At 40.5% G+C, this 72,089-nt stretch overlaps 1 long non-coding RNA gene across 1 annotated transcript; it reads right to left on the bottom strand.

Moving 5' to 3' along the window:
- Window positions 1–44,817: 44,817 nt before the first annotated feature.
- Window positions 44,818–71,301, bottom strand: LOC140133978 (uncharacterized). The gene is made up of 4 exons (XR_011856000.1): window positions 71,250–71,301; window positions 71,137–71,167; window positions 60,995–61,130; window positions 44,818–45,605 (listed from the first exon to the last, which is right to left on the bottom strand). It is a non-coding gene; the product is annotated as an uncharacterized lncRNA (long non-coding RNA).
- Window positions 71,302–72,089: the final 788 nt, after the last annotated feature.

The raw sequence follows: 72,089 nt of genomic DNA, 5'->3' as shown, positions 1-72,089 counted from the left end.
ATGGTCAATTAACCAAATTTTAAAAAAAAAAGCTAGATTATGTGTTAAAAGAATTTATTAAAATGTTAAAATAATACCTTAATAGAATTTGCACCTTTTAATATCCAAGAAAAACAATCTTGACAGGTAATCTTTAAATATAACAGCAAGTAAGCGGATAAGGCAAATAATAAAATACTGATTTTAGAAATCCCTAAAGCAACATGCTAAAATAATTGGCATGTTAAGTTCCCCTGTACTATTATGAAAAAATCTCATGGGGACAAAAATTCCATAGAATAACAAGCTGGTAAATTCTTTTCATAAATTCACAATTTTACTATAACACTTATTAATCATTTACCTCTTCAAAAATCTGAAATTATTGAAAAATCATATAAAACACAATGCCATCACCACAAATCACTTATTAGTAATAATTGTTTAATCAAAGCAAAGTAAAGTTGAATGTTATTGCATCTTTCCAAAATCCATATTTTATTTCCTATTTTCAATTCCAAAAACCTATTTAATGATGACAAACATGCCCAATATAGTCTAAAGCAAGTAAAAGTAATAAAAAATTATAAAGTCTTACTGTCCCTCCAAGTTTTTTATGTGATAAATTTTGTATAAAAAATAAACAACTCCAGCACCATAATCCCTTATTTTGATTGAGGCTATGAATATTTTGGGGAATTTATAAAGTCTTGCCTGTCAGATTTCTGTAACATAAGGCAATAATACATCCCGCACTATTTACTATAGGCCCCACCAGAAAACTGTCTTAGACTATACCTAAAAATTTCCGCCTGGTCAGACCTGTTACAAATAGCTCAGACTTACTTGGTGGAGATCCCATCTGGATGCAATAAGAGGCGGGAGCCAGGACACTGTGCAATGGTGTAGAAAATATTAAGAGTTGCACTCAAAATGCTGGTCTCAATAAATTCTTCCCGTAATTTCTCTTGGATAAGGAATCCAATGTTGACATTATGTTGGTGTTTTAATTTGTTAATGTATTATTGTTATTATTATTAATAATTAAATTGTTTCCTGCTCTTTTGTAAAAGTTAACTCCAACAAAACAAAAAACTTCATAAAATAGCCCTCTGTCTACAAAAATGAAAAATGAAAAAAAGGTCATAAGAGAATCTGAAACGTCATAAAAAAGGGCCAGAACAGTGCGCAGACACTCCTGTGTCTCCCCTTCTTCCTTATAGATTGTAAGCTCTTGTGAGCAGAGCCTTCACACTTATTGTTCATAGTATCATATCATAGTCCAACCTTTAAGAATTAAATAAATGTTTTATCCCCATAACCCGTGATATTTTTTCTCTCCAGAAAGTCATCCAGGCCTCTCTTGAACATGTACATAGAGTCCGCCATAACAACCTCCTGCGGCAGAGAGTTCCATAGTCTCACTGCTCTTACAGTAAAGAACCTTTGTCTATGGTGATGGTAGAATCGCCTCTCCTGTAGAGGTCATCTGACCATTTTATTACTTTGTTATTTTATGAAATTCATGATCTGTAAAGTGCTGTGTAATAGGATGTGGTTATAAAAATAAACATTTATTTTTTATTAAAATTAACATTTTAAACATTTTTGTGACATTCAAAATTTGTAAAAGAATGAAATTGTAAATTATTTGGTAATATTTACACCAAGTAATATTGATATAAAAATTCTATTAACTAACCTTGTGTATAAAAAAAAGGATTGAAGCCAACCAAACATTAGGGACTTTAAACCAGCACCTAAGTACATTCATGCATTTTTCAAATCTTGGTCTTAGTATTGGTCTTAGCCCAATTGGGCTTTTTTAAAAATCAAAATTTTTTATCAATTTAAGGTTGTGTAATATCCATAGTTAACACTTAAAGAGCCATTTTGTGTCAAATATAATCACTATATTATCAACATTTTTGCCAAATCTGTACAAATCATTGTCCGTGTAGGGGTGGATAAGCTGTGACATCATCTATTGTCAGTAGTGATGTAATGATGGGTCAGTGTTATCTATATACAGTAGAGGTCATTGTACAGGGAGGGAGTGAAGATAATCTGTGACATCATCTATTGTCAGTAGTGATGTAATGGTGGGTCAGTGTTAACTATATAGAGGTCATTGTACAGGGAAGGGGAGGAGATAATCTGTGACATCATCTATTGTCAGTAGTGATGTAATGATTGGTCAGTGTTAACTATATAGAGGTCATTGTACAGAGAGGGGGAGGAGATGAGCTGTGACATCATCTATTGTCAGTAGTGATGTAATGATGGGTCAGTGTTATCTATTTAGAGGTCATTGTACAGGGAGGGGGAGGGAAGATAATCTGTGACATCATCTACTGTCAGCAGTGATGTAATGATGGGTCAGTGTTATCTATATAGAGGACATTGTACAGGGAGGAGGAGGAGATAAGCTGTGACATCATCTATTGTCAGTAGTGATGTAATGATGGGTCAGTGTTAACTATATAGAGGTCATTGTACAGGGAGGGGGAGAGATAAGCTGTGACATCATCTATTGTCAGTAGTGATGTAATGATGGGTCAGTGTTATCTATTTAGAGGTCATTGTACAGGGAGGGGGAGGGAAGATAATCTGTGACATCATCTACTGTCAGCAGTGATGTAATGATGGGTCAGTGTTATCTATATAGAGGACATTGTACAGGGAGGAGGAGGAGATAAGCTGTGACATCATCTATTGTCAGTAGTGATGTAATGATGGGTCAGTGTTAACTATATAGAGGTCATTGTACAGGGAGGGGGAGAGATAAGCTGTGACATCATCTATTGTCAGTAGTGATGTAATGACTGGTCAGTGTTATCTATATAGAGGTCATTGTACAGGGAGGGGGTGAAGATAATCTGTGACATCATCTATTGTCAGTAGTGATGTAATGATGGGTCAGTGTTAACTATATAGAGGTCATTGTACAGGGAGGGGGAGGGGATAAGCTGTGACATCATCTATTGTCAGTAGTGATGTAATGATGGGTCAGTGTTATCTATATAGAGGCCATTGTACAGGGAGGGTGAGGAGATAAGCTGTGACATCATCTACTGTCAGCAGTGATGCAATGACGGGTCAGTGTTATCTATATAGAGGTCATTGTACAGGGAGGGGCTGAAGATAATCTGTGACATCATCTATTGTCAGTAGTGATGTAATGATGGGTCAGTGTTAACTATATAGAGGTCATTGTACAGGGAGGAGGAGGAGAAAAGCTGTGACATCATCTATTGTCAGTAGTGATGTAATGATGGTTCAGTGTTAACTATATAGAGGTCATTGTACAGGGAGGGGGAGGAGATAAGCTGTGACATCATCTATTGTCAGTAGTGATGTAATGACGGGTCAGTGTTATCTATATAGAGGTCATTGTACAGAGAGGGGCTGAAGATAATCTGTGACATCATCTATTGTCAGTAGTAATGTAATGATGGGTCAGTGTTAACTATATAGAGGTCATTGTACAGGGAGGGGGAGGAGATGAGCTGTGACATCATCTATTGTCACTAGTGATGTTATGATTGGTCAGTGTTATCTATATAGAGGTCATTGTACAGGGAGGGGGAGGGAAGATAATCTGTGACATCATCTACTGTCAGCAGTGATGCAATGAGGGGTCAGTGTTAACTATATAGAGGTCATTGTATAGGGAGGGGGAGAGATAAGCTGTGACATCATCTATTGTCAGTAGTGATGTAATGACTGGTCAGTGTTATCTATATAGATGTCATTGTACAGGGAGGGAGTGAAGATAATCTGTGACATCATCTATTGTCAGTAGTGATGTAATGGTGGGTCAGTGTTAACTATATAGAGGTCATTGTACAGGGAGGGGGAGGAGATAACCTGTGGCATCATCTATTGTCAGTAGTGATGTAATGTTGGGTCACTGTTAACTATATAGAGGTCATTGTACAGAGAGGGGGAGGAGATGAGCTGTGACATCATCTATTGTCAGTAGTGATGTAATGATGGGTCAGTGTTATCTATTTAGAGGTCATTGTACAGGGAGGGGAGGGAAGATAATCTGTAACATCATCTACTGTCAGCAGTGATGCAATGATGGGTCAGTGTTATCTATATAGAGGACATTGTACAGGGAGGAGGAGGAGATAAGCTGTGACATCATTTATTGTCAGTAGTGATGTAATGATGGGTCAGTGTTAACTATATAGAGGTCATTGTACAGGGAGGGGGAGAGATAAGCTGTGACATCATCTATTGTCAGTAGTGATGTAATGACTGGTCAGTGTTATCTATATAGAGGTCATTGTACAGGGAGGGGGTGAAGATAATCTGTGACATCATCTATTGTCAGTAGTGATGTAATGATGGGTCAGTGTTAACTATATAGAGGTCATTTTACAGGGAGGGGGAGGGGATAAGCTGTGACATCATCTATTGTCAGTAGTGATGTAATGATGGGTCAGTGTTATCTATATAGAGGCCATTGTACAGGGAGGGTGAGGAGATAAGCTGTGACATCATCTACTGTCAGCAGTGATGCAATGACGGGTCAGTGTTATCTATATAGAGGTCATTGTACAGGGAGGGGCTGAAGATAATCTGTGACATCATCTATTGTCAGTAGTGATGTAATGATGGGTCAGTGTTATCTATATAGAGGTCATTGTACAGGGAGGGGGAGGAGATGAGCTGTGACATCATCTATTGTCAGTAGTGATGTAATGATGGGTCAGTGTTATCTATATAGAGGTCATTGTACAGGGAGGGGGAGGGAAGATAATTTGTGACATCATCTACTGTCAGCAGTGATGCAATGAGGGGTCAGTGTTAACTATATAGAGGTCATTGTATAGGGAGAAGGAGAGATAAGCTGTGACATCATCTATTGTCAGTAGTGATGTAATGACTAGTCAGTGTTATATATATATATGTCATTGTACAGGGAGGGAGTGATGATAATCTGTGACATCATCTATTGTCAGTAGTGATGTAATGATGGGTCAGTGTTAACTATATAGAGGTCATTGTACAGGGAGGAGGAGGAGATAAGCTGTGACATCATCTATTGTCAGTAGTGATGTAATGATGGTTCAGTGTTAACTATATAGAGGTCATTGTACAGGGAGGGGGAGGAGATAAGCTGTGACATCATCTATTGTCAGTAGAGATGTAATGACGGGTCAGTGTTATCTATATAGAGGTCATTGTACAGAGAGGGGCTGAAGATAATCTGTGACGTCATCTATTGTCAGTAGTAATGTAATGATGGGTCAGTGTTAACTATATAGAGGTCATTGTACAGGGAGGGGGAGGAGATGAGCTGTGACATCATCTATTGTCACTAGTGATGTAATGATTGGTCAGTGTTATCTATATAGAGGTCATTGTACAGGGAGGGGGAGGGAAGATAATCTGTGACATCATCTACTGTCAGCAGTGATGCAATGAGTGGTCAGTGTTAACTATATAGAGGTCATTATATAGGGAGGGGGAGAGATAAGCTGTGACATCATCTATTGTCAGTAGTGATGTAATGACTGGTCAGTGTTATCTATATAGAGGTCATTGTACAGGGAGGGAGTGAAGAAAATCTGTGACATCATCTATTGTCAGTAGTGATGTAATGGTGGGTCAGTGTTAACTATATAGAGGTCATTGTACAGGGAGGGGGAGGAGATAACCTGTGGCATCATCTATTGTCAGTAGTGATGTAATGTTGGGTCAGTGTTAACTATATAGAGGTCATTGTACAGAGAGGGGGAGGAGATGAGCTGTGACATCATCTATTGTCAGTAGTGATGTAATGATGGGTCAGTGTTATCTATTTAGAGGTCATTGTACAGGGAGGGGGAGGGAAGATAATCTGTGACATCATCTACTGTCAGCAGTGATGCAATGATGGGTCAGTGTTATCTATATAGAGGACATTGTACAGGGAGGAGGAGGAGATAAGCTGTGACATCATTTATTGTCAGTAGTGATGTAATGATGGGTCAGTGTTAACTATATAGAGGTCATTGTACAGGGAGGGGGAGAGATAAGCTGTGACATCATCTATTGTCAGTAGTGATGTAATGACTGGTCAGTGTTATCTATATAGAGGTCATTGTACAGGGAGGGGGTGAAGATAATCTGTGACATCATCTATTGTCAGTAGTGATGTAATGATGGGTCAGTGTTAACTATATAGAGGTCATTGTACAGGGAGGGGGAGGGGATAAGCTGTGACATCATCTATTGTCAGTAGTGATGTAATGATGGGTCAGTGTTATCTATATAGAGGCCATTGTACAGGGAGGGTGAGGAGATAAGCTGTGACATCATCTACTGTCAGCAGTGATGCAATGACGGGTCAGTGTTATCTATATAGAGGTCATTGTACAGGGAGGGGCTGAAGATAATCTGTGACATCATCTATTGTCAGTAGTGATGTAATGATGGGTCAGTGTTATCTATATAGAGGTCATTGTACAGGGAGGGGGAGGAGATGAGCTGTGACATCATCTATTGTCAGTAGTGATGTAATGATGGGTCAGTGTTATCTATATAGAGGTCATTGTACAGGGAGGGGGAGGGAAGATAATCTGTGACATCATCTACTGTCAGCAGTGATGCAATGAGGGGTCAGTGTTAACTATATAGAGGTCATTGTATAGGGAGGAGGAGAGATAAGCTGTGACATCATCTATTGTCAGTAGTGATGTAATGACTAGTCAGTGTTATATATATATATATATGTCATTGTACAGGGAGGGAGTGATGATAATCTGTGACATCATCTATTGTCAGTAGTGATGTAATGATGGGTCAGTGTTAACTATATAGAGGTCATTGTACAGGGAGGAGGAGGAGATAAGCTGTGACATCATCTATTGTCAGTAGTGATGTAATGATGGTTCAGTGCTAACTATATAGAGGTCATTGTACAGGGAGGGGGAGGAGATAAGCTGTGACATCATCTATTGTCAGTAGAGATGTAATGACGGGTCAGTGTTATCTATATAGAGGTCATTGTACAGAGAGGGGCTAAAGATAATCTGTGACGTCATCTATTGTCAGTAGTAATGTAATGATGGGTCAGTGTTAACTATATAGAGGTCATTGTACAGGGAGGGGGAGGAGATGAGCTGTGACATCATCTATTGTCACTAGTGATGTAATGATTGGTCAGTGTTATCTATATAGAGGTCATTGTACAGGGAGGGGGAGGGAAGATAATCTGTGACATCATCTACTGTCAGCAGTGATGCAATGAGGGGTCAGTGTTAACTATATAGAGGTCATTGTATAGGGAGGGGGAGAGATAAGCTGTGACATCATCTATTGTCAGTAGTGATGTAATGACTGGTCAGTGTTATCTATATAGATGTCATTGTACAGGGAGGGAGTGAAGATAATCTGTGACATCATCTATTGTCAGTAGTGATGTAATGGTGGGTCAGTGTTAACTATATAGAGGTCATTGTACAGGGAGGGGGAGGAGATAACCTGTGGCATCATCTATTGTCAGTAGTGATGTAATGTTGGGTCACTGTTAACTATATAGAGGTCATTGTACAGAGAGGGGGAGGAGATGAGCTGTGACATCATCTATTGTCAGTAGTGATGTAATGATGGGTCAGTGTTATCTATTTAGAGGTCATTGTACAGGGAGGGGAGGGAAGATAATCTGTAACATCATCTACTGTCAGCAGTGATGCAATGATGGGTCAGTGTTATCTATATAGAGGACATTGTACAGGGAGGAGGAGGAGATAAGCTGTGACATCATTTATTGTCAGTAGTGATGTAATGATGGGTCAGTGTTAACTATATAGAGGTCATTGTACAGGGAGGGGGAGAGATAAGCTGTGACATCATCTATTGTCAGTAGTGATGTAATGACTGGTCAGTGTTATCTATATAGAGGTCATTGTACAGGGAGGGGGTGAAGATAATCTGTGACATCATCTATTGTCAGTAGTGATGTAATGATGGGTCAGTGTTAACTATATAGAGGTCATTTTACAGGGAGGGGGAGGGGATAAGCTGTGACATCATCTATTGTCAGTAGTGATGTAATGATGGGTCAGTGTTATCTATATAGAGGCCATTGTACAGGGAGGGTGAGGAGATAAGCTGTGACATCATCTACTGTCAGCAGTGATGCAATGACGGGTCAGTGTTATCTATATAGAGGTCATTGTACAGGGAGGGGCTGAAGATAATCTGTGACATCATCTATTGTCAGTAGTGATGTAATGATGGGTCAGTGTTATCTATATAGAGGTCATTGTACAGGGAGGGGGAGGAGATGAGCTGTGACATCATCTATTGTCAGTAGTGATGTAATGATGGGTCAGTGTTATCTATATAGAGGTCATTGTACAGGGAGGGGGAGGGAAGATAATTTGTGACATCATCTACTGTCAGCAGTGATGCAATGAGGGGTCAGTGTTAACTATATAGAGGTCATTGTATAGGGAGAAGGAGAGATAAGCTGTGACATCATCTATTGTCAGTAGTGATGTAATGACTAGTCAGTGTTATATATATATATGTCATTGTACAGGGAGGGAGTGATGATAATCTGTGACATCATCTATTGTCAGTAGTGATGTAATGATGGGTCAGTGTTAACTATATAGAGGTCATTGTACAGGGAGGAGGAGGAGATAAGCTGTGACATCATCTATTGTCAGTAGTGATGTAATGATGGTTCAGTGTTAACTATATAGAGGTCATTGTACAGGGAGGGGGAGGAGATAAGCTGTGACATCATCTATTGTCAGTAGAGATGTAATGACGGGTCAGTGTTATCTATATAGAGGTCATTGTACAGAGAGGGGCTGAAGATAATCTGTGACGTCATCTATTGTCAGTAGTAATGTAATGATGGGTCAGTGTTAACTATATAGAGGTCATTGTACAGGGAGGGGGAGGAGATGAGCTGTGACATCATCTATTGTCACTAGTGATGTAATGATTGGTCAGTGTTATCTATATAGAGGTCATTGTACAGGGAGGGGGAGGGAAGATAATCTCTGACATCATCTACTGTCAGCAGTGATGCAATGAGTGGTCAGTGTTAACTATATAGAGGTCATTATATAGGGAGGGGGAGAGATAAGCTGTGACATCATCTATTGTCAGTAGTGATGTAATGACTGGTCAGTGTTATCTATATAGAGGTCATTGTACAGGGAGGGAGTGAAGAAAATCTGTGACATCATCTATTGTCAGTAGTGATGTAATGATGGGTCAGTGTTAACTATATAGAGGTCATTGTACAGGGAGGGGGAGGGGATAAGCTGTGACATCATCTATTGTCAGTAGTGATGTAATGATGGGTCAGTGTTATCTATATAGAGGCCATTGTACAGGGAGGGTGAGGAGATAAGCTGTGACATCATCTACTGTCAGCAGTGATGCAATGACGGGTCAGTGTTATCTATATAGAGGTCATTGTACAGGGAGGGGCTGAAGATAATCTGTGACATCATCTATTGTCAGTAGTGATGTAATGATGGGTCAGTGTTATCTATATAGAGGTCATTGTACAGGGAGGGGGAGGAGATGAGCTGTGACATCATCTATTGTCAGTAGTGATGTAATGATGGGTCAGTGTTATCTATATAGAGGTCATTGTACAGGGAGGGGGAGGGAAGATAATCTGTGACATCATCTACTGTCAGCAGTGATGCAATGAGGGGTCAGTGTTAACTATATAGAGGTCATTGTATAGGGAGGAGGAGAGATAAGCTGTGACATCATCTATTGTCAGTAGTGATGTAATGACTAGTCAGTGTTATATATATATATATATATGTCATTGTACAGGGAGGGAGTGATGATAATCTGTGACATCATCTATTGTCAGTAGTGATGTAATGATGGGTCAGTGTTAACTATATAGAGGTCATTGTACAGGGAGGAGGAGGAGATAAGCTGTGACATCATCTATTGTCAGTAGTGATGTAATGATGGTTCAGTGCTAACTATATAGAGGTCATTGTACAGGGAGGGGGAGGAGATAAGCTGTGACATCATCTATTGTCAGTAGAGATGTAATGACGGGTCAGTGTTATCTATATAGAGGTCATTGTACAGAGAGGGGCTAAAGATAATCTGTGACGTCATCTATTGTCAGTAGTAATGTAATGATGGGTCAGTGTTAACTATATAGAGGTCATTGTACAGGGAGGGGGAGGAGATGAGCTGTGACATCATCTATTGTCACTAGTGATGTAATGATTGGTCAGTGTTATCTATATAGAGGTCATTGTACAGGGAGGGGGAGGGAAGATAATCTGTGACATCATCTACTGTCAGCAGTGATGCAATGAGTGGTCAGTGTTAACTATATAGAGGTCATTGTATAGGGAGGGGGAGAGATAAGCTGTGACATCATCTATTGTCAGTAGTGATATAATGACTGGTCAGTGTTATCTATATAGAGGTCATTGTACAGGGAGGGAGTGAAGATAATCTGTGACATCATCTATTGTCAGTAGTGATGTAATGGTGGTTCAGTGTTAACTATATAGAGGTCATTGTACAGGGAGGGGGAGGAGATAACCTGTGGCATCATCTATTGTCAGTAGTGATGTAATGTTGGGTCAGTGTTATCTATATAGAGGTCATTGTACAGGGAGGGGGTGAAGATAATCTGTGACATTATCTACTGTCAGCAGTGATGTAATGATGGGTCAGGGAGGGGAGGAGATAAGATTGAGGTCATCCGATTACAATGGTGATGTAATTCAATTCCAGTTATGTGTTTCACATGATAATATTTTATTTTAATTGGGTTTTTTTTGAGTGACAGAATTTAAGTCATATATTTGTTTTATCCTGTAGCTTTATTCTAAAAGCACCTACATGATATTGTAAAACTTTTTATTTCCAATTTTTACCTTGATCTTCGTGGGCTTCCAAAGAAAAAATATGACAAGTTTTCTATTATAGATAATTTCCCATCTGTAGTCTGACACTAAAAATCTCAAATGAGATACTATAATTTGAAAGGTATTTTAACCCCCAAGGCTTTTATTTTAATAGAGGTGTCTGAGGGTGTTAAATGTAATTATTTTCAGTCCTTTGCTTTTCATATTAAAATGAAATATAATTTAGTTTTATACATTTTGACTTGTGTTTAATTAAAATGACCCTCTTTTCTTGATATTGTTTAGTGTGGTTGAAGTTATAGTTTCTTTTAAAGTTGCAGAATGTATCTAAGGTAGATTAATACCTTGTGCATGGAATATAATAATAGGTTTTATAGAAGAGAGCAGATTAATCTCTAAAGTAGTATTGTATAAGAATTTCGATTTTACAATCAAATAAGAAGAATGCGCATAGAGCTTCTTAAAGCGAACCTGTCACCAGAAATGTAATTTTTAGCTAATAACAGGTTCCAAAAGCCTATGCTATGCTGATTTTACAAATGCTATTGTCAGCATTCTGAATCATTTTAGCACTTTATAAAATTTTATTTCACAGTACCGTACTTGCATTTGAATCCCTTATCGCTTGTACAGCAAGGAATTAAAGGAAACCTACCATGAGCAGACAGGAGGAACCTGCCACCAGATCTACTTCTAGATTTCCCATTGTAGGTTTCCTTTAATGGTGCTCTATAAATAAATAATAATAGCCTGTCTCCCACCCAGCAGCGTGTGGTGAGTCCTGGGGAAGGGCTGGGGCAGCTGCTTTTGTGCCTGTGTCTCAGTCTCCTCTCCTTCACACTCATACAGTCCCCCCCCCCCCCCCACACACTTACTGTCATGTGCATTGGGCAGGCAGGGGAGTGAAGTGGTGTGAGGAGACAGAGATACAGGCCCACCACACCCACCCTGGGACTCATCACATGCTGCTGGAAGGTAGCCTGGTAATGGGAAATAAAAGTTTATAAAGTGCTGAAATTTAAATAATACTGACAAAGGCATAGCATAGACTGTTGAAACCTGTGTTTTCTACACAGCTGAAATGCAAGTGACAATATTGGAAGAAATGTCACAACCATTTAAGGTAGAGAAAGGTACTAGACAGTCCCCTATCGTCAATCAATTTTAACCTAGCATTAGAACCATTATCCCTATTTATATAAAAGACCGATAAATTTGTGGGAATAAAAATTGGAGATATAGAACATGATATAAATATGTTTGCCGTTGACATTCTAATTTTTCTAGGCTCACCACATAAGACTTTAGTAAAACGCTTTACAATTCTGGAAAATGTTGGTTCCTTTTCAGGATATAAAATACATAAAGATAAGAGCATCCTCTTTATGCTGAACAAAGATGGTGAGCTTAGTAAAAGTCTTGGCACAAAAATTCTAATTGCTTGCACCTTTATTAAATATCTAGGCATTCATATAGTATAAAAAGGTTTTTGAACTCAACAATTTTTGTATTTGTTTTGGGACTTTTCTGGATCGGTTCTGGACCGTTTGCACCTCTTTGTATGTAAAGTGTGCTACACACTATATGATATTTTATGATCCATATAGCATGTTTGAAACAAGAAATTTGCAGACTAAATTTTGTATAAGTAATTTGTAAAATCAAGGAGGATATTAGGAGATAGACAGACCTCCCCTTATTGTTAGCGGGAAGGTGTAGTTTATTAAAAATGAATATTTTACCTAAACTTTTATATCCTTTGCAAAATTAACCTATGCAACAGCAACAGATTTAAAGAGTTTAAATTATGCCATAAATCAATTTCTGTGGAAAAATCTCCATAGATACAATGCATGTATTCTAAGATACTTAAAGGAATGGCTAACTGGGAAAGGAAGAATCTATACCATAGCGGGAGAAGAAAACATATACATTGTACACAACATTAGGAGTTTATTAAATAACACCAATCCAAAGTAAAAAGTAGGTATTAAAAATTATATACTACTAAGCAATACTATTAATGCCTGGACAATTGTACGTAAGCTGTTGAAAATTGATGGCACATTAACTAAATACTTAAAAATTTGAGATATAGAAATCATTAACAAAATTATAACTAAAAATACAATAACCTTGTGGGAACAAAACGGCTTGGATATTGTACATAAGATCTTCAAAAACGTTAAAAGCCTATACCTTTGAATAAATGATAGAAAAATATAATCTACCTTGATCAGATCACTTCTTTTACATACAGACAGTGAATATTATCAAACATCTTTTCCCTAGTAAACATATTCATGAAGCAAAAAAAATTATAAACTTTATTAAGCACACCAGGCCATAAGATTATATCAAATTTATATAGTAAATTAATGTATTTAATCACTACAGACTGGTATAAAAATACAAGTATCAAGTGGAAGGAAGACATTTTCCATAGTACGGCTATCCACAAAATAGGATGTTAAAAGGTATGTATATGATAAGAGCAGCAATTACTGGTAACTGTGAGATATGGAGGGAAATACAATTTAAAATAATCCATAGAGCATATAGAGCCTTTAATGTAGACATGCAAGTAAAACATCTTAAAAACCAGGAATCCTCTCCAAAATGTAAAAAAAATATATGCAACCATTACCCACTGCCTATGGAGTTGTCCTTTCATAAGAAGTTATTGGATAAAAGTGATAGACTATATAAATTCACAAGATATAACAAAAAAAACTAAATTGTCTGCCATGTTTGACATCTTAGTCAATATATAAGGCATAGACATGGGTATCTACTTTTAAGACAGTTCTATGAATTGGATACTATCGGCGTGATAATATGTGTCCCTTAAATTTGAAACAGAGTCCACAGCAGTTGTTCATCTAAAAGCCCCAAAATATTCTTGAATGTATTTGGTACAGTAGCTTAGAGACCTGTCATGCATTGGAAAGTTTTTGATATTTACTTCTCTGGAATTGTACTTATGTTAATAGGTTTAGCTTAGCATTACATTACATTACAAGATTTGCATATTCAGTTAAATTCCTTGCAATGTGATATAAATGGCTGTAATCTGAGCTTTTGTTCCCTGTATGCAGTGACTGCATCAAAGCACATTGGAAATCTGTTATGCCTTTGTGTTCTGACTTTCAGGTTATGGTTGATTTGCATGAATTCTCTTTTTTCTACATAAAAAGGGTAGATCTACATATTCAGTTCTATTGCTTCTATGGAAATTAACAAAACAATTATTATGGATGCACTTGATGTGGTATTTGTACAGTTTAAACTATGTACATATTAATATTCTTCAAGAAAAGGGAAATAAAGAAACCTACATTTATAAAGGAATCCAAAGTTGTATTAAACTCTTTTCTTCTGTGCAGGTGTTGGATTCATTGTTACGTATTCTATACACATTTGTATTTCTTTGGCTAATTCATATTACTGTTTGTAACTTGTGTCAAACTTTTTTAAAAGTGTTGTCTGATCACAACAAGTTATCGACAAGAACGGGGTTCAGTTGACCCACCAATGAATACCACAGCTGGTTGTACACGTGCCCTTTTTCTCTATTCAAATATGAAAAGAGTGGGCTTCAGCGTGAGCCAAAAATCTTTAATAGAAATCCATACAAAAATATCAATATAAAACATGTTCACAAGCCAAAGTTATGTTCATGCCATGAAAAAGGCTAAATTCCTGGGGCTCACTGTTTGGAAGGTGACCATGCTGGGTAGTGGATCGAGCCAGCACATGGTGTCCTGTGCACTAGCTATAGCTTGTGCCAGGTTTGGTGAATGTTACAGTTCTCCACCAGACAGGACTTGACATAGAATTGTCCACCACCATTGCAGCCGCCTTCTGGGTTTATCAGGAGGCTGGAGCCTATTGATGTATCTGGTGCAGTCGGAGGGGTGGAGGAAACATATCCTGCTGCCACACCATGTGCTGGTGCATGATAAATCTCCCCATATTATCTGTATATACACTCACCGGCCACTTTATTAGGTACACCTGTCCAACTGCTCGTTAACACTTAATTTCTAATCAGCCAATTACATGGCAGCAACTCAGTGCATTTAGGCATGTAGACATGGTCAAGACAATCTCCTGCAGTTCAAACCGAGCATCAGTATGGGGAAGAAAGGTGATTTGAGTGCCTTTGAACGTGGCATGGTTGTTGGTGCCAGAAGGGCTGGTCTGAGTATTTCAGAAACTGCTGATCTACTGGGATTTTCACACACAACCATCTCTAGGGTTTACAGAGAATGGTCCGAAAAAGAAAAAACATCCAGTGAGCGGCAGTTCTGTGGGCGGAAATGCCTTGTTGATGCCAGAGGTCAGAGGAGAATGGGCAGACTGGTTCGAGCTGATAGAAAGGCAACAGTGACTCAAATCGCCAATCGTTACAACCAAGGTAGGCAGAAGAGCATCTCTGAACCCACAGTACATCGAACTTTGAGGCAGATGGGCTACAGCAGAAGAAGATCACACCGGGTGCCACTCCTTTCAGCTAAGAACAGGAAACTGAGGCTACAATTTGCACAAGCTCATCGAAATTGGACAGTAGAAGATTGGAAAAACATTGCCTGGTCTGATGAGTCTCGATTTCTGCAGCGACATTCGGATGGTAGGGTCAGAATTTGGTGTCAACAACATGAAAGCATGGATCCATCCTGCCTTGTATCAACGGTTCAGGCTGGTGGTGGTGGTGTCATGGTGTGGGGAATATTTTCTTGGCACTCTTTGGGCCCCTTGGTACCAATTGAGCATCGTTGCAACGCCACAGCCTACCTGAGTATTGTTGCTGACCATGTCCATCCCTTTATGACCACAATGTACCCAACATCTGATTGCTACTTTCAGCAGGATAATGCGCCATGTCATAAAGCTGGAATCATCTCAGACTGGTTTCTTGAACATGACAATGAGTTCACTGTACACAAATGGCCTCCACAGTCACCAGATCTCAATCCAATAGAGCATCTTTGGGATGTGGTGGAACGGGAGATTCGCATCATGGATGTGCAGTCGACAAATCTGCGGCAACTGTGTGATGCCATCATGTCAATATGGACCAAAATCTCTGAAGAATGCTTCCAGCCCCTTGTTGAATCTATGCCACGAAGAATTGAGGCAGTTCTGAAGGCAAAAGGGGGTCCCACCTGTTACTAGCATGGTGTACCTAATAAAGTGGCCAGTGAGTGTAGTACCTAATTCTGTGTGAAGCCATGTTCAAGAAATGGGGTATGATAGTACAGTACAATGAAGTACAGTTGCGTATGCAGGACTGGCACTATTCACTTCTCTAGAGCCAATAGATGGTGATGCTAAACAACCCCATAGCAGTGAATAAAGTGATTGCTATCCAATAGTTACTGGTATAGCATTCACAAGGGGACTTTTAGTACCCGAATGATCTGTAACTTACCCCTAGGGTCATAAGTGGTGTGGTTGTAATGGTTGCAGTAACACCCATGCCAGGTACTGTGTAAACTCATATAGTGGGGGGAATCCATTAAGACTCATGTTTGAAATGCCAGTCTTAAAATTACCCCTGCTGGTGCTCCTGTGAGTGTATTCACTAAGAAGCTCAGGCCTCTTTGTGAATATGGCCGCAAATTCCACCATTTGCAACCTGTAGACTAGATCAGTAATAGCAGAGTTTTATGTCTCTGTTAGATTTCTCCACTCTCCGGCCCGCCATACCCAAAGTATAGTGCGGGTTGTAGAAGCCGGAAAACTGGTGGGGAGAGGAAGATCCATGTGCCTTCTTACCTATAGAAGGAGACTAGTACTATGAATCATATATTAAAGCTGGGAGACTGGTTTAGATTTTGCACTGCAATATAGCAGCTTCAAGTCATACCTATGCATATTCCTTATTATTTGTTTAGCAGATATCTTGTTTTTTACAACCCTTTTAATCTACCAGTTAATGATAATAATAATAGTAATAATAATAATAATAATAATAATAATATACAAATTACATTACAGAGTACAAACAGTCATATGGAACAATAGGAGAGCTTAGAATCTATGAGGATGAAGGGGTTACACAGCGGCTTACAGTCTATGATGATGAGGGGGTGACCCAAGAGGTATAAGCGTTTGTATAATGGTCATTCTTTATAAGGGAACAGAGTAAAATAATATATTAAATAAAAGTCCAAAGTCAATGGGAGTGCAGAGAAGCCTGGAGTTTGGTATATATCTGGTGTTTTCATGATAACAGTTGGAATAAGCTGGGGAAGGGCATTCCAGAGAATCAGTGCAGCTCGTGAGAAGTCCTGGAAATTAATCTAAGATCATTGGCAGATCAAAGAGCATGGGTTGGGCAATAGACTGAGATGAGAGAGGATAGTTAGAGAGGTGCCGCATCATGCAGAGTTTTGAGGATGAGGGTGATTATTTTAAACTATATTTGCAAGAAAATGGGCAACCAGTGCCATGACTGGAACAAACTGGAGACATTAATGTAGCGTTTGGTCTGAAATACAAGTCTGGCTGCTGCATTAAAAACAGAATGGAGAGGGGAGAATTTAGTGAGTGGAAGATCGATTAGTAGGGAGTTACAGTATTGCAGGGGAGAGTGAATCAGCGTGTGAGTTAGCATTTTAGAGGTTGTAATGGAAGACTCTAGATGTTTCTGAGATGCATGAGGCAATAGCGATCAAATGATTGATTATATGGTGCAAAGGAGAGGCCTGAATCCAGCACAACCCCAAGACACTGGGCCGCTGTTTTGGTGTCACAGAGATCCCCCAGACCAAGATGGAGAGGTGAGGAGAGACTCGAAGTTCAGTCTTAGAAAGAGAGAGGACATGATGTTACAGACAGCAGAGAGACAATCACTGCTGTTGTGCAGTAAGGCAGGGTGATGTTACATGGGCATCAGCATAAGTGGACTGGCAACCAAATCTGTTGATGGTTTGTCCAATCGGGAAATATAGCGGGAAAAGAGGAAAAGACCACGATTGACAACTAAGCAACCCCGGCAGTGAGAGGAAGAGTGGTCAGAGAGATAGGAAAAAACACTAGAGTGCAGTGTCGTTTAGGCTAATGAGGAGGAGCTGGTGGTCCACAGTATTAAATGCTCTAGAGAGATCCAGAAGAATCAGAAGAGAATAATTACCTTTGGATTTAGCAGAGGGGAGATCATTGGAGACTGGCGAAAGGGTAGTTTCAGTGTAGTGCATAGTACAAACTCCAGATTGTAGGGGGTCAAGAAGGAGTTAGAAGAGAGACAGTGGGTCATTCGAGAATAAACCAGGTGTTCCAGGAATTTGGAGATAAAAGGGAGATTAGAGATTGGTTGGCAGTTAGCACCACTGGATGGGTCCAGGGAAGGTTTTTTTTAGTAATGGGGTAACAAACGCATGCTTGTAAGACTACTGGGGAGAGGGACTGTACAAGGTGTGAAGGGAAGGGGTCACTGATGCAGTTAATGGGGTGAACAGAGGAAAGGAGCCTGGACACTTTTTACTTGGCAATTTGTTCAAAAGAAAAGTGTGAGCAGGGCAAGGGACCGGAAGGAGGGAGATTAGTGAAGTTAGTGACATGCACTAACCAGTGGACCAATTTGACATGCTTTGTGCAGCGCTGCGTAATCTGTAGGCGCTATAAATAAAGAATTATTATTATTATTAGTCGATTGAGAAATTATTTCTTGCCGAATACAGTCGATTTTATCTTTAAAGTAGGTGGCCAGAGCTTCACCCCCAAGGTCTTGGACAGGTCCCTGCACCTTTGTTGTTAGTAAGGAGTGCAGAGTATGGAAGAAGCTTTTGGGGGTTGTTAGAGAGAGAGGATATTAGATTAGTGAAATAAACTTGCTTAGCAAGGTGAAGGGTAGAGTTATATTATTGAATGCTTTTTTCATGCTATGTAATTAATGAAATTGGTGCACAGTTAAGTTCTCATTCTTGGCTGGAGAAAACCATTAATTTATTCTATAATAAATTCATATGTGCAGGATAAAATAAAATACACAATTCAGTATATATTTCATGAAGATAAGAAATTTTCTTTGAAGTATTTACACCTAGAAACTGTCCGCTCTGTATTTTAGAAGGTTTTTAGGCTATTTATGGAAGTACCTCTGTTATCACCTCTGTCCGTCCAACACACTCCATTGAGGCGGCTGGAAGAACACCTTCAGTCTGTGTGGATTCATTTATTTCTGGAAGACATATCATGATGACTGGAGTCTGTTCTAAATGAATGGCTGATGACTGGGCAGGAGTGCTAACAGCTAAACAAATGATTATCAGATTGCATCCTAATAGCAGCAAATCACTCACCAGTTTTGCACAGAAGAGTTCTGCATTAGAGGAATACATTTGCCTTCTGTATCTAATTGTTTTAGGCGGCTCATTATCTTTTATTCAAATGATGCATCTGAAGAGCGTCGGGCATATTAAACTGTCATATTAACTTCAGGCACCGCTATTGAAAAAGTTCTGCACTGTGTCAGACGTATAAAAGGGGGAGGATTTGTTTTGAAAGTGTCGATTATGTAAGAAACTTTTATTAGATTTTGTATTCAGAATTTGGTCTCTCTTCCTCTTTTATGCTTGTGTGCAAATTGTACCATCCAGTAGAGAAATTTTAATGGTGTCATCACAAAACTATGCCATTGTGGCATAGTATTATGAAGGAAAAATTATAGATGATGCCGCCTGCTTCTCCCATTTAATCTGCCCACATGAATAATATAATGCAATATATTCATGCACATGTTTTAACCCAATGCTTGTGATGACAGTGTGCTTTTTAGACAAATTGTAAAAACCCTGGTGTTAATAATATACCAGTTGCAATATAAAGGAACATAAAGGCAGACATGTTCCGATCCTGAATAAAAAGTTTTGACCATGGTCGTCACTGATTATACCAGAAAGAAATACCTTACAGCGTTGGAAGGGTAAATACAGTCAAGCAGAGATGGAGAGGCAGGAAGCCTAATAGTACTACCCTATTAGTGATGTATGTAGCAAGTGGTAAGTATAGGAGAAGGTAGGCATACTGTGATATATAGAAGAAGGATATGAAAGATTTTGTATCACACGTAGGAATAAACCCTACTGTTATCACCAGTGATGGAGGGCACAAAGGGAAAGTGATCCATGAAATAAAACCCACTGCTGTTCTTGACTACTTGATATTGTGCAGATACTTGCAGCATTTGTTTACATTATATAAGTTAAGGGGTAGACAGTAAATAAAGCCAAGTTCAAGTTAATTAAGATTAATTTAAGCGTTGGAGACAAATTCATAATCAAAAGAGTGAACAGAGTCACAACCGGAAGGCAACACAGTACAAATTCAGAAGTCAAGGAGTGCTCAGAACACAAAACATAGGTAACTCAAATTAAGGTCAGGCAGGATGATGTCATAATTTAGACAAAACACCAGCAAAAAGGTCCAGTCCCAAAGGAATCACATTCCTTGTTTAAAATACTGTTCTGAGATGAAGGCAGTTAAACGTTTACATGGTGAATTGAATGTGAGTTGAGGGGTCTGTAACTATAGCGGTGAGCAGCACACTCTCACATCTCATAGTTAGTGCCCACAGATTAAGTGGAATTAAACCACTTAGTGGTGAGAATAGTCATACATTTTTAGGAGGTAAAAAGATGTTCATTGTAACATCCATGCCAAAGTCTTCCTGTGTCTGCAGAATGTGACTTAGTTTGCGTTGATATTTGTCTTTGCGTTTCACTTGTCAGTTGCCTGTGTGAACACACACTTAGCTTGCTGCACCACACCCTTTCCTCCTGCAGTCTGCCCTGTCCTGAAACAGTTAATGTTTTGATAGACTGACTTCTTCTCTTATCGTCTGGAGTAGCCTCCTATAAGTGTGTGTTTTCCATTCAGTCCAGTGCCAGTTTTTGATCTGCTTGACCTGTTTATTTTCTTTGATACTTCTTGATGCTGCCTTTGCTATTCTTACGATGTCTCTGGTTTTCTGATCTTGACTTTGTTGTTGTGATTCTTCCTTTTGGATTCTGATTTTATACCATATAGGTTATCTTCATTGTGACCCAGATCCTTGGCATCACTCTATGTGTAACCTCTTATATTCTGAGTCTTATTTTGTGTCTGCACAGTGGCTTAGGGCGGGATCGGTGCCCACTCTCTGCTTTCTTTCATTAAGCCAAATTCTAAACCATATACACAGTTTTCTCCAAGTCCCAGCAGTCTCATTTTATGTCCCAACCTTTTACCTAGCACTGTAACAAATGCCTTTTAAAAGTCCAGATACACAACACCCACTGACTCCCAACCCAGGTCCAGACTAGAGATTACCTCCTCCTGGAAGCCGATCATATTAGACTGACAGGACCAATAGATAAACCCATGCCAATGCTGGGTTATAAGGTTATGTACAGTGAGATAGCATCTAGCATCTCTAACTAACCCCTCAAATATATTCCCAACAAAAGGAGTTAAACTCACAGGTCTGTAGTTTCCAGGATCGCTTTCTTATCCTTTTTTGTATATTGGCACCACATTTGTGCCAGTATTTATTTTATGGGGAATGATGCCATTTACTAAACCAGACAAGTCCGAAAAAGACTGATTGATTCTCATGTTAAGGAAGGTTAAATATAAAGTAAAGCTATGGACCTGTGGATGAAGGAGCCTGCATCATAATCTTTTGAAATCCATGACCTGAATACAGAGAAATCTTCACATTTATTTATATGCATCTTTTCTTGCCAAACTATTAAAGTAGAGTAGAGTTGGCACTGGCAATCAAACCTTCAAAAGTCATCGAAAAGGGCACACTTGAACTTGTGGCCACACCCATGGTGCACAAAATGCTTATTTGTATAAAATTAAAAGATTTCTAAACATCACCCACAAGGCCATATGTTTAGCTTACACGTGCCATTGCTGGTGATCCTCTTTAACTGGGGTTCAACATAACCTGGAAATAAATTGCTTTGAGAAGAAAATTGACTTTGTTCAAAAAAGAGATTATTCATCATACATTAAAAAAGGAAAAATACCGAAATATTATAAGTATATTATAAGCAATTGTTATCCACCTGCACATAGAAAAGGATTTGTAGGACTTATCCATCTGTTTCCTATAGATTGTTTCGACCAAAGCGTGTAACATATTTTGTTCTCGGCTTCTGAAGGCAATTTTCTCAGTAAATGACATCAAGCTAATAAATGCTTATCCATCTTGCGCGATGATTTGTGCTGCCAAAGGACAGCTCTCCGAATGGCCTGTAGCTAAATATTTACCAGTGTTTTATTCAGCTTAAGAGAACAGCATGTGTACATCATGGCAGAATTTCACGTCAATGAATAAGATTTTGTATAATCGGAAGGGGGGTATAAATAAGTAACTACTTGGAAAATAGCGGATTAATTCTCTTTGCTCCAGCCTTTCTATTCTGATTCTGTTTTACTATAGACCCTGTTAAGATTCAGTCCTCAAGTGCTGGTCTCGGAGAATGAATTTGTAGAGACTGAAATTGTTTGCTTAAAGGACTCTTATTCATGGGGCTTATCTGAATGGAATAAGTGCATTTCTCTATGTACTTATCCCATGTACGGAGCTGCCATATTGATAAGATTTCTATGGCTTTTGTATCCACATCAAGTCTAATGTAAGAGGAGCTGTCACCCTTTGTGACATGTCAGATTTTGTAAACACTTGTATTCTCCATATTATGACAATTGTAGCGCATATTTGTGATGTTTTTCTGTTACTCTTCATGTGCACATTAGGTTGGGCAGAGGATGTAATGTCTTGACTCTTGATGTCTCAGCCGGGTGCGGTAAAAGTACATGATCTTTCAAAGAGGTTGAATGAAAACATTAATTTTCTAATACCAAAGGTCATTGTATATAAGTAAAAGTGACAGACAGACAGCTACATAAAGCATATCTTATTTTCAGTGGTGTAGCTATACGGGTCACAGAGGATGTAGTCATGACTAGATCTCTAAACTAGTGAAGTCGATTGTCCATGGCCAAGGCCATCTTCTCAGTAGGAACAAGAAACTGCGGGGCAGTCATCTATTTGCATATACATATAAATATGCAGTATATATTATTTTTATTATATTATTTTATATATTATTTTTTAGGGGATGTAGTTTGCAGGGCTGTGGAGTCAGGGTCATGGATTCAATTACCCAATGACCACCAATATGTAATAAATGATGAAAAATATGAAATTTTCTTTAAAATATCTGTTCTGTTCCTGATCTAAGGATTTAGACCAGGGTTGAACAACATTTATTGAACCTAGGCACATATTGTCAAATTGCTCAACTTTAAGGTGCCGCACCAGTAACCAGAACACTAGACGCACCAACAACCACGGTGCAGCACAAAATATCACCACAGAAATTATAATTACCATAGTACAGCAATACCTACCATACCAGAAACCAAATACTGCACTCAGAGCAGAGGATAATCGTGCAGACCGCAGAGTAGATAATATTAGTACTGAAGACCACAGAGCAGACAATGATAATAATGGAGAGACTTTCAGAATAGACAATAATAATACTGGAGACACCCAGAGCATGCAAATAAAATGGTAGATTAACAATACTGGAATCCCCCAAAGCATAAAACTACTAATAATGGAGATCCCCAGAGTGTACACACATTAGAGACCCCCAGAGCAGGAACAAAGCTTCTTTTCACCTTTGCTATATATTTTGACATAATGATTGTCTGTGATACATAAGTAATACCTTCTGTCTAAAATCAACTTTCCATCCCTACAACTCCCAGTGTATTTAACACTCGGGCAATGAGGCAGGGAACAGAAGCAGAGTAGAATGTGAGTATGTTGATTGTATTTACCACCACCACCCCCCACCCCCCGTCATGTATAATTTTTTTGTATTCCCAAGCAACCCCTTTAAGAGCTCTGGCTTTGAACCTATGCCATCTTAGCTCTGTGAGCAATATTATAATACAAATGTATATGCTGAATATCTGTATGATGTACAGTGATAAAGCTTTTCTATGTAGCACTCATGCAGAGCCTGGGGGCTCACCTAGTTCAGGGGATTCACCTGTTCACCGGTGGACCAGTCTGAGCCTTCAGCTGGGAGATCTTTATTTATAACTGTGTGACAGGAACCGGTCAAATCATTATAAGTGACCAAGATAAGAGTGACTGACATGGTATACTAGAATGGACCTCATGGGAATTTTTGTTTCGGGTGAAGTGTCCCTTTGAGCCAGAATTCTTATACTTTTATGTGTCCGTTTCTAAAATAAACTTTTACATCAAACTTCCTTGGATTATCTCTCCCTTGATCCTATTTCTGTGCTCAGTGCTGCTTTTCTTGCCAGTGACATATCTGAGATTTCCTGGAGAACACTTCCTCTATTTAGGAGCCGTAATGAAAATTACATAGCGCTTTATTATCTTTAATGTATTTTATTATAAATTGTCGTCCTCTTAATTTAACAAAACCCAATTTCGAGCAATTGACATTTCTTTTTGGCTAACAATGTTACTTTAATTTCCTTTAAGAACATTTTATTCTCCTTCCTAGCCCATTCTATGCATGAATTAATGGAGATAGTACGGTTTTCACAATGAACTCTGGTGACATGCCAGCCTGCCGCATTGAATTTCTACAATGTACATTACATTCTGTAGTACATTAGTAATAGAATTTTGTCATTCTGAATGAAAGCAAAAAAAAAAAATGTAATTAACTGAGGGGGAAAAAAGAGATGGAAATGTGACCAGTGAACAAGGATTGAGGTAATATAACTGTCTAGGTATGACAAAGCCACAATCAGATATCAATGACAATAATATACCGCAGTGACAGGCCCATTAGTGTGAGAGCCCAGTTTAGAATATGTTGATACAAATGTATTCCTGTTCCTTTGGCAAATAACAGATAATAATACAGAGCTTGGCAGAGCTGGTTAACACTTCCTACGATTTGGCTACATATAAGGCTGCAAAGGATGATATTGCTTCTGTATAAAAGACTATTATAGCAAGTACAAATCTCTAATATCAGGTGTCATAAAAAGAACAGCATGTGAGCTAAACATGAGTGTCACAGCAAAGGTACCAAATATAAGTATACAGAACCACAATAGAATACTGAATTCATCAGATGTAGATAAAATAAACGTTATATCTTTATTTCTATTTGTACACAATATGGCAACCAACAACAAATATTAAAAACATCACATAAAAACAGACAGAAAGTGGTGGTGGTCAATACAAAAATCAATAATTCACCATAATAGGCATACAAGTGAAACCAGGGAGAAATATAGCGGTATAACCAGAGTTCCGAACCTTAACCAGGCGTTCTACACTATCAATTCATACCACGGTGAAGAAACTCCCAGACCACCACCACAACACCCCGACGCAGGTTTCGCCGTCGCTTCCTCAAGGGGGTGTGCTGTGGTGTGGCCCGTGAGTGGCAGATATACACAGGTGAGACCGACCACATGATTGTCAAATGGCCAGTAAAAATTGTACTGACCGTGAGGTGTATAGTGATGAATCCGGTATCTGCACGTGCGCATCACCGCGGCAACCACACACACATCCGGAGGCCAGGCCGGAAACCCGTAAGATAAATGACACGCAGCACTAGCGCGTCATCATGATACGGAGCCTCGCACCCGCCAACAGGATGCACATGCGCCCCGCGTAAATGCGCTGCAGCCGGCCATCTTTAGTAAGAGCGACAATAAGGGCAGCCTTGGAATAGGAGCAATAAATAGATGGAATCATATTACATTAAAATACCATTCTGTTTGTAAAGAAAAAGGAACCCTTTGGTGATGAAAATAGTATATATATACCCATCAAGAATACTATCATGAAAATATCCCATTATAATTCATACACACATAGCCTTAACTATAAATAAATTACATCATTATACTTGATATTAATCTAATAGGTGATAAAAGTGACAAGTGCTCAAGAATAAAAAATGAAAAATCAAATAAAACAGTGACACGTGAAGTGATTATAAAGTGCACAGCAGGTGAGATAGAAAAAGTGACAAAACCGCAAATCACATATAACAGTACAATATTATATATATTAAATTATTTGCTACACCGGTCCACAAATAATGGCCGACACTATACATAAAAAATGTGGAGTATCATAATAGATGTGTATTCAAAATATTATTATTATTATTATACTACAATGTATGTGAGGAACTAGGTGAATATGTAAGAAGGTGTGTCGTCCTATTGTAGTGGAAACCTTTAATGGTAATTCCATTTAAAAATCATGTGGTATGGACATAGATTTATATGTGATAATAATATACAATACTAGTGAAGATGACCGATCATTCTAATAGATCAATGAAGTGACAATATGAAATAATTAAAGTGCTTATGTGCATGAAGTAATAAGAAATAATTTGTAAACTGGCATTAATCCAAGTATATATGCTAAAGTGCATGTGCGTCTGTCATAAAGTGCTATGGTGCCTGAATCTAAATGCAGTGTCATTAAACTGGATTGTAGGGAAGTACAGTATATACAAAAATGATGCAACAGGGAGGGAAACATCCCCCCATATTGCATTTTATACATAAAAATATGTCAAAAAGCATACAATGGAACACCACCATGAGGAAGCAACACAAAATCTATAATGCGTAAGATGAATTGAGTTATCGGAAGGATAAGTAAGCATCCTATCACATAGGTCACATTGCCCCATTGGGGGGTCCTGAAAAAAACAAAAATAAAAACATCAAAAGTTAATATCTAAAATAGCTCCAAAAAACAGCTGTCAACTGACTACCATCCTGAATATAAAATTACCACGCACTAGGCCACTATTACAGATGTATGTACATACAATTAAAAACTACGACTCAGGGACATAATCATATGAAAGGGGAAAAGGAGAGTTTCTCATTCAATCCATTTGGAGATGTAGTATTCAATTTCACTATCCATTTCAATTCAATTCTCTCAAGTTTCTTGAAGGTATCACCTCCACGGGCATTCAAAATAATCTTGTCTATACCGAATGCCCTCAAATCTTGCCATCTACTCTCATGATGTTCAAAGAAATGTTTTGGAACAGGTTTAAGTTTGGCAATTTTTTCAAGATCTGTAGGTGAAAGTTTACCTGCTGAACGGATGTCTTTAATATGTTCTTGAAGACGGACTCTCAATTCACGTGTTGTCATGCCGACATATTGAAGCCCACATGGTCAGTAGATGATGTACATCACCCCAGTGGTACTGCAGTTGACAAAATGAACAATATTAAAACTCCGCTGACCTTCAGAATCTTGGAATGTTTTTATTTTTGTGATATGTGGACACACCGAGCAATGCCCACAAGGGAAGGATCCCCAATCAGGTCCCTTGGATCCAAAAATGTAACTCTTAGATTTTGGGGTCACATAATGGCTTCTTACCAAAGTGTCACCGATGGTGTCCGCTCGTCTGGAGGTTACTTGTGGTACAACCGCTAAATGTTTTTTTACTTCCGGATCTGATAATAAAATTTGCCAATATCGTTTAAAGACCGTTTTCATTTCGCTCCATTGTGCATTGTACGGGGTAATGATCCTTACCTTGTTATCCTGTGTACGTTTAAGGTTCTGGACAAGCAAAGACTCCCGGTCTGTTGATTTTGCTCGTAGATATCCTCTCTGAATATCAGAATCCCGGTAGCCCCTTTGCTTAAAACGTAACTTGAGGATCATTGATTCATCCTCAAAATTCCTTGATGTATCGCAGATGCATCGTGCCCTTAAGAACTGCCCTGTTGGAATGGATCGCACTGTATGAGCTGGGTGAAATGATCTAGCATGCAGCAGAGCATTAACAGACGTCTCTTTACGATAAATAGCAGTACTGAGATGGCCATCGGGTTGGACAGTAATCTGAATATCCAAGAACTCCATCTGCTCTTGGCTGATGTTATTTGTCAGCCGGATATTCAGATTATTGGAATTAAGGTCCAGCAGAAATTGGTCTAGTCCTGTCCTTGAACCTTGCCATATGAACAGGACATCGTCGATAAATCGCATCCATGAGATGACCTGCCCTGATGCCCTGTCCATGGCCTCCTGAACCTCATTCCTCTCCCAATGGCCTAAAAAGAGATTTGCATACGAGGGGGCACAGGTGGCCCCCATGGCCGCCTCCCTCGTTTGCACATAAAATTTTTCTTTGAAAAGGAAGTAATTGTGGTCCAATATGAACCTCATCGACCACTGCGATCCCCAAATCATGTCCAATGCATGTGTATAATCCCTCGACATCACAGGAGACCAGAAACATGTCTGGTTCCAAAACCACATTCTCCAATCGTCTCAGGACATCAGTAGAGTCCCGGATATAGGAGGGTAATTCTTCTACACATGGACGTAGGTAGAAGTCCACAAATCGGCAGCTGGGTTCACATAGGCTACCACACCCTGACACAATAGGGCGCCCAGGTGGTATTTCGGCATTCTTGTGTACTTTTGGTAAAAAGTATAAAGTTGGGATTATGGGAAAATCCACCTCTAGACCCTTACGGATTCTCAATGGTATAATCCGTCTGTCAAATGCATCGTCTAGAATCTGTGTCAGATCATTTTTAAATATTTCAGTGGGATTACCTGCAAGTAGCATTCACGTCGGCCACACAGCAAAGGGTCTGAACACGTGGCAAAAAAAATCAACATTTTAGTTTTTTATGTCAAGCTGGGGGCAGAGTGTATATTAACTCCTTAGTGACGTGGCCTGAAAAGGCTCTAGTGACCGGGCATTTTTAGCGAATTTTCATTTGTGCCGGCTTAAGGGCCATACCTTTTTTTTTTTTTGCATGCTACCTTAAATTTTTTTGGGGTGTGTTTTTTTCGTGTCACATAAAGGTTATAAAAGGTATAGAGGTATAAATGTAACAATCCCCCCGTGCCCGGGCCCTCCTGTAACATGCTGATGATAGCCATGGGGCTGCGACTGTCACAAATTTAAATCTGTGGAGCCGCTGGTTCCCTATTGCAGCTTTCAGCTCTATTGGAGCTGTCCTACTGCATTGCTAAATATTAATGAATTGGAGTAAACTTAAATTAATAAGACGATGTCATTGCTGTATAACAGTTAGTAGGCGCCATAAATACATGAGGTTTTTATGTATATAACATTATACTGTAAGTGACTGTGGTGTTTTTAGGGGCGCAGTTTCAGATTTGCTGCGCTGAGCTGAAGACGTCTTGTTGTAAATTGGGTAGCAATTAGAGATGAGCGAGTATACTCGTCCGAGCTTGATGCTTGTTCGAGTATTAGCATACTCGGAATGGCTCGTTTCTCGGACGAGTATTTCGAGCATTTAATTAAGGAAATACAGTGAAGAACAGTGAAGAATACAATGAAAACAGTGAACACAGTGAACACAGGATCATTTAAGTGAAGAACACATTGAAAGAACACAGTGAAGAACACATTGCAGATGTTCGCGTACATCTGCTAACTTATCCGAAGACACGCGTGCAGAACGGTGTTCTTCACAAAAGTATATGAAGAACAATATGTGTGAAGAACACATTGCAGATGTATGGAAACATCTGCAATGTGTTCTTCACACATATTGGGGGTCATTTACTAAGGGCCCGATTCGCGTTTTCCCGACGTGTTACCCGAATATTTCAGAACAAAAACCCGTCGGATTCGGAAAAATTGCTGCATTTAAAAAAAAAAAGTGTCGCGAAACTTGCACTTACCTTCACTAGGAATAGGCCTGTGAACTTGAGTGCATTCCGGGGAACTTCAGCGCAGCAGCACCACCTGGTGGACATCGGAGAACCTACCTTAGTGAATCGCCGGAAACCCGAATCCACCACAGAGAACGCGCCGCTGGATCGCGAATGGACCAGGTAAGTAAATCTGCCCCATTGTTCTTCACATACTATTTTGAAGAACACTGTTCGGCACTCATGTCTTCGGATAAGTTAGCAGATGTATGCGAACATCTGCAATGTGTTCTTCACTGTGTTCTTTCAATGTGTTCTTTCAGTGAAAACATTTGCAAACATCTGCAATGTGTTCTTCAGTGTTCTGAAGAAAAAGTTTGTCTCGAATAACGAGCACTCGAGCATTTTAGTGCTCGCTCATCTCTAGTAGCAATATGTCACAGTGGGGGAAGTTATCAAAGTTCTGTAACTGATAGAGAAGAATAGTCATCTGTGAGGAGGTACTAAGATAAAAACCAGAGGTAAAGGTCAGAGCTACAGTAAGTGATGCAGTAAGTGATGTCTATATCTGCCTTATGACAGGCTTGGTGTACAGTCATATTTTGGTGCTGTATAGTAATGTTCAGTATATTCCCAGCAGGTATATATTTATGTATTTAGTGTATTCATTACTGCGCTGCTATTTGTCTTGTACAGGTATTAGGGTATTGCTGTGGGGGATATATATTTATGTGCAGGTGTATTTCAGTGTTTCTTATATATGATGTGTGTGTATTTGTATGTGTAGCGTATATATAGTCTGTGTAGATTATATATGGAGCTGTGTTTATATATGTGTGTTATGCATATATACTGTATGTGTGCATATGTCTGTATAGTGTATAGGGTTTCAGTATATGGGGCCCCTATTCTAAGTGTGCACCGGGGCCCACTGGGGTCTAGTTACACCACTGCCCTCAGCCATCTTTTTCCTTAGCTGTATATCCCCAAGTTTAGTAATCTATCATTGTCTTCTAGTCCCCCCATACTCCTAATAATCTTGGTTTCTCTCCTCTGCACCTGTTCCAGCTCTACTATATCCTTTTTATACACTGGTCCAATGTTCCATGTTTGGTCTGACCAGTGCAGAACAATGTCATTATCATGATTAATAATGGTCACTACTGGCATGACAATAGTTATTATATGTGACTCAGGGGGACACCAAGTAAATGACATGACATTACATGTCTTTATTGAGTGTTACTAACCATAATGTAGTATATGCATTAGATGAGAAAAGTCTTGGACCAAAGCCAGTCATTAAGTAAGAGGAGGTATAAGTGCTTGTCAATATATAGGGAAAGAACAGAGACAAAGCTAGAGGATAAGGATTAATTGTTTCCAAAGAGGGCATCCTAGCCTTTGGAATTAAGATACAGGGCATAATACAACATTTTATAAATATTTTTAGTAATAAAAATATATAAACCACATAAAATCTAGAGTCTAAAATATGGTTGAATAAGTACAGATCCACACTGTCTTACACCATGGATATAGACAAGCGTCGGAGCGGCAGTGTGGTGTGGAGAGATACACCTCTGAGTGATTTTTGGCTTATTCAATGATGATTCCATCTCCTAAAACTGCTAAATATAATTTAAGAGTACACACAGCAAAGAATAAACTTCACAGGCGAGACATGAAGACATTGTCATATTGATATCTTTTGTTCCCTCTTCTTGGCAGTACAGCTTATCAGTGATTCATTCAAATCGCTTTTTACTGCTTCTATGACAGGCAGAAAGGGATGGATCAGAATATAAACCTCTCTGGTGTTGTCCAGATGAATATGTATGAAAGGTCTACATCAGTGGAAATATTACAGACACATCTTTCCTGTGTAATATGATTGATATACCCTACATGAAAAATACCAGAAATCCAAATTATACCGAGACTTCAGACATCAGAGAATTCCCCACTAAAGTATTCACCGAAAATGTAAAAAATGTGATGAATAGTTGAATAAATAGGGGAGTCAATATAGGTTGAAATAATTGCTATTTTTCATATTTCATTCCAGGAGAAAGTTGACTAGTGAAGAGTATTGTGACTCCAAAATATGGGGAAATTATAGTAATCGTGTATTGGGGGCGGAGGAACGGCTTATGTTTATTGCTGTTGCCATCTACATAATATAGAATACAAATAAAGCTAAATAACAGAGTGCTTTTCAATTTCAACTTCAATTTTCCTCTTTACTGTATAATGTATAATTTTTTAATAATCTGTTTTTATTTCCTGTAAAGTTTTTCTGTTCATAATTATGGAGGCTCTCATCTTGTCTGAGCTCCAGTAACATCACTTACTGAAATCCTTTACAGAAGCATCAAGAAGGGGTAAGAAAGACGCTGTGACATCATCTATTGTCAGTAGTGATGTAATGATGGGTCAGTGTTATCTATATAGAAGTCATTGTACAGGGAGGGGGAGATAAGCTGTGACATCATCTATTGTCAGTAGTGATGTAATGATGGGTCAGTGTTATCTATATAGAGGACAGGGAGGGGAGGAGATAAGCTGTGACATCATCTATTGTCAGTAGTGATGTAATGAGGGGTCAGTGTTATCTATATAGAGGTCATTGTACAGGGAGGGGAAGGAGATAAGCTGTGACATCATCTATTGTCAGTAGGGATGTAATGATGGGTCAGTGTTATCTATATAGAGGTCAGTGTACAGTGAGGAGGAGATAAGCTGTGACATCATCTATTGTCAGTAGTGATGTAATGATGGGTCAGTGTTATCTATATAGAGGTCATTGTACAGGGAGGGGGAGGAGATAAGCTGTGACATCATCTATTGTCAGTAGTGATGTAATGATGGGTCAGTGTTATCTATATAGAGGTCATTGTACAGGGAGGGGGAGGAGATAAGCTGTGACATAATATTTTGTCAGTAGTGATGTAATGATGGGTCAGTGTTATCTATATAGAGGTCATTGTACAGGGAGGGGAGGAGATAAGCTGTGACATCATCTATTGTCAGTAGTGATGTAATGATGGGTCAGTGTTATCTATATAGAGGACATTGTACATGGAGGGGGAGGAGATAAGCTGTGACATCATCTATTGTCAGTAGTGATGTAATGATGGGTCAGTGTTATCTATATAGAGGTCATTGTACAGGGAGGGGCAGGAGATAAGCTGTGACATCATCTATTGTTAGTAGTGATGTAATTATGGTTCAGTGTAATCTATATAGAGGTCATTGTACAGGGAGGAGGAGATAAGCTGTGACATCATCTATTGTCAGTAGTGATGTAATGATGGGTCAGTGTTATCTATATAGAGGTCATTGTACAGGGAGGGGGAGGAGATAAGCTGTGACATCATATATTGTCAGTAGTGATGTAATGATTGGTCAGTGTTATCTATATAGAGGTCATTGTACAGGGAGGGGAGGAGATAAGCTGTGACATAATATTTTGTCAGTAGTGATGTAATGATGGGTCAGTGCTATTTATATAGAGGTCATTCTACAGGAAGGGAAGGAGATAAGCTGTGACATCATCTATTGTCAGTAGTGATGTAATGATGGGTCAGTGTTATCTATATAGAGGTCATTGTACAGGGAGGGGGAAGGAGATAAGCTGTGACATCATCTATTGTCAGTAGTGATGTAATAATGGGTCAGTGTTATCTATATAGAGGTCATTGTACAGGGAGGGGGAGGAGATAAGCTGTGACATCATCTATTGTCAGTAGTGATATAATGATGGGTCAGTGTTATCTATATAGAGGTCACTGTACAGGGTGGAGGGGGGAGATAAGCTGTGACATCATCTTTAGTCAGTAGCGATGTCATGATGTATACAATGTTGCTGTGTTTTAGGGTATTTACACTTAATGTAGTGACTACAATACAATGGGGGTCATTTACTAAGGGCCCGATTCGCGTTTTCCCGACGTGTTACCCGAATATTTCCGATTTGCGCCGATTTCCCTTGAATTGACGGTTTTGGCGCACGTGATCGGATTGTGGCGCATCAGCACTGGCATGCACACGACGGAAATCGGGGGCGTGGCCGAACGAAAACCTGACGGATTTGGAAAAATCGACGCATTTAAAAAAAAAAAAGTGTTGTGAGTCTCGCGCTTACCTTCACCAGGAATAGGCCGGTGAACTTGAGTGCATTTCGGCGAGCCTCGGCGGACTTCAGCGCAGTAGCGACACCTGGTGGACGTCGGAGGAACTACCTTAGTGAATCCAGGCCGGACCCGAATCTTCCGTAGAGAACGTGCCGCTGTATTTGCGAATGGACCGGGTAAGTAAGTCTGCCCCAGTGTATAGACGGTTGGTATACTCCTATATACTGTTGCCTGCAGCAATGCAGGAAACCTACAGCTCTATACTCTGTAAATATAGATCATAGCCCCTTAGCTTTATATTTGAGATGTTCACAGTGATCCGTGATCGCGCCGTCATCAATACAATTTCAAATGACGCAAAAAAACTAGAGTATACAATTTACTGTTATTCACCTGAATGATCGAAAGAGGTTTCTTCATCCAAGAGGTCCTACAAGTGATGCACTTTGAATAAGTCAGCAACAATGAGGAACAGCCCCAGCCGGTGGCTGCAACCCACTAAACAGTTCCGTTGGAGTGACGTCACTCAATTTACGGATTGTCCAAAGGAACACTTCTCCTCAACGTGTTTCAAAAGTCACAGCTTTTTTTCGTCAGGAATGAGAGGTATGTGTGCCACACTATGATGATCCTCTTTGTATAGAGTTCGGTTACTGCAAATATTGCTGGAATCCATCTCCCTGAGTAATGACTCATCTGATGCCCTCAACAATACTAAAAGTATGTACAGGCAGTCCGCGAGTTACGTACAAGATAGGGTACGGAGGTTTGTTCTTAAGTTGAATTTGTATGTAAGTCAAAACTGTATATTTTATAATTGTAGATCAAGACAAAAAAAATTTGGCCCTAGCGACAATTGGAGTTTAAACATTTTTTGCTGTAATGGGACCAAGGTTTATCAATAAAGCTTCATTACACCTTACAGCTGATTATTACAATCTGGGACATTCAGAAAGCTTCACCAGAGGTCAGAGGGGTCTGTCTGTAACTATGGGTTGTCTGTAAGTTGGGTGTCCTTAACCCCTTCACGCTCCGTGGCAGATATATCCGCCACGGAGCGCAGTGACTTAGCACTCAGTGGCGGATATATCCGCCACGGCGCTTATGCCGGCTCGGCTCTGGATCAGAGCCAAACCGGCATCGGGAAACACGGAGTGCCGGCTGTAACTAATAGCCGGCACCCCAGTGTAACACCCGCGATCGGAGTTGTCTCCGATCGCGGGTGCTTAACCCGTTAAATGCCGCAGTCAGCGCAACCGCCGCATCTAACATGCATCTGGGGGGTCTTTCCCCCACGATCGCCCCCACCGAAACGTTTTCGGGGGGCGCCGATCGTTGCTATAGCAACTCTGGGGTCCGATCTGGACCCCAGAGTTACTTGCAAGAATTGCCGGTAAGATGGCGTCTGTGACGTCATCTTACTGGCACAGTGCCAGCCTATGCAAGTGTATAGGCTGACACTGATAATACTCTGCAATACATCAGTATTGCAGAATATTATCATGAAGAAGCAATCAGATGATTGCTTGTTCATGTCCCATGGTATAAAAGTGTAAAAGTAAAAAAAAAAAGTTATTCAATAAAAAAATAAAGTCATAAATCACTAAAAATGCCCCAAACCCCCAAAACATATAAAGAGACATATAACTAAAAAAAAAGTCTAAATCATAACACAAACCCCACATATATAGCATCACCGCGTCCGTAACAACCCGAAGAATAAAAGTAAATCATTATTGAACCCCCACGATAAACGCCGTAAAAAAAAAACTGTTATAAACCCTCCAAAAATTATGATTTTTACCTTTTCAATCCCACAAAAAATGCTATAAAATGCGATCAAAAAACCATATGTACTCAGACATGATATTGCTGCAAAGTACAACATGTCCTGCAAAAAACAAGCCATCAATCAGCTCCGTAGCCAAAAAAGTAACAATGTTATGCCACTTGGAAGACGGCAATACATAAATGATAGATTTTTCCCCACATTAGGGTTTTGTTTGACAAATTTAGTAAAACGTAAGAAAATATATTCATGTCTGGTATCCCCGTAATCGTATCAACCCATAGAATAAAGATAACATGATTATTAGTCTATACGGTGAACACCAAAAAAAAAAGAAGTAAAAAATCCAGTATAGAATTGATGCTTTTCTACTCCTGCCCTCAAAAAAAGTTCCTAAATTTTCAACAATAGGTGATACCAACCCCGAAATTGTAACAATGGAAAAAGCATCTCAATGTCTCAAGAAAGGTGAAAACACGGCACTCACCGGTATGTGCAACGTAGAAATCTTTTATTCGGACGAACACAGGACAGGAGTGATGCACGCCACTGCTAGGCGACGGGCCGTTTCGCGCAAAAGCGCTTTCTCAAGCCTCACACCTCGCGAGATCTAAGGGTCCGGGTAAAATACCCGCCCTCGACTCACGTTGGCTAGGCAACATCAAACAATGCAATTAAAAAACATATGGCGAGTGTCTAGGGCGCACATAGGCAATGATGCGCACAAATACAAATGCCGTGCAGTTTACATTAAAATATCTGGTACACTACAAAGCAGAAAAGCATCTTAAACATGTGCTACATGAGTTAAGGAGTGAAAAAGGGATTAGAAGCATAGATCCAGATATATGTCCATACAACAATGATACAAAAATTACCTGGGAAGAAGACAAATGGTTAAGCATGTTAGCTAGAAATTTAGACAGAGCAAGGGGGGAGGGAGGGAGGGAGAAGAAGAGAAGAAAAAGGGCATAGACCAATCAAACCATAGATGTACAGCAGGGTATAGATACATCTAGGGTACATACGGTCACTTATAATGCCGTGCAAAAGACGAATTCATAAAACAAGAATGCCTTATAAAAAGACGCTCATGTCATTCCTGTCGTTCAGTCCCATCGGACCTAGTGCGTTATATCTTAGAATCAATCTCCCTTCTCGTTGGAGTAAGTATTTTTGACGATCGCCTCCCCGGGCATCTACGTCTATTCTTTCCAGTCCCATAAATCTTAATACATTAGGGTTCCCCCCATGTTCCTCTCTAATGTGATTAATTAACCGGGGGCAGCCTTTTCCAGTACCAATGGAATTGAGGTGCTCGCGGAACCTAATAAATAGATTTCTGATAGTCTTTCCAATGTAGAAAAATTGACATGGACATAGTATTACATACACTACGAAGGTCGATCTACAATTTATGAAGGACTGAACTCTGTGATTGAAACCTGCCAGTTTTACATTATCAATTTGTAAATTGAAACGACAAAAGTTACATGTGCCGCATTTGAAGTTCCCAATCGGAATATGTTTTTTTTTTCATTGAAGTCACTAAACAGAAACCATTAGTCACCTTTAGACGTAGTCCCTCCATTAGAACTGAATTAGTGTCCAGCCACTTACCTGTTCCCACCAACACCTGGCTGGAAAAACATATTCCGATTGGGAACTTCAAATGCGGCACATGTAACTTTTGTCGTTTCAATTTACAAATTGATAATGTAAAACTGGCAGGTTTCAATCACAGAGTTCAGTCCTTCATAAATTGTAGATCGACCTTCGTAGTGTATGTAATACTATGTCCATGTCAATTTTTCTACATTGGAAAGACTATCAGAAATCTATTTATTAGGTTCCGCGAGCACCTTAATTCCATTGGTACTGGAAAAGGCTGCCCCCGGTTAATTAATCACATTAGAGAGGAACATGGGGGGAACCCTAATGTATTAAGATTTATGGGACTGGAAAGAATAGACGTAGATGCCCGGGGAGGCGATCGTCAAAAATACTTACTCCAACGAGAAGGGAGATTGATTCTAAGATATAACGCACTAGGTCCGATGGGACTGAACGACAGGAATGACATGAGCGTCTTTTTATAAGGCATTCTTGTTTTATGAATTCGTCTTTTGCACGGCATTATAAGTGACCGTATGTACCCTAGATGTATCTATACCCTGCTGTACATCTATGGTTTGATTGGTCTATGCCCTTTTTCTTCTCTTCTTCTCCCTCCCTCCCTCCCCCCTTGCTCTGTCTAAATTTCTAGCTAACATGCTTAACCATTTGTCTTCTTCCCAGGTAATTTTTGTATCATTGTTGTATGGACATATATCTGGATAACATGTCAGTTCTCACTCTGGGACGCTCCTGAGTCTGAAGGCTGTGTGGAGAAGGTGGTGCCGGCCTTATCATCCTCCTTGCCTATGGAAAAAGCATCTCATCCCGCAAAAAAAATGCCGTCACATGGCCCCAATAATGAAAAAGCGAAAATTTTATAGCCTTCAAAAGGGGCCAATGAGGAAACTAAAATCCTGGCAGCTGCAGGGTGCTCCTTCCCTTCTGCGCCTCGCTGTGCCCCCATAAAACAAGTCACAGCCACATGTGGGGGGTCTTTGTACTCAGGAGAAATTGCAGAACAAATTGTATGGTGGGTTTTCTCTTTTTATATTTTGGAAATGTGTAAATTTTAGTGCTAAATGAACGTATAAGGGAACAATATGACCATTCTAAATTTCACCTCCAATTTGATTCAATTACTATGAAGATCTCAAGGGGTTAACAATCTTCGTAAAAGCTGTTTCTGATAGCTTGAGGGGTGCAGATTTGAAAATGGGTAGATTATATAGGGGGTTTTGATGCTAAATATGTAAAATTTCATTCAAAACTGTATTTATCCCCAAAATAGTCAATTCTGAAAATCCGGAAAAGCGATATTCTATTTGTAAGCCGCGTGACGTCAAAATAAATTATCCAGACATTTCAAAAATTATGAAAATGTAAAGTAGACAAATGGGAAATGTTATTCAGCAACTTATTTAGGTGGTAAATCTATCTGCCTGAAAACGCAATGATTTAGAATTTCGAAAATGGCAAATTTTTCAAAAAATTTATCATATTTTCTTTTTTTTTGTAAATAAACGCAAAATTTATCTGCCAAAATGTACCACTAAAATGAAGTACAACATGTGGGGAAAAAACAATCTCAGAATCGCTTTGATAAATAACAGTGTTCAAAAGTTATAACCATATAAAGTCACGCAAGTCAGAATCCAAAAAATCGGGCTGAGCCTTAAGCTACAAAATGGCTGCGTCCTTAAGGGGTTAAAGGAAACCTACCACTTCTGATGGTAGGTATGAGATGTAAACACCGGGCACCAGCCGGAGCTTACCTTAGCTAGTGTTTTAAACCGCTATATCGCGGTTTAAACACATTTTGATTTACAGCCCCGAGGTAGCTTCGGCGTGACGCCTCCGTGCGCGCGTGACGCCTCCTTTAAGTAGGAGACCGCCTGTATCCTAATCTAAATTGAGTGTCATCACTCCAATGGAACTGTTTAGCGCTTTGCCACCACCGGCTGGGGCTGTTCCGCATTGTTGCTGTCTTATTGAAAGTGCACCACTTGTAGGACCTCATCTATATGCCAATTTCTTGGATGCAGAAACCTCTTTGGATCATTCAGGTGAATAGCAGGAATTTTAACTAGACTTGCCAGTCTCATTTACCTGGCATGGGATGGGTTAGCGGCGTCTGTCCCTGTCAACCAAGCCAGAAACAATGGGTTGCTGTCAGTTGTTTGCGCCCCGTATGCAGACATGTTGTGTGCAGCAAGCTTAAAGACCAGTTTCCAGACCTTTGCTCGAAGTTGATAGAACTTTATTTTCTCAAGGAACCTATTCATTACCATATTAGACCATGATAACAACACAAGAATACAATAGATATTTCATGACCAATGCAATGGTATCATATCTCAAAATGTTGTGCGTTTTGGCTGGTTATCAACATCCTTCCAACATAATGGGTCTTATTTACTAAGGGTCCGAGGCCGCACTTTCATTGGATTTTCTGACGTTTTCGGGTTTTGCACGGCTGTGACAGGTATTTAACAGGGGATTGTGCTGCACGCATTTGGATTTTGGCGTAGCTGCGCTGGCTTTCATGCGGTATAAATGGGGGGGGGGCGTGCCATCGGACGATCCGACTGATTCCGACTGATCGTGGGATTTAACATTCAAAGAAGAAGGTGAACTCCGGTGGACCTGGGCGGGGAGCGGCACATGCAGGATATTGGGCGCGCAATCTTAGTGAATTGCGAAATAGTGCATGATCATCGGACAATGCACTTTCCGTGAACTCCTCCAGACAGGTAAGTAAATGTGTCCCAGCTAAATGGGAAGGTCAGGAAGGATCCACATATCCACACATCAATGATCAAATTGATTACGTAATTTATATTTTTTATATTTTGAACTATTTCTTCTTCTTAGAATATGAGATTTTGTATTTTATCTGAAATATCCCCTAATATTTCTTTGTATATTTATGACTGTTGGGGAAATCATATGCATTACTTTGGTTCCCTTCATCAAATATACATTTAATGCATTCCCTGATAGAGAACTGAGCTGCGCCTTTTTCTAGTCATTTCCATTTTTTCCTTGGAATCGCTTTCCTGTGATTTTGTGGCTTACCTGGAGCTATCAGTTCAAACAGTAAAATAATTTAGCAGCAGGCAGCAACAATCTTTTACTGCAAATTTTTTTAAAAAAGCTTTTCTATTTTCGATAATTACACTTTTGTGGCATAAAAGGTCGTTGCTAAGAAATATGGCACTTTTATTACTGATAATATAGCACTGGAGGACGCTGCATTGCAGATGGTCTGCTCACATTTGTTTTTTCATTGTGTTACTTAGAGTAAGTATAATGATGCTCCTTAATTGCTTGCATGTTAAATTTCATTGAATATAATAAGAATAGAAGCTGATATTTAGTTTTATGTATCACGCTCTTGTTTATTGGCTGCAATATTTGTGAAGTTTAAAGCACAGATACAAGGTAAGGCTCTGTTCACACAAGTGCTATCTTTCCATTTTTCCTTTTGACTATTAAATAAAGATGCACAAAAATTTTTGGTTATCACTTTCCCAAAATGGGCGGCGTGACTGGATGCCTAGCTAGGAGGGAATGTAGCGAAGAGCTCACGGTACTCTGCCTTACTATCCTGATTGATAGGCTGCCATCCAAGTGTTTACTCACCTCTGTTGCCTGGTTGGTGGTTTCTGGTGTCCAGCAGTGCCATTGCATCTGCTTCTTGCAGGTCCTTAAGATGTCTGGAGCTCTATGGTGCTTTGTGCACAAGGGCAAACTGGAAAATGTAAGCAACCCTGAAAAAAAATAAAAAGTGGCCCCATGTCATAGGCGGGGTCAAATGAAGCAGGTGGAGTCTGCACAATTAGGAGGAGTTAGCAAACTGTTGGCCATAACCACATAGTAGATAACCCAAGGCAAAACTAGCACAACTATTTTTGAAACCACTGACACCCAGTGTTTTCCAATGCCAATTCAGCTCTGGTGAGGGGCCGAATCGGCATCAGTCCTAGGATGAAGTAGCACAACTTGTCTCTCTCCCGCCCAGCCCCACAGGTGGGAAAAGAGGAGCAAGGCTACTGGGTGCAGGCGAAAAATCGACCCTTGGCTTGTGTAGCTTAGTGCTGCTGGTGAGCTCTTTCCTGGAAATTCTGCTATTTCTTTACATTAAGTGATCCCTCATTGTGCTGCAGCCTGTTGCACTCCAGCTGCCAGAGGTGTGAGGGATCATTACTATAGCTAAATAGCAGCAGATAAGGTTAAAATAGATGTAGGTAGTCAGAACTACAGTAGGAACCCCCAGGTGCAGGCAGCCTACTGGGGATTTTCCCAGTGGCATGAATTACCAGTCCACCATGTAGGCCATGGTCACCAACCTTGCTATGCCTGCTCAGTTGCTTGCAGAGGCATTGGTTCTTTTTCGTTTCTGGCATGGAGAAGATGTTGGCTAGTCCTGTCTGGCCATGGGAGATTGGTGCTGCTGGTTTTCCATGAAGGGAGCACTGTGGAGCCCTGCTGCATACTTAGCTAACACATCCAGATGGGCCCCTGTCATATGAAGCTTCTCCTACATAAGACTGGGCTACAAATATGGGACATAAATTTCTCCAAAATTTGGATTATAGCAGATCCAACCTCCTGGAATTCAACCAGGACGAATCACCATAGACTACAAAGGAGTGGAACTTCCAAGTCAAAAAATCCTAGTCAGGGAGATTGGCCCAGATGTCTCCAACCATGTCCTGAGTTATAATGACCCAAAGTACCAATGAAACCTTCCTTGATAAAACTAATTCAGCTAGCCACAGTTGGGGATCACAGTTATTTTCTAGAGTTAGGCCCAAATCACATTGGCAATGGTTGGACGATGTTTTGATATTACAAAAGAAGACTTTTAGAAATTTGGTGTCAAAATAACTACACCTACTCTGCTCAAATCGAGTCCTCCCATGACTATGTCAACTGAAAAATGTAAAAAACATAACAGCATAATTAACGAGATTTATAAAATGCCAACTGTTTAGAAAATCCTTTTAACCCCTTTAACGACTTACTCAATGAAAATATAAACTGTACATTAAATTTAAAAATCAGATATTATGTAAAGGTTCTCTTAAAACTTGGTCTCCTCTTCTGGTTTCATTAGTGGAGAAATGTTACGAATTTAACAGTTAATGAATCAGAGTAAACAGTAGCAAATTTTAATCCATATGAGGGCTAGTTTTCTGCAGTACAAACTGTACTTTCTAGAGGCCCCTTTTTATAATGCAAATAATCTAATGTAAAGCTGGGAATAATTACAAATGTACAAGGAAAATATGGGGGCATTTACTAAAAAAACTAAAATTGGACTTTTTTTAAAGCTTTCTTTGTGTGCTCTGAGCCATACTGGGTCTGTAGGTCATGACGGAACCTGAAAATTATAGTTTTTCTTGTGTATAATTATAAAGATAAAAAGCAGGTGTGTAGTTAATATTTATACCATTTTTGAAATGTTAAACCTTTTGAACTCCTTTGTACAAAGCAGCAATTTTGTACATTTAGTTTTTATTTTCACTATGTAATGATTATTTTAAGACTTTAATAGTAGGGCTATAATTGGATGAGGTGATTGTACGTGTGCATGTGAAACACTTAAAAAGTAGATGCTTCAAATATTTCTTTTTTAACTTTTAAAACTTAAATTCAAATGTTTCAACTTTATTTTTATTACCGGTAGGTTCATTTCACACTACCTTTCCGTTCCTTCCTTCCGTCGAAAAAGTAAAGTATCACTTAAAAATCCCTTTGACATCAATGTAAATTTTATGTCATCTGTTATGTTCCATTTAGGCAGGGATCCGTTATCCATGCTTTTTTTGGACGGAAAAAATTACAGAGGCTGCAGTACTTTTCCTCAGCTTGAAAAAATTCATGGATAACGGATCCACGCCAAAACGACCATAACGGATGACATAAAATTTACATTGATGTCAAAGGGATTTTTTAACTCATATGCTAAACCTCCATTAAATCTCAATTCTTCACTTTTTTAACACATGAGATTTTTGCATCACCTTTATCATAGATAACAATTTAATCCATTATATATAGACAGATGGTTTCCCTAATCGGCAAATGGGTAAATAGTTCCTATATTTTAACTTTTAGAGATAGTGGGGCACAACGATAGTGCACGTTCCCCAATCCGTTGTGTCCAACGATAATGAACTTTGCCGCCAGTGGCGTAACTAGAAGCTGATGGGCCCCAGTGCAAAGTCTGTGCCAGGCCCCCTACTATAATGTATGGTTTATAGTAATAGTCTTCTCATATGGAAAAGGGACACCATAAGGGCCCCCTAAACCTCTTGTGCCCTGGTGTGACCGCAACTTCTGCACCGCCTCAAGTTACGCCCCTGTCTGCCGCAATTCAGTTACATTGTGCACAGGATATCCTGCATATGTCGCTCCCTGCTCAGGTCCCCTGGAGTTCACCATCTTCTTCACAGTGCATGTAAGTGCATGGATCATCCGATTGCCCATACCCGATTTATGTCACATGAAAGATGGCGCAATGCGCCAAAATCTGATTGCGTACGAGACAATTCCCTTCTAAATCCCTGTCCCAGCACACAAATTTTAATCTATTTTTTGGTTTTACTGCTGTTTTAAACGGTAGCACATAGCCATATTCACTTCACTGGGCAATACGGTCATCCATTTGAATGGCCGTATTACCAACCATAAAAGAGAGGACATTTTTGACGGATTTATGGCATGGCTGCTTAGCTTCCTACAGAGAGACAGGCCCCTGAGGAAGTGGTGACTCGCAAACGCGCGTTGGGGTACTTTCATCTACACTCGCCAAACAATCCCACACCATGGGTAAGCTAACTTAGAAAATATATTTGTTGGGAAACCATTAGGAACCTTAGTAATAACCCTGTTGTATTTCTTATTGCTATACTTATGGGCAATCTTTATGCATTGGCACTTTATTAGATATTGGGGGTCGTTTACTAAGGGCCCGATTCGCGTTTTCCCGACGCGTTACTCGAATATTTCCGATTTGCGCCGACTTTCCCTGTATTGCTCCGGGATTTTGGCGCACGTGATCGGATTGTGGCGCATCAGCGCTGGCATGCACGCGACGGAAATCGGGGGGCGTGGCCGAACGAACAACCGACGGATTTGGAAAAACCAACGCATTTAAAAAACAAAAAGTGTCGCGGAGCTTGCACTTACGTTCACTAGGAATAGGCTGGTGTACTAGAGTGCATTTCAGCGGACTTCAGCGCAGCAGCGCCACCTGGTGGACGTCGGAGGAACTACCTTAGTGAATCCCTGCTGGACCCGAATCCACCGGAGAGAACGCGCCGCTGGATCGCGAATGGACCGGGTAAGTAAATCTGTCCCTATATGTCAAACACTTGCACTGGCACTAGCACTTTATTGTGAAATTAAAACAGTTTGTACATATTAAGATGTCATGTGAAAATATGAAAGTATGTGATTATTAAGTGTTTTGTGATATGTAGGTGAATTAGATGGACCTTCCGAAACTTTGTATTGTACTCTAATGTAACACAATTGTGATGAATTGTGTACAGACCGGGTTTCACTCATACGTCTTTGATCTAGTATTGAATTCCTATATAAATCTGAAAAAACAAGGCAGCACTCCGGATGGAAAGTGAAAAAATTGGAAGGGTTTATTCCAAAACCAGCGACGTTTCGGTGTCTATCACCTTTTTCAAGCAATGTGTAGATACAAATGGACAAACTTATTTACCCTTAGTGGGAGGGTTTACAAAACGTGACATCATGGACAAATGTGCAAATCCAAAGTTAATTGTACAAGCAACAATATCATGAATAAAGTGCTAGTGCATTTAAAATACATATCAAAATTCATCTCATAATAACATGTGTACATATTATTGTCATGTAACTGATTACCGGTGTCCGGCGTCTCCCTATTTCTGTACTAGCGATAATGTGTCTGTTCGCGTCTCTAAAACACTACGGCGCATGACCGGAAGTCTACTGAATGTGTGCATGCGTAGATAATGAAATGAAGTGGATCGTGGCCATATTGGAAAAGGTAATCGCAACGTTCCTATGCCGATACACGACTGGCACAAATCGGGTCAATACCAATACAATATTTATATAAGAAATGTCTTATAGACAATCAAGTGTGGTGGTGTATATAGATTAAGGGGTCTAGTCATCCATTATGGGCCGGAATGGCAAAAAGCTTGGCAAGAATGCCTGCTAGTGCCAGACCCCCTGCACAGGTGTACATGGTGTATATGATCCCAAATAAATGAGATCGTACACCAACACCGTGTTGGGACAGGCCCACAATATTAGTGACATTTCGATCCCACATTTAGTGAATTTCCCACATATATATATGACCCAAATGCCAGATCGAAGGCACAAGTCGCAGAATCCATGAAGTGGCCCAAAGGAGACGTCAGTACATGAATCAATTCTTCAAGTGCAAGTGACAGTGCATATAAAGTGGAAAGTGATCTAAAAAATAAAGAATAATGGTATTAAAATCATATCACGAAATACTGTAGTATTATATTATTACACATAATCAGGTCATTCAGAGGAAAAGAACAGGAGCACCACAGAAAGGAGGATAAGTTCACATAATGGATCCCAGGTTAAAGTCTACATTCAAACCGTGAGGTTTTAAAGTATTTAATCTATATATCCATTGTAACTCCTTCTTGCGTAAGATTTTCTCCCTATTGCCCCCACGTCGTAATATTGGTACGTGGTCAATAAGTGTAAATTTAAGTTGTGTTTCCGTATGTCCACAGTCACAAAAGTGTTTCGATACCGGAAGGTCTTGTCTGGCTTTCCTGATGGTATACCTATGTTGGGTAAAGCGAATTTTAAATTCCAATGTGGTCTCTCCAACATATGCCAAACCACATGGGTAACTTGAGTATATATATAACATGATCACTATTACAGTTCAGGTAGTGTCTGATCTGGAAAGTATCCCCATTGTGTTCAAAAGTCTCCCCCTTCTGCATATGTGAGCAATTCACACAAGACCTACAGGGAAAACTGCCCCTGCGTGTCCTCCCCCATAAACCAGTCTGGATAGATTTCCTAAGGGGGCCAACATCCGCTCTAACTAGTCTGTCTCTTAGATTCTTAGATCTCCTATAAGAGAGAAGTGGTGGCCTAGAGAATTCAGGAATATCCACAGAGCATTTGTCAAGAATTGGCCAATGTTTCCTAACTATATTAGCCACTTGTGGGCTTAAATCATTAAAAGTTGAAATAAAGGGTAACCTCCTCATATTATCTTTATCAAAATTAGGTTTCAAAAGGGAATCGCGGTCTCTATTGTTTGCTTGTCGTTTGTTAAATTCAATAACTTTACGTGGGTAGCCACGGTCCTTAAACTTTTTCTCCATGACAGAAAAATTTTTTTCTAAAGATGTGGTGTCACTGGTGACCCTCTTGGCTCTCAGGAATTGGCTCAATGGGAGTGATCGTATCATCGCCCTAGGGTGATTGCTCTCAAATCTAAGGAGATTATTCCTATCCGTGTCTTTTGTGTATAAATCAGTGGAAAGTTTACCAGATTCCAAATTCACTCGGACATCCAAAAACTGAATGTCAGTCTTAGAGGTTACCATGGTAAATTTGATATCGTTGTCAGCCTCATTAAGAAAATGATGAAAGTCATTCAGTTCCTGAAAGGTGCCGGTCCAAATGAGGAAGATATCGTCTATGTATCGCCACCACCTCAGTACCTTACCGAAGTGGTGGGACACATAGACTACCTCCTCCTCAAGGACCGACATTACAATATTAGCATACGTGGGGGCCATATTAGACCCCATGGCTACCCCACGCAGCTGTGTATAGAAGTCATTCCCAAAGAGAAAATAGCTGTTGTACAGAATCATCCTAAGTAATGAGATAATAAAACACCTCTCACCGTCGGTGAACATCGAGTCATTGAGTCTCTTGGATATAGCTCTAATTCCCCGTTCGTGGTCTATCGAGGTATATAGGGATACCACATCGAAAGAAACGAGAGTAATTTCACCCTCAAGTTTAATTTCAGACAGTTTGCTTAAAAAATCGGACGTATCTCTTATATATGACGGACTGGATGTTGCGAAATTTCTTAGGGCTTTGTCAAGCACCATGGCCATTTTGGAAAAGATTGAGTCACTGCCAGAGACGATTGGTCGTCCCGGCGGTGATGTAAGGGATTTATGTATTTTTGGTAGAGTATACAACACCGGTGTTACCGGATGTTCAACCTGAAGGAATTTGGCCATATCGGTGTTGACAATGCCCTCCTTTACAGCCGTATCAATGATACCCGTGAACTTACGTTTAAGTTCAAATTTCGGGTCTTGTGGTATTTTTCTATACACATCTTTATCTGCCAACTGACGGTGGATTTCTGATAAATATGCGACTGTGTCCATGACGACGACCGCACCACCCTTGTCTGCGGGTTTAATCGTGAGGTCGTCGTCATGGGCCAGGCGCTCTAAAGCTCGTATCTCCTCAAATGTGAGGTTGGCATGACTCAATGGTTTACCCTTGTAATCATTTTTGAGTTTTGAGATTTCTCTCTTTACAGCATTGGAGAATGTTTCTATAGCAGGACAATTAATGGTAGGGACAAAATTACTCTTGGTGAATAGACCCAGGGTCCTGGGATCAAAAGCCTCTCTATTCACAACCTGTGTCGGAGGCCGAGTAGCAAACCAATATTTCAATTTAATATTGCGTAAGAGATTAAATACATCAGTTTCCAATTCAAACCAATCCATATGGGCACAGGGACTAAAAGATAAGCCCTTGCCTAGAACAGATAGTTCGATATCAGTAAGTTCCTTAGAGGAGATATTTACCACTAAGGTTTCTTCTTTGTGGCTCCCATCCTGGTCATCAATCCTCGATTCTCCACGGTCTTGATTCTTTCTGTTTTTCCAGTGTCGTCTACCACCTCTCCTGGTGTATCCTCTATTCCTTCCATTGATGTTTGTCCTAAAAAATTAGTAGACGATGTCTGAGATCTTGAAGATAAAGATAAAGAGGGGTTACCCATGTCCAATGTCTCTTCCTGTGTCGAGCCATGTGTTATCCTCGTTCTCTTTGGGCTCCTTTTCTTTTTCCTCTGTTGGGAATCACCCGGTGCAGTGGAGGAAACGGTCGGGGTCTGTAATCCTTGCCATCCATAGATTTTACCAATCTTATAATCTTCTTCATCACGTATCCATTTCTGCCTTTTAGTGGTTTCTAATTCAGACTTTAATTTAATAATCAAAAGATTAGTTGAGTCAAAAAAACTTTTACATTCCTCTTCAGATAGCTTATCTCTCAACATGGTTTCCATCTCAGTGAATTCCTATAGAGAGGGCAGAGGTAAGGACTGCTAGAAGTGACAGCTGAACTGATACCTCCATTGGTTCTGTTTGTCATGTTTCATACTGAATCATGTGATCACTGGAAGTCTTTGTAAGGAGGACACTGGTTGTAAGTAGATACCTCAATGGTCATTTCTGACCATTGAAGGATCCAATAGAAAATCGTTCAACTGATCGTTTGGAAATTTGAAAATTCAATTGCATTCGGAATTTTATTCCAGGCTCCCAGTATAGCATACAGAAATATATATATATATATATATATGATGAAGGCTAGATGAAGTTGTTTGACAACAAAACGTTGGCACTTGTTCAATAAAGATTACCTCTTCTTGATATTTTGAACTTCGGAGTGCTGCCCGCTTTTTACAACATTTCAAAATAAATTTTATACATATATATATGATTTTGTGTTAAAAAACAAGCAAACTTTCAAATTGGTTGGCTGCTGCAGGCACCTCCTCCTCTGTTGCTATATTGTGTATTTTTTTTTATAAATCTTCTTCATTGTGTGGAATAAACAAGTTAAAGAAGCAAAATACTTTATGGAATAGAAAGTAATTGTTTTCTATGACAGGGATATTTTTCAACAATAGCTTTTCAGCTGCACACAGGTGCAGTCAGCTGCTGTCTATGCATACAGATGAGCTGCTGGAACTATTTATTTGCTGTAAAATAGCCTCAGTGTGTCATGTAATTTGGCATCCTGACATAATTACTTTTATACTGTATATTTATGTAGAATTTACAGCACATAAGTGGATCTATGTTACAGCAAGTGGCAATAAAACATTATTCTATGCCTATCACCTCTGTGCTATTCTCAAGAACATCAACCCAACAGTAAAAGTAGAATGTTTTTCTTTGGAAAACTGGAAATGTTCATTTAGGAAAATAAGGGGATCATTTCCATTCTCAACATAGCCTCAAATAGGCTGCAAGTGAATAAAATAACCATATTTACATACCTAGGAATCTTTTATGGTACTTCTTTACTCTCTTAACATTTATAGGTTATAGATGAGGCTGCATGTCGGCTAGTCTTGGCACGCCAGGATCACCTAGAAAAGAAACTTATAATTAGCAGCATGGAGTGCAGGGACAAGATGTCCGGTGCTCCGGCTGCTAATTATGCACGCCCCCCGCACCTTCCTCTCCAATGTTCCCAGCCTGCTAATTGTAAGTTCCTTTTCTACGTGATCCTGGTGTGCCAAGACTAGCAGAGGACAGCGCCGGGATAAACATCAAGAGGAGCAGAGGTGAGTATTTCTTGTTTTTTCTTGTTTTATTTCAAATGGTTGATTTCCTTTAAATACAAAACTATATTTCAAGATAAAAACTTAATTGTCCCAGCATTTACAGTAGAGTCAAACAGAGTTCTGATCAATGAGCTGGAACTACATCTGGTTGGAGGTAGTAAATAGGGATGAGCGAACCCAATAGAAAAAGGTTTGCTTCGAGTACCTGAATCCAAACTGGTCCTGAACCCGAACAGCTATGGTGCTGGCACTTTTTGAGGGTGTTCACTCCTTAAATCCCGCTGGCAGCGTTCAAATTAAATTTAAAGGGTTAACAACCTTGATTGGTGCCAGCACTAATTGTGGTTGTTACCTGTGGGAGTAAATCCAGGGACCTGAACCCTCAATGTTTAGGTCCGGTCATCCATAGTAGTTAAAGAATTATTCCTATCCTATAAAGTTTTAGAATTCTTAAGAAGCCAGGACTCTTGTCTTTCAAAGATTAAGGCCCCCTTACATGAACATGGACAGTGGCATCAGACCTGTATGCTAGTGACATCGTGTGGACCAAGCACTGTGCAGTGGATGGGAGTCCTTGTGTCACTGTTAAATGTGACGCAAGGGCTTACGTCCTGCCGACCAAAGATCAGTCCCAGCACTGTGACAACTGTTCCGTTTCTGCTGTTTGGGGCAGACCACTCAATGCTTGTGTCTCTCTTCTGGCAAACATCCTTTTTCTACTTTCCTTTGGCTAATTACAGCCATGGCTAGTAGGTAGGGTCATCAATTTTCCAGATTGGCTGCATGACCACCAATACGTCCGGACATAATCGGGCGTATCCGTATCCTTGACCTGAACTTAAAAGTCCGCTCATGTCTACTCTTTACTACTTGAGTAGTTTTTATACTTTGAATACTACTTTGAGGTTACACTGAACAGAAGTAGAGTCTCATTATACCTCATTCCTAGTTGATTTTTGTTTGTCTATGAGAATATTTTCTTCCTTGCTGTAGATCTTTGCACCTAGTCTTTTCAGATTTGTGGCATTTCATTTAGTCAGGTCACATCATTTTCCCTTCACAATTCAGCTAATGTTAAAAGATGCATTTGGCCAGTTTATTAAAGTGAACCTTCCTCCAAAGGTCGAGCCGTAAACAGGCAGATAAGAGTTTTCTGGTTTAGCATCAAACCGATTTCTTGATTGATGTGCAAGGACATTTTTAATACCCCTTATTATGAGGCATGGGTCTCTGTGATAAGGTCTCATTATTTCCTGCGCTCATTTGATTCATGAGTTGCCTACTGATTTGTACTTTCTAAAATGAGCGCGATGCCGGTTCTTTGTTTTGCTGCTGACCACTGCAGGTTTTTTTGATAGCAAATTGATGGGAAACTTTACTTAGAAACTAAACATCAAAGGTTATTGTTTTCTGCCTATGGCTGATCAGCGCTAAATATATGTGTGACGCATTGATGGGGAACATAACAGCCTACACTGCCCCAACAAATCCTAACTACAATATCAGTATCATTATTATGTACCAGCAATATACAACGCTAGGAAAATTTAACCTGTCATCAAATATAAAATATCATGTATAAATGTGGACTTCTTGATAAATCTCAACTAGTTGGGTGAAATTACGGTTCTATTGGTTAGTCCCAATACCAAGAAAAAATTTGAATCGGGACAAGGCACAAATTTATACCCCAACACTAACCCTATTAAAATCAATGGGGACAGGAATTTTAACACCTAAAATGGCTGTAAAATGGGGGTACCAAGGGCTACAGGGCTGAAAATAGTGGGAATAACAGGGCAGGTACCCTGCCCAAAATGGGCTGGAGAAAGTACCTAAACTAATAACAGAACATGAAAAAAAAAGATTAAAAAAAATAATTACAAAAATTAATGGAAGTGAAAGAGGTTATAGACGCTCAGGATGTTCACACCCAGGATTAAGGAAGCAATGGAAATCCCACACTCTTCCATTATCTGTGGTTAAAGGCCCTCTGGATGTTCAGGCCCATTTAAATTCAGTGGGAAGCGACAAACCCTTCCTCTCACTGCAATTAAAATCTGCAGTGGGGGGTGACTACTGGATGTTACATGACTACTGGCTACTTGGGTCCGTGTGACTATTTCCTTCTGGGGGCTTTGTGGCTATTGTCTACTAGGGGCTGTGTGACTACAGGCGGTCCCCTACTTAAGAACACTCGACTTACATACAACCCCTAGTTACAAACGGACCTCTGAATATTGGTAATTTATTGTACTTTAGTCCTAGGCTACAATCATCAGCTATAACAGTTATCAAATGTGTCTGTAATGAAGCTTTAGTGTTAATATTGATTCTTATAACAACCCAACATTTTTAAAATCCAATTGTCACAGAGACCAAAAAAGTTCTGGCTGGGATTACAATGATAAAATATACAGTTCCGACTTACATACAAACTCAACTTAAGAACAAACCTACAGACCCTATCTTGTATGTAACCCGGGGACTGCCTGTATTTGCTACTGAGGGCTCTGTGTCATTTGGTTTATGTGGGCTCCACGACTATTGGTTACTGGGGGTTTGATTACTGTTGCCTTCATAACTTTTTTCTAAGAGGTCTGTGTGACCTGCCTACTGAACAGTAATGCAATGTACAGTGATGGAAACATACATATATTCCCCAGTGCTTTAAAACAATGTTTTAATGCACAATTCATGACAAAAATTTCATATAGAGGGAAATAGGAGTGGGAGGAAGTAAATCATGGTCAGGGGCAAAGTGGCCCCTTTTTTCCATGCCTGATATGCTTTCCCTAAGCATATAATCATATTGATGCATTGGAATAGAAACACACACTGGCTCTTCTTGTCTCAATATAAGAAAACTAGGGTTAGGGAGTAAGAGTTCTCGTACCGAAGACAATTCCAAATAAGGTCACCTTGTAGTCATGTGAAGACTTGCAGCCATTGATTCTCCACGAGGGGATGCTTGGAACTATGCAAATATGTTTTCCTGGATTGGACAAGGAAAGCCATGCCTCTTTTTGCTACCTTGTAAGGCAGCTTCCTTACCATCAAGCATGACTTACAGGAAGCCTAATGACATTGTGTGGGCTGAAAGCCAAGATTCCAGATTTTTATTTTTAAGAAAACTAGTGTGTTGATCTACAAGTAAAGAAAACCTTTCCCTGCTGAAAACTTACTGAGTACAGAACAATAACATGAAGTACCAGCTCAGTGGTTTAGAATTATTTGTTACGACAAATACTTGAAACAATAAAGTTCTTGGCCGGAAGCCACAGCTAGTAGACATCACTATGATATGGAGAACAAAGGTAACACTAAGCTCTGAATGGCAGGGTCTCCAAATGTAAACTGCGAAGATTGTAGATTTGTAATTTCCCAGTTTTCATAGATGAAATTATTGTTGTTTTTTGTCACAGAAAACACTGGCAATGAAAAAGAACAACATCTCGTGGACAACAATAAAGTTATTATATAGTAGGGGAAATATTTGAGATTGATCTTGCCAAAAATCAAAAATTAGCATACAATATTTTAATTACAAAACGTCCTGAGTCTGATCAGGGAACGATCAGGGTTTGGTCAGTGAAAAACTGACATTTTTCATCAGAGTTCAATCAGTTTTCAGGCAGAGTTTTTTCAGTGTCTCAGTTTTTCACGCACTTTTTTGTGTTTCCAATGCATTTTCAATGCGTTTTTCACTCACAGATTACGCACTTAAAAAAGACTCAGGACTGAGGTCTATCTTTTCTATGGCTATCAGTGATGCGTCTCTATAGACTTGTATGGTGCGTTTTTCATGCGTGTTACTTGTAAAAGTTGAGCATGCTGAGATTTAAGTGTGCATTAAAAAAATGTGCGTGTGTGTGTGAAAAAAATGCAAGTCTGAAAAATTAGAGATGAGCGAGCACTAAAATGCTCGGGTACTCGTTATTCGAGACGAACTTTTCCTGATGCTCGAGTGCTCGTCTCGAATAACGAGCCCCATTGAAGTCAATGGGAGACTCGAGCATTTTTCAAGGGGACCAAGGCTCTGCACAGGGAAGCTTGGCCAAACACCTGGGAACCTCAGAAAAGGATGGAAACACCACGGAAATGGACAGGAAACAGCAGGGGCAGCATGCATGGATGCCTCTGAGGCTGCTTAATCGCACCATTATGCCAAAATTATGGGCAACAGCATGGCCATGACAGAGTGACAGAATGAAGCTAGGTAGCATCTAAAACATCCAATAATTGACCCTGACACTATAGGGGACGGCATGCAGAGGCAGCGGCAGCAGGCTAGAGAGTGTCATGGCGACATACCCTAAATGGACTCCGGCTTCAAACCAATGGGTGGCAGAGAGGAACCAAAGGAGGTGAGCAAGAAGCGCTCAAATAATATCGGTACATGATAAAAGTTTGCCAGTATATTTTGTGGATTACACAGCAGGGTGGCGACAAAGTTAACAACTTTGATGTGGAATCCATGAAAACAACCCAAATTTGTGCCTGACACACCTCGTTTGATAAGGGGACGATGTATGGAGGCAGCTATATGGACGACTTTTGGAGGTAGCAATGGAGACAACGTGTGGAGGCTGCTATGGAGACAATTTAATTTGGATAGTGCCTGTATGTGGCAGTCCAAAAAAGTTTTCAAACCAGAGGAGCAGGTAGGTGGCCCTCCAGAAAAATGGAATAGATTGAGTGCCTGTATGTGGCAGTCCAAAAAAGTTTTCAAACCAGAGGAGCAGGTAGGTGGCCCTCCAGAAAAATGAAATAGATTGAGTGCCTGTATGTGGCAGTCCAAAAAAGTTTTCAAACCAGAGGAGCAGGTAGGTGGCCCTCCAGAAAAATGGAATAGATTGAGTGCCTATATGTGGCAGTCCAAAAAAGTTTTCAAACCAGAGGAGCAGGTAGGTGGCCCTCCAGAAAAATTGAATAGATTGAGTGCCTGTATGTGGCACTCCCAAAAATTGTTTAAAACAGAGGACCGGGTAGGTGGCCCTCCAGAAAAATTAAATGCATAAAGTACTATAGCTAGAGCCAGTGGGCCCTGTCAAAAAATAGCCAGTTTCCTCTGCTTTAGTGTACAAAGAGGAGGAGAAGGAGGAAAATGAGGAGGAGGAGGAGGAGTGCATAAATTATTCAGGTTGAGCTTCCTTCACCTGGTGGAGATTGGAAATTATGAGAAATCCAGGCTTTATTCATCTTAATAAGCGTCAGCCTGTCAGCGCTGTCAGTCGACAGGCGTGTACGCTTATCGGTGATGATGCCACCAGCTGCACTGAAAACCCGCTCGGACAAGACGCTAGCGGCAGGGCAGGCAAGAACCTCCAAGGCGTACAGCGCCAGTTCGTGCCACATGTCCAGCTTTGAAACCCAGTAGTTGTAGGGAGCTGTGTGATCATTTAGGACGATGGTATGGTCAGCTACGTACTCCCTCACCATCTTTCTGTAAAGATCAGCCCTACTCTGCCGAGACTGGGGACAGGTGACAGTGTCTTGCTGGGGTGACATAAAGCTGGCAAAAGCCTTGTAAAGCGTACCCTTGCCAGTGCTGGACAAGCTGCCTGCTCGCCTACTCTCCCTCGCTACTTGTCCCGCAGAACTACGCACTCTGCCGCTAGCGCTGTCAGAAGGGAAATACTGTTTCAGCTTGTGCACCAGGGCCTGCTGGTATTCATGCATTCTCACACTCCTTTCCTCTCCAGGGATGAGAGTGGAAAGATTTTGCTTGTACCGTGGGTCCAGGAGAGTGAATACCCAGTAATCAGTGCTGGAATAAATTCTTTGAACGCGAGGGTCATGGGATAGGCAGCCTAGCATGAAATCTGCCATATGCGCCAGAGTCCCAACGCGCAAGAATTCACTCCCCTCACTGGCCTGACTGTCCATTTCCTCCTCCTCCAACTCCTCCAACTCCTCTTCTTCTGCCCATACACGCTAAACAGTGAAAGACTGAACAATGGTCCCCTCTTCTGTCTCGCCAACATTCTCCTCCTCTTCCTCCTCATCCTCTACCTCCTCCGATATGTGCTGAGAAACAGACCTAAGGGTGCTTTGGCTATCAACAAGGGAATCTTCTTCCCCCGTCTCTTGTGACGAGCGCAAAGCTTCCGACTTCATGCTGACCAGAGAGTTTTTCAACAGGCCAAGCAGCGGGATGGTGAGGCTGATGATGGCGGCATCACCACTGACCATCTGTGTTGACTCCTCAAAGTTACTCAGCACCTGACAGATATCAGACATCCACGTCCACTCCTCATTGTAGACTTGAGGAAGCTGACTGACCTGACTACCAGTTCTGGTGGAAGTTGACATCTGGCAGTCTACAATCGCTCTGCGCTGCTGGTAAACTCTGGATAACATGGTTAATGTTGAATTCCACCTCGTGGGCACGTCGCACAACAGTCAGTGAGCGGGCAGTTGGAGGCGGCGCTGCGCTGCCCTGAGAGTGGCAGCATCTGTGCTGGACTTCCTGAAATGCGCACAGATGCGGCGCACCTTCGTGAGCAAATCTGACAGATTGGGGTATGTCTTGAGGAAACGCTGAACTATCAGATTTAACACATGGGCCAGGCATGGCACATGTGTCAGTCTGCCGAGTTGCAGAGCCGCCACCAGGTTACGGCCGTTGTCACACACAACCATGCCTGGCTTCATCTTCAGCGGTGCCAGCCACAGATCAGTCTGCGCCGTGATGCCCTGTAATAGTTCTTGGGCGGTGTGCCTTTTATCGCCTAGGCTCAGCAGTTTGAGCACCGCCTGCTGTCGCTTAGCGACGGCACTGCTGCTGTGCCTAGAGCTAGCGACTGATGGCGCCATGCCCACGGATGGTAGTTCGGAGGAGGAGGTGGAGGAGGGGTGGGAGGAGGAGGAGGCATAGTAGGCCTTTGAGACCTGGACCGAGGTAGGCCCCACAATCCTCGGCGTCGGCAGTATATGACCAGCCCCAGGGTCAGACTCGGTCCCAGCCTCCACCAAGTTAACCCAATGTGCCGTCAGCGATATATAGTGGCCCTGCCCGGCAGCACTCGTCCACGTGTCCGTGGTCAGGTGGACCTTGTCAGAAACAGCGTTGGTCAGGGCACGGATGATGTTGTCTGACACGTGCTGGTGCAGGGCTGGGACGGCACATCGGGAAAAGTAGTGGCGGCTGGGGACCGAATACTGAGGGGCGGCCTCCGCCATGAGGTTGCGAAAGGCCTCGGTCTCTACTAGCCTATAGGGCAGCATCTCCAGGCTAAGCAATCTGGAGATGTGGACATTAAGGGCTTGGGCGTGCGGGTGGGTTGCACTATATTTTCTTTTCCGCTCCAGCGTCTGGGGTATGGAGAGCTGAACGCTGGTGGATGCTGTGGGGGATCGTGGAGGCAACGATGGGGTTTTTGTGCCAGGGTCCTGGGCAGGGGGCTGACTATCAGCTGACACAGGGGAAGGAGCAGTGGTGTGCACAGCCGGAGGTGAACGGGCTTGGTGCCACTGATTCGGGTGTTTAGCATTCATATGCCTGCGCATACTGGTGGTAGTTAAGCTAGTAGTGGTGGAACCCCTGCTGATCCTGGTTTGGCAAAGGTTGCACACCACAGTCCGTCGGTCATCCGGTGTTTCCTTAAAGAACCTCCAGACTTCTGAAAATCTAGCCCTCGCCGCGGGAGCCCTCGCCACGGGAGCTTCACTACGTGACACATTTGGCGCTGATGCACCTGCTCTGGCCCTGCCTCTCCGTCTGGCCCCACCACTGCCTCTTTCAACCTGTTCTGCTATAGGACTCTCCTCCGTCTCAGAAGCACGGCTTGGGTCTGTCACCTCATCATCCTCCGATCCCTCAGTCTGCTCCCCCCTCGGACTTCCTGCCCTGACAACAACTTCACCACTGTCTGACAACCGTGTCTCCTCATCGTCCGACACCTCTTTACACACTTCTTCCACTACGTCAAGAAGGTCATCATCACCCACAGACTGCGACTGGTGGAAAACCTGGGCATCGGAAAATTGCTCAGCAGCAACCGGACAAGTGGTTTGTGACTGTGGGAAGGGTCCAGAAAACAGTTCCTCAGAGTATGGCGGTTCAAATGCCAAATTTTCCTGGGAGGGGGCAGACTGGGGGGGAGGAGGCTGAGGTGCAGGAGCTGGAGGAGTGCCGATTTCGGTGACATGGGTGGACTGCGTGGAAGACTGACTGGTGGACAAATTGCTCGAAGCATTGTCGGCAATCCAAGACATCACCTGTTCGCACTGTTCTGGCCTCAACAGTGCTCTACCACGAGTCCCAGTAACTTCAGACATGATGAACCTAGGGAGTGTAGCTCTGCGGCGTTCCCCTGCTCCCTCATCAGCAGGTGGTGTCTCACCCCACCCAGGACCACGGCCTCTGACCCCTGCAGTAGATGGACGCCCACGTCCCCGCCCTCGTCCTCGTCCTCTATCCCTAGCCCTCGGGTTAAACATTTTGAAAATGAAAGTTATATAACTTTAATTTTTTTTTTAACTTTTTTTTGTGTTTTTTTGTGTTTTTTAGTTTATTTTGTGTTTTTTAGTTTTTAAAACCAAACAATGCTATCCTATTGCTATGGCTATTTTCTAGCCAAGTATGAAAGCACACTGATGAGATGACGCTGAGTTATGAAAAAATAAAAGGAAAATAAAAAGGAAATGGCAGACTGTGCCTAATTGAAATCCAACCCCTAATAAATTTTCCCACTTCGGTCTTTGTGATGGATATGTGCGTCACTAAGCGTTAAACACAGCGGTCGCAAGTCTCACTCCAAATTCCTCACAATTGGCTAGTATATGCACTGCAGCAAGGACAGCCACCAGCAGATCAACCAGAAATAAAATATATATAACGCTATTGTAGGCGTAAGTAAGCCGTTTGGATTCTCCTTTGGCTATTTTCTAGCCAAGTATGAAAGCACACTGATGAGATGACGCTGAGTTATGAAAAAATAAAAGGAAAATAAAAAGGAAATGGCAGACTGTGCCTAATTGAAATCCAACCCCTAATAAATTTTCCCACTTCGGTCTTTGCGATGGATATGTGCCTCACTAAGCGCTAAACACAGCGGTCGCAAGTCTCACTCCAAATTCCTCACAATTGGCTAGTATATGCACTGCAGCAAGGACAGCCACCAGCAGATCAACCAGAAATAAAATATATATAACGCTATTGTAGGCGTAAGTAAGCCGTTTGGATTCTCCTTTGGCTATTTTCTAGCCAAGTATGAAAGCACACTGATGAGATGACGCTGAGTTATGAAAAAATAAACGTAAAATAAAAAGGAAATGGCAGACTGTGCCTAATTGAAATCCAACCCCTAATAAATTTTCCCACTTCGGTCTTTGCGATGGATATGTGCCTCACTAAGCGCTAAACACAGCGGTCGCAAGTCTCACTCCAAATTCCTCACAATTGGCTAGTGTATGCACTGCAGCAAGGACAGCCACCAGCAGATCAACCAGAAATAAAATATATATAACGCTATTGTAGGCGTAAGTAAGCCGTTTGGATTCTCCTTTGGCTATTTTCTAGCCAAGTATGAAAGCACACTGATGAGATGACGCTGAGTTATGAAAAAATAAACGTAAAATAAAAAGGAAATGGCAGACTGTGCCTAATTGAAATCCAACCCCTAATAAATTTTCCCACTTCAGTCTTTGCGATGGATATGTGCGTCACTAAGCGCTAAACACAGCGGTCGCAAGTCTCACTCCAAATTCCTCACAATTGGCTAGTATATGCACTGCAGCAAGGACAGCCACCAGCAGATCAACCAGAAATAAAATATATATAATGCTATTGTAGGCGTAAGTAAGCCGTTTGGATTCTCCTTTGGGGTGGATATGTGTGTCACTAAGAGCTAAACACAGCGGTAGCAAGTCCCCCTGCAAATTCCTCACAATATGGTACTAGCTGCACTACTAGTGCCAGCAAGCCCAGCCACAAGCAAACAAAAAAAAAAAAAGTATAACGTTATTGTAGCCCTAAGAAGGGCTGTTGGGTTCTTGTTGAATCACTCCTGCCTAACAGTAATCTACTAGCACCCTAATGCTGTCCCTGACCAGCAGCAGCTCTCTCCCTAGCGGCATCCAGACACCGAATGATCCGAGCAGCGCGGGCAGCGGCTAGTCTATCCCAGGGTCACCTGATCTGGCCAGCCAACCACTGCTATCGACGTGTAAGGGTACCACGTCATGCTGAGTGCAGAGTCTCGGCGGGAGCTGCCATTTTCTCGAGCGGGCGAAGTATTCGTCCGAGCAACGAGCAGTTTCGAGTACGCTAATGCTCGAACGAGCATCAAGCTCGGACGAGTATGTTCGCTCATCTCTAATTACAATGGGTCAGAGTGCAGTGCAAGTTCTCAGTGTCAAAAGCCCACGCAGAACACGCACGTGAAAAACGCAAGTGTGAAAGGGAGGAGCTCAAAGCTAAACCTGTTAGCAGGTACTGTAATTCCACTACACGCTGCATTTTATACTGTATTGTGTGACTGTATTGCATAATTGAACAGTACAGATAATAAAAGTATATTTTGTAAAATAGTTTATGAAAGAAATATATTGGTAAATTAGCTTTCTGCCCCATACTCCACTGATAGTTTGGATATAAAGGAACTTTAAAAAGTGGCTAATGATGTAACTATTTATAAAAAAAACTTTGACAGTCTAATCTCCTCAGAGTAGTAAATCATCAAAGGAAATATCCCCTAGTTGTAGAAAGAGTTAATCATTAGCCTTCTCATCTGTCTGAAGTAGATGCGCTTCGGAAAGCTTCAGATGCAGTATGCTGCTAATAAAGTGTGCTGTAAAGTTATAATGATTTTACCAAATTATTATATGTGATTCTCCCTTTAAAAACAAACAGAATGATGCCTACTTTGTGCTGCTCATCCCTTTCTTTGTAAAGTTATTGCATTTTCTATTCTGAAAATGTTTGACAATAATCTATCTCACCAGAGGAGAAGCGGGCGGAGACTATGATAAGTCTACCAGTTATATGAAGTCTACAGCCTGTGCTGTGTGACCACTAAGGGTTAATAGCTTATCTGCAAAGAGTACAAGTGTCGGTGACAAGGTGGGGAAGGGAGCAGCATGAGATGCAGAGAGAAACAGAGAAAGTTCTGTAGCATCACAGACTGGGATGGAGGAATTGATAAGGAACAGAGGAGATATCTGTATCCACAGTCTGGAACACATTCACGTACATTAATGTACTCCTTAGGGGATGCCTCTTTTCAATTCACTTTACCTGGATGTCTTAGCCATGGAAGTGCACAACTTTTGTCTTCTGAACAGCCATCCTTACTCCCTCCCCCTTCCTTGAGTCCACAGTATATGGGCATGTAGTAAGTAGCCAGCAGTGCCAGTGTTTAACTTCTTCTCTACTGCAGGAGAAAGAAGCAGAAAAAAGTATTGCAGCTGCTTTCCTTAATGAAATTTACTATTGCTAATATTTTTATTATTACGCTTTAAATTATTTTATCAGATGATGGAAAGAACAAAGGGTCTGAGAAATGACATGTCAGGAAAAAAGCAGCACATTTTGAACTGCAATGCTCCGGTTATAATGAGTATGAAAAGACGGTACTCAAATAAAAGTATAAAATGTATTATACTCTTGTTATGACAAGTATGAATAAAAAAATAAATATTTATGTCTACAGGATTGTGACAATAAACATGTATTCTAGAATACAAAACTAACAGCTGATCCTGAAAGATAACATATGCTGCAGTAAGAGCAATCATATTATTATTTCTCCGGCAGAATACAAAACTCAACACAATGTTATTTATATACAAATATATCTGTCATAGCAGCAATCTTAAAAAATAGCTATAAAATCCCTGTTCCCAAATACATAATGCATGCAGGAAAGGAATAACTTCTCTCTACTAGATCATTTCCCAAATATGAATATTCTACTGCAGCAAAATATATTTTTACTAGTTTAGGTCATACAGAACTTTGGTCGTGAACAGCAAACTATCACAATAACTTATTTGTTTTTATGTAGTAATATATGTATGTCAGGATATTACTCCTTGTAAAAATTGATTTGGTGCTGTAGATTATTGTTTGTCATGTGCCACAATGGCCACAATGGGGCACATTTACTTACCCCTCCAGAGGAGTTCCTGAAAGTGCATTTTGTGCGCGATATCCTGCATGTGTTGCTTCCCCGCTCAGGTCCACCGGAGTTCACCTTCTTCTTCCCGGTGTATGAAAGTGCATTGGTTGAGACACAATTTTAATCTTAGCAGCCCGCCGCTCTGACAGCCTGCTTCCCGAGTTCTGTCGCATGAAAGCCGGCGCACACTGCTGCAAAATCCGATCGCGCGTGACACAATCCACTTCTACATACCTGTCACAGCGCGCAAATCCCGAAAATGTTGGGAACACAAATGGTCAGTGACCTTTCAACTTAAAACGATAGTAAAAGGTAAGACTAGAAACCTTTCTTCAATACATGATAACATCCGCGCCAATGTGACTTAGGTGGCTCTTTTTGTTTTACTTGTCACTTGTACTCCACTTGCTGGAGGATCTGGAGTTGATTGCACCAACAGTGCGTTCTTGGTCCGCTCTTGGTGTCTTCTTGGTGCGTTTAAAATTTCACAGCTACTTACAATTTCAGAAATGAAAAGAACAGCTACACACACGGTAAACATGCGAAAACGCATGTGTTTTTGTAATGCATGTTAAAACGTAGGCTGCGTTCACTTGTGGCATTTTGTAATGCATTACAACAGCTAAGGAGAGGAGATTTGCTAATTGCATTGCAGTTAACTTTTGTGTTTGCAAAACTCAAACAATTAATGTGGTGTTAATGTAAGTTAACAAAATGCATTGTTAGCTCCCTGTTGAAAGTATATGTTAACAGCACTTTAACCCCTTCCCACTCTGCAATGGATAAATCCGCAGATGAGCGCAGTGACTTAGCGCTCAGGGGCAGATATATCCGCCACCGCCATTCTGCATTTGATGGTTTTACAGAGCAGAGCACTTGTGATATGTCCTGTACTGTAAAACTAACACTACTACACCCATCAACCATCCCCTTTGCAGTGTAATCTCAGTGTCTGTGCTATCTCTCATCACACCATTATCTGTATTTCCTTCTCACCAAACTGCTCTTTTGAGGTAGTAGTATGGAGGAATAGTAGTCAATTGGAGGAGTAGTAGTCATGTAGAGGAGGAGTAGTCGTGTGGAGGAGTTTGAAGTGCCCTCTCTGACATCACAGGACTGATCTGATTGGTCCTGCTATGCTGATTGCTGCCAAAATAGTGATCAGTGACTGTCGGGGGTAGATCCTGTGAGGATGGTGTGCGGGGGCACTTCAAACTCCTTCACATGACAACTACTCCTCCGCATGACTACTCCTCCTCTCCAACACCGCCATTCTTCATTTGGCTGTGTTACAGAGCAGAGCTCTTGTGATCTGTCCTATACTGTAAAACAGAACACTACTACACCCATCAACCACCACCCTTCCAGTGTAATCCCAGTGTCTGAGTGATCACACTTGTGTACTACCCCCCCTGTTCTGTTAGTTGTCTCTCCTGTATTGGCTTCACACACACAGAGGTTGGTCTCAGGCTCTTTATTCAACAAGCTGCCATTACACATGTCACATACTAGTATCTGTCTACTTGCTTTACTGTACACCCAGAAGTAGTGAGACCCCTAGAGGCCAGGATAGCATATGACATATTGCTACACCCCCATCATCCGTTTCCCCTGTACTACCCCCCCACCCCCATAATCTGTATTCCCTTCCTGCCAAAACACACTTTTAAGTGTGTTGTTGAGTTAGTAGTGTGGTGGAGAAGTAGTCGTGTGGAGGAGTAGTAGTCATGTGGAGGAGTAGTGGTAGTGTGGAGGAGTAGTGGTAGTGTGGAGGAGTAGTGATAGTGTGGCGGAGTAGTGGCCGCGTAGAGGAGTACTAGTCTTGTGGAACAGTTGCAGACATGCAGAGTAGTAGTAGTCATGTGGAGGACTAGTAGTCGTTCGTATGGGTAGTAGTCATGTGGAGGAGTAGTAGTCATGCAGAGTAGTAGCATTCATTTGGAGGAATAGCAGTCCTGCGGAGGAGTAGTAGTCATGTGGAGGAGTTTGAAGTGCCCCTCTGACATCACAGGACCGCACACAGTTCTCAGAGGATCTGGTCAAAGTTTCCAAAATGGTATAATCTTTGAGGGATTTCTATTGTGCTTTAGGGGCTTTTCAAATACGCTGTGGCACTACAAAAAATTTGTAGCCAAAGTGTCCTCCAAAAAACCCAAAAGTGTGGAGGGCATGAAGGAGGACGCGTCTGACAAAGCAACATGTGCAAAACGCGCATAGGGGTGTTGCATTGGTCTCCCGGGATTGTACATAACCCTCTTCAATAAGGCTTTCGGGTAAGTGTTAGTGGATGATGGTCATGTATAATAAGGCCGGATGGTAACTCCGTCCTTTTTTGTGTATTTAGTGGATAACTACACCTACCTAGGAATTTCATAATATTGTATACCGATACCCATTGATGGGATTATATATTTGTCGCACAGATGATTGGGACTGGAGACACAAGGATGGTTGTGTATCTTGTGTTTGTCCTGTTCCATTTTGGACCTTTTTCGTCGATTATGAATTGTCCTGACAATCATGATAAATGGAATTGTTGTATAAATTAATTTATTTAATTAAATTAATAATTTTTATATAATAACATTTTAGACAAACTCCAATTCTTTTTTGGTCTTGGAGCATTGCTTTTGTTTTTTTGGAGTCTATAATGGCTAGTGTAGATAATGGTGGACTTTTCTTAGTTTAGTCGTTCCAGCCTGATACCTGCGCCTGCGCACTCACTGCAGTCGGAAGCGAAAGTTTGCAGACTGCTGCATATTTCTACGCCATATAGAACCTTGTGTAGTAATTTGCACAGTGCAGCCGCCCTGCAGGACATTGTGAGGCCTAAGTGTCTTGATCTACACATTGCCCCGGAGAAGCGGATGCACGAGCACCGGCATATTATAAATTTCCCCCTTAGAGTAAATGGCTCAAAGAACATGTTATATATGCAGACTTCATTTCCTAAATATCCCGTCTAGACAGGCTGTGCAGTACGAGACTTAACAGAAGTTTCAGTATTAAGCAATAACTAGTTTGATTATACTCATTTTCATTTTCTGTAAAATGATAGAAGTTTATTGTCTGATCAATACAATAGACGATGTACCGTGAACCTAGCGACTCCTATATCTGAGATCAATGAAGATGAGAGGAGAATTTTCTTTGAGTTGTAATATAAAATGAAATTGTTATGTGTACTAAAAATATTTAACATTTTACAGACTTATTGTTTTCCAATTCCCATCTTAATTAAAAACATTCCTATTATCTTTTGCATTGCTGCCTTGAAGCGATTGAAAATACAGTCTTTTTAATAAGAAGTTAAAAGAAACTTCTAAAGATTTGGAATGACTTTTTTCTAATTAAATGTATGTTGACTGAGGAGAAAGAACAAATATATATATATATATATATATATATATATATATATATATATATACACAATGCTAGTAACGGGTTGGAACCCCTTTTGCCTTCAGAACTGGCTCAATTCTTCGTGGCATAGATTCAACAAGGTGCTGGAAGCATTCCTCAGAGATTTTGGTCCATATTGACATGATGGCATCACACAGTTACCGCAGATTTGTTGGCTGCACATCCATGATGCGAATCTCCCGTTCCACCACATCCCAAAGATGCTCTATTGGATTGAGATCTGGTGACTGTGGAGGCCATTTGAGTACAGTGACCTCATTGTCATGTTCAAGAAACCAGTCTGAGATGATTCCAGCTTTATGCCATGGCGCATTATCCTGCTGAAAGTAGCCATCAGATGTTGGGTACATTGTGGTCATAAAGGGATGGACATGGTCAGCAACAATACTCAGGTAGGCTGGGGCTCTGCAACAATGCTCAATTGGTACAAAGGGGCCCAAAGAGTGCCAAGAAAATATTCCCCTCACCATGACACCACCACCAGCCTGAACCGTTGATACAAGGCAGGATGGATCCATGCTTTCATGTTGTTGATGCCAAATTCTGACCCTACCATCTGAATGTCACAGCAGAAATCGAGACTCATCAGACCAGGCAACGTTTTTCCAATCTTCTACTGTCCAATTTCGATGAGCTTGTGCAAATTGTAGCCTCAGTTTCCTGTTCTTAGCTGAAAGGAGTGGCACCCGGTGTGGTCTTCTGCTGCTGTAGCCCATCTGCCTCAAAGTTCGATGTACTGTGCATTCAGAGATGCTCTTCTGCCTACCTTGGTTGTAACTGGTGGCGATTTGAGTCACTGTTGCCTTTCTATCAGCTCGAACCAGTCTGCCCATTCTCCTCTGACCTCTGGCATCAACAAGGCATTTCAGCCCACAGACCTGCCGCTCACTGGATGTTTTTTCTTTTTCGGACCATTCTCTGTAAACCCTAGAGATGGTTGTGCGTGAAAATCCCAGTAGATCAGCAGTTTCTGAAATACTCAGACCAGCCCTTCTGGCACCAACAACCATGCCACGTTCATAGGCCTCAAATCACCTTTCTTCCCCATACTGATGCTCGGTTTGAACTGCAGGAGATTGTCTTGACCATGTCTACATGCCTAAATGCACTGAGTTGCCTCCATGTGATTGGCTGATTAGAAATTAAGTGTTAACGAGCAGTTGGACAGGTGTACCTAATAAAGTGGCTGGTGAGTGTATATATGCCAAAGCACTATAAGAATTGCTATCCCCCTGAAAACTAAAACAAAAAACACCAAAAACAAAGACCAACCCTGGAGACACTTTATAAAAATGCAATATATAAAAATTGTTGTGGTGGGAAAACACATAGCTGTTAGTTTTGGCTGGTTTTTGCCTGTCTTTTTTCTGTCTGGTTCTTTGGTAATTTATCAATCTAGGTTTTTTCTTGCATTAAATGTTTTTTTTCAGGTCCCTTTTTGAGACAATTATTTCAAATGTCGCAAAAATGTTGCCTAATTGTCTCAAATGACTTTCCATTTTCGAAGTTTAACCTTAAGTATGATTTAATCTGGAGTTTTTTGCGCCAAAAATGTTGCAAATGTGAGACAATTTGAAATGATAAATGTCATTTGCGACATTTAGCACATGTGGAGTAGAAAATAATTGTGTCTTACTGAAGAAAAACAAATGACATTTCAAAATGTTCTTCAAAAAGGTGCAAAAATTGCAATGTGCCAAAAAATGTCTCAAAAAAAGACAAAAAAATCAGGAAGAAAAATAAAGATAAATGACCCCCATAGTATACAGTGAGTTGTATACTCCCTAAATGACAGATTCTTTACAGTGTCCACTTATTTACCAATATACTCTATGATGGCTGCCCCACTACAAGCAGACCAAATTGGACGGTCTGCTCAAATTGGTATATAGAATATATATTATACAATTCTAAAACATGTAGGGGGGATTTTTTTTTCCTTAGTACGAAAAAGTATTCCATTTTTTAGCAGTTGAGAATTTGCTAATTTTTCAGCGACTTTTTCATATTTGCACCACAACTCATGCTGCATCACTTTTGGGTGGATTTGATTTATTTATCTAATAAATCCAGCTGTTTAGATTAAAGTTTTTAAGTTTTTAAAGTATTAACCATCTGGGACTTTTGAAAAAGTTGCAAAAAAGTGTGCAAAAGCTTGCCTAGTCTCAAGTGCTGAAATTGGCAGAAAGAAGCAGGACAACCAGCTTTATCTTTGCATAAAAATGTGCAATTTTGCAATGTTAGACTAACAGGATCAATTTAACAATTTAAAGTATTTGTCGTCTGGAGATTCACATTCAGTTTCATTAATCTGCCATATATAAACATTTCTTCAATTAGATGTTATTAAAAAATGTTTACCTGTGTGAAGATAATTTCTCATAAATGTAGTGATATGGTCCCTTAGAAACAAGACTCCTTGGATACGGCCACCTCTGCTGGAGGGATTGCAAAAGGAAACAAAAAGTTTCTGAATATTAAATGTCCGGGAGTTAATGCATATCCCACAGCCGTCCTATAGTAATGAACGCTGAATCTAGATGGTCAGCCAGGACTCAATAGCGCATGTCTGGCCACTGCTGCCAGAATGTGAGGTGGTCGTATCCGAGGAAGCTATCTCGTTTCTAAGCGACAACATGGTCACATTTATGAGAAATTATCTCCACACAGTAATTTTTATTTTAATAACATCCAATTGAAGAAATGTTTACATATGGCAAATGAATTAAATTAAATATGAATGCCCAGATGGGAAAACCGCTTTACCACAAGAAAATTCCCTTGAAAGCCTAGTTGCCTAGTTTCCAGCAGTGTTCCCTGAGTTATCACTTGAATCCACATGTGAAATGTAAAAAAAAAATGGAAAAAGTCACCAAAAAATTACAATTTTCGACACAAATCTACCACTGTTTCTTAACAGGTGTAGAAATGATTGGGAATTTTTTAAAAAATTTTCAGATTCACTAAGACCAAACACCACATCACCGTATCAATTAAGGAAAAAATGCTAACATACATCTGACCAGCAGAAAAGGCAAAAAACAGATTTGGATTTGGAGATGGACAAAACCAGATTTATGATGCATGTTCCCAATGGTGTTCAGCAACCGGATCTCATTGATGCTCTGCCTCATAGAAATTCCCTCTGTACAGCATCAAGCTCAGTGGGGAATTTATCTTAAACACAACACACGTAATTTCTTGGGGTACCAGAGATCGATGAGATGCTGCCAATGGTTTCTGTATAATAGCTTGTTAAGGGGACTGGGGAGAAGCAGGATGTTGGCTTGCATCCTCTAATGTGCCTGGAACTGTATCAGCATCCATAAAATGCCTATACAGTTTGAGACTATGGTCGACCAATTAAAAATAGCCTCACTCTCTACTATTCTGTGTTGTTTAGGTTTCAATGCAGCCTTGCAGCGCTGAGATCCTGGGTTCAAGCCCCATCCTGGTCAACATCTGCAAAGAGTTTCTATGTTCTCTACATGTTACATGGTTTTCCTCCAGGTCCTCCGGTTTCCTCCCACACTCCAAAACATACTGGTAGGTTGTTTAGATTTTGAGCCCCATTGGGGACAAGGACAGGTTTTGCAAGTTCTATGCAGCACTGCGAAATCTGTAGGTGCTATATAAATAAAGGAATTATCATCATGTATTGTATACATTCATAAGAAAACAAAGTTCAAACAATTATCAAGTTTTTCCCTGTTTGTTCCAAATTCCTTTTTTACTTGTTCCCCAAAAATGAAAGTATAAATAACCATATAGCAAAGATCTGGGGATATAAAGTGTTACTTCTACAATTGCTATGTAGAAATGTACAATGCATATAATTATCATTGTATTTGTGCAGTAGGTTGAAGGTGAAGGGATTTGAGACAATCACATCAAGAACCTTCCTAATAAAGCCCGTCGTCTGCATTCATCCTCGTGCTGGCGGCTGCGGCAGGCGATGCTTACTGATTGGCGCTGAGCTATAAGAGATGCACATGTATTGAACATTTCATCGGAGTTCATCAGCTCTATGCCCTTTGTCACTTTGTTTAAAATTGAGCTGTCATGAGTAATTTTGAGTTGTTGGCTTGAAGTCGGATTTCCAGTTGTGCACACAACAGAGAGCGCTGCTATAGACAGAATATTAAGCCTTGTATCTACTCCATCAATTACTAGCACTGGATCGTATGTTAGAGAACAAGTCATGAATACAATGGATAGGATAATAGTTCTGTGACCATCAAGTCATTGCATTTTATTAGTATCTATTCAAGTCAGAAATGTTGATGACCATTAACCACTTATTCGATGGATAGGAGCCATAGTGTTGCATATAAGACATAGGGGCTCATCTACTAAGGGTCCGGGGACCACAAATCCATCGGGTTTCCCGAATATTCCCGTTTTGCACTGAATTGCCCCGGGTTTTTGGTGCACACGTTCGGATTGTGGCACATCAGCGCCGGCGTGCCGTCGGACGGATTCGGACAACCTGCGGAATTTAAAAACAAAATTTTGTCGCAAGATCAAGAAGAAGGTGAACTCCGGCGGATCTCAGCGCAGGAGCGACACAAGCAGGAAATTGGACACACGACCTTAGTGAATTGCGGCAGACCCGAATGCTCGTCGGAAAATGCACCGCGGGATCGTGACAGGACCGGGTAAGTAAATCTGCCCCATAGAAAACCACCAGGAAGCAGTGGGTAAGGTGAAGCTAATGGAACCCACTGCAAAGTCTGTGCCAGACCCCCGGCTATGGTGAATGGTTTATATAACTAGTCTTCTCATATGGTAAAGTGACACCTATAATATAAATGGGTATTCCAGAAATATTACGTTTTTTTATTAATATAGGTGATTATTTTTAGTTTGGTGGTTAGCTTTATGGCTTCTTAACATCGCACCAAATGCAGCACCAAACATAGTAGCTTTTTTTCAGTTTTGAAGACTGCTACCATTTATTTGAACTTAACTTAGATAAAAACAGGCAATTTGATTCATGAATATAACAGGCCTGGAATTGGATGCTAAACTCACTGAAATCCTGTAACTACTTTAAAGGACATCTACCACCAGGATCAAAGATTGTAAACCAAGCGCACTGACATACTGGTGTGTGCCCCCTCTGGCAGGATCTGCTCTTCTTTTAGCCCCTTGTTTTGACCAAAAAAGGTATGAGCTCTCATGTGATCTTGTTTCTCCAACCAGGGCTAATCAATAGCTAGAAAAGTAAAGCATTAAAGGATATATACAATAAAAATCCATCATGATAAACCAGGGACACTTACAGGCTCATTAGAATAATTATAAAAATTGATTTTAGGAGGAAGGAGGCCATGGATAACAAATATAAGAACATTAGCACACTTATGGTGCCTGGATCTATGAGTAAGTGTCCCTGGTTTATCATGAAGGATTTTGATGGTAGATTTAATTTAAAGGGCATCTACCACCAGGATGAAAGACTGTATGCAAATGAGCATGAGGGCCTCCAGGCTCCATAGGTGTTAATGGAGCCTGGAACCCCACAGGCTCATTTGCATACAGTCTTTCATCCTGGGGGTAGATGCCCTTTAAGGCAAGAAAACTGGAAAAATATTACCAGTGAGTCCCATGATTCTGCAAAAACATATATATATATATATATATATATATATATATATATATATGGTTATTTTTTTTCTCTCTATTTCCTTCCTTTTATTCCTTTATCATGTGATTTTTAGGGTCAATCTGCATGTAAAATCCACTATTGTACGAAATAAAGAGCTCCGTTCAATAGACAGTACAAGCTATTATGTATTGTGTCTTCACATAAGCAATCATCCATTGTGCTTACTTTTCTGTATTTCACATTGATACTTTACATCCTGTAAGAAAAAGATTTTTTTGGTTAAATTAAGAACGCTGACCTTTGCCCTTAGAGTTATTATACTGTCGATTATAGCTTACATTTGGTAAAGTTGTCCCGTTCATTGTTATGCATCTATTGAAAAGAAGGCGCTGTAAATTGGAAACATAAGAGGACATAACATAAAAGAATACACCACCATCATTGTAAAGGTTTTTCTATGAATATGTGAATATAATGCAGAACATGTAGTCATTACAGTGAAATGGAGTTAAACAATCGGTCAGTGAGAAATCTAACAGCCGAGAATGACAGTATCAATATGCAGAAGTGATCACGGTGAGGTCCCTTTCCTCAAGGACACCACAATGATGATATCTTAGTAAGAATTGAGAATGCTGAGCATGTACAGTGTAATACTGAGCTGTGGGAATACACAGAAATGTGATGAAATTATATGTTGTGAGATATTATAAAATGTTCTGCTAATCTTATTTTCTCTTGTATTACAATATTTGGTGTAATGTCGAATGTAGCTGAAATCACTCAGTAGTTATTACGTTTGATACCTCTCGGTATAAGATAATAGAAAGAGTCGTTTGTGTTTGTTACTTTGCTTGGTTAGACTTTGTTTCAAACATCTTGGAAAACAAATTAGTGATTTTCTATGGATGTAGGCTTGTTAAAATGTTCTGTCTCTTCATAGAATCGCACCGGGATAAAGGTGAGGTCAAAATTCAAGGAGGGCAATATCATCACTTCCAGGACTTGACACTGTTCTTCTTGCTAAACTGAGATCTCGATTAGAGATGAGCGAACACTAAAATGCTCGGGTACTCGTTATTCGAGACGAATTTTTCCCGATGCTCGAGTGCTCGTCTCGAATAACGAACCCCATTGAAGTCAATGGGAGACTCGAGCATTTTTCAAGGGGACCAAGG

The sequence above is a fragment of the Engystomops pustulosus genome, chromosome 5, assembly GCF_040894005.1.
Source record: "Engystomops pustulosus chromosome 5, aEngPut4.maternal, whole genome shotgun sequence".
NCBI lineage: Eukaryota > Metazoa > Chordata > Amphibia > Anura > Leptodactylidae > Engystomops > Engystomops pustulosus.
The sequence above is the reverse complement of the archived record's forward strand: the minus strand, read 5'-3'. Positions and strand labels throughout refer to the sequence as shown.